The sequence below is a fragment of the Acomys minous genome (assembly GCF_964271855.1).
Source record: "Acomys minous genome assembly, chromosome: 2".
Classification (NCBI taxonomy): domain Eukaryota; kingdom Metazoa; phylum Chordata; class Mammalia; order Rodentia; family Muridae; genus Acomys; species Acomys minous.
In genome coordinates this window covers 29,391,569-29,463,657 of record NC_140484.1, presented here as the reverse complement: position 1 = coordinate 29,463,657, position 72,089 = coordinate 29,391,569, and the positions used below count along the sequence as shown (strand labels likewise).

The window sequence follows — 72,089 nt, the reverse complement described above, 5'->3', positions numbered from 1 at the left end:
TGATCCGAGGAAACCCACAATTGAATTAGCCAGGATGATTTCTTTTTCTGTTTTCCCCTCTTTCTTATGCTGTTCGTAGATCTGTAGCACACAGAACTTTAGCCCTGGGGACAGGCGAGGGAATCATTTTATTTGCAGTGTTGGCAGCTTCGCAGACTCACTCTGGCTCTGACTGTTAACTAGGGGAAGCGAGGAAGCTAGACAGTTCAGGAGAATGACGCTTGTCCTGGTCCTGTGGTGACATATCCTGTACGAAAGGCAGGTTGTTTTCCCCAATATTCATGCAATCTTTTCTTTTCTTTCTTTCTTTCTTTTTTTTTTTATGGGGGAGAAGAGAAATTCTCATTAGAATCACGTGATAGGTTACATGATGGTGAGGATTTCTTTGTGCCACACTCCCGTTTGGATTTCCTGTTTGTTTGTTTGTTTGTTTGTTTGAGATCTACCCCTAAATGAAGTGGCAGGGCAATGTCACGCGAAAGACATTCGTAACTAACCCTCAGAACTTGAACCTTCTAAGTTGTCAGGTGATTTCCACTCTGCTATGATCAAGATTCCGGCACCAAGGATCCAAGAACCCATTAGTTCATGTGCTTGAAAATCTTCAGTTATGAATAACAAGGTTTGTAAATACCTGGTAAGTTTAATACACAAACAAATTGTATCTCGGGTTCTTTTCGGAAGCCATGCCCCTCATCAAAAAGATTTTAATTTTATTTCTATCTTTTAACTCATTTCCAAAAGGATTTCGGATCCTTACAATACATTGACTGTGTTAGATTGATATTTTAGAAAGAAGAAAGGAGTGTCACTACAATAAATAAAGCTAAAATAATAATTATATCATATAATCTTATAAAGAAACATTTTGGGACTAGTTATGCTGCAGTGCAAGGAGGAAGGCCTATCTGACAGCTTAGCTAAGTCTCGTCAGTCAACGTTTCTTAAATTCTTAGCAATTATTCTGAGGAAACAGAAGTAAAACAATTTAAGGGACGCTTGTGGCACAGGCCAGTGCTTCTGGCCACATGGCCTCTTGGCCAGCAGGCTATTTGCTGGTCGCTGTTTTCTTCCATCGTTCTTTTGGATCACTCATGTCTTTAATCGCAAACAAAAGATTGGCTTGTGTAAAACATTTTCTCTGTTTACACATTTGCATTTATTGGGTCTGATGGAGAGATCGGTGCTGAGTTTAAAGACACTGAACTGTGAAGGTAGATTCCATGTCTTAGGAGTCTTTCTTTGCCATGCATTGAAATTAGCTCGTATGGAAATCTGGTGTGAGTTTTTTTGGTACAGGATGATGTAGGCTGGGTTAATCCTTAAATTCTGGAAGATTAATGTGGGAAAGCAAGAGCCATGGGGAACATTTCCTTTGACCCTCATCAATTATTGCATTGCTCATGAATTTAGACTAGATATGGCTTCCCAAGAAACCTCCACCATCAGATTAGAGAACTGATGTGAGAAAGTGACAATTACATTTCTACAGTCCTAGTACATGGATATAAATCTTCATCCTACTGAGAGCATGAAAATGAATTGATGTCAAATCATTTAACAGCTCAAATCGTCAGTTGAATGTGATGGCTCCTGAACAATAAAACTTTACAGAATAATGAACAGAGAAAGGGTCTTTGACCCTGACAGAAGGTAATTCTTTTGTTTTTGTTTTTCACAGAAGGTAATTTTTAACTCTGCTTCTTTTACCATAACATGGGCTACACTTGACTACATACCCACACCCAGAGAATAAAGCATGAAGAGAGATAAATAGTGGAAAAATACTTCCAAACTCGGCTTTAAATAACTCACTAATTTTACCATCATTTGGATGCCATGTACCACCCTCCATATGATGACAATAGCTCTTATACGTGACCCTGCCCTATAAAAATTTGTAGTTCCAGGGTACATAAAAAACACCAAGCTCAGATTGTGAGACAGTCTAAGGATACCAGAAAAGACTTCAATGATATAAAGTCATGAAACACAGAAAAACTGGTAAACGGTCATAGCCATGTGGGCACTGAGAAGATAGGGTAAGTAAGTGCAGTTCAAGAGAATCAGGTCTTGGCACAGAAAGAACACACTAATAGAAAACTGATTAAATGCAAATATGTTAATTTAGTTAATAATAATAATACAATAATAATAATAATAATAATAATAATAATAATAATAATAATAGTGGGCTAATGTCAAGATCCTAATTTCATAAATGTGCTGCAGTAACATCTAAGATTAATGATGGCAAAACGGAATGAGGTGTCTACAGAAACTCTATTATCTTTGAAACTTCATTTTAGACATAAATTATTTCTAAAGGACTTGAGATAGCTATTGGTAAATAACTCTATGATATATTCACATTGGATACAGAACAACACTTTTAAGTTCAAGAAGAAAGCTAGCAGCATAAGAAAGGGAGTCTTCTTCTTAGGATGTAAGAAATAAAAAATAAAGCACATGAGGCATATCAGAGAAAAACATTGGATCATCACACACAGGGAGAAGGTTTGCGGTAAGTCTGTATAAAGGTCAAGCGCTTCATATTCTATAATTTTCCAGAGATGAACATTCTCCCCCCCTGTAACATGACCCTAATATTAACCACATATACCTAGCCCCATTGTATACAATCCCCAAAGACTCCCTGAAGGAAGTTCAAAGGGGAGTTTTTTCACACCCAAATTATTCTGAGGCATTTTCCTTCTTTCTTCTTCTGCATATTTATCTTGTTTTAATCACCTTGCCTCTTCTATGATTTTCTGCTATGTCAAACTAGTAAGCAATGTGAGGGAGCTGTTAGCCAGCTGTTTCCCATCCCAGCTGCAGAAGCAGCAAAGACTAGAACCAACTGAAGGAATTGCAGACGAGAGTCTTTAAGAAATCCTCCTTGCATGGTCTGTACTGCAAGCACAGGCACCAAAGCAAAAGCCATTCTGTTTTTGGGGAAGAGACTGGCTCCATTGGTCCAAATTAGAATAGCAATCAAAATTAAGAAATTAAAAGAAGACAATATTCATGGTACTTTTTTTGTTACAAGAGTATAGATTCAGGACATTTATTTAATAAATAAACTTGAACCTCTCTGTAAAAAAAAAAGATGTCTGGAAATAGAGGGAGTTAAAGTTAAAGACTTTGTTGTTGTTGTTGCTACTGCAGTATACGTGTATCTCAAATATGTAGAGCTTTTAGATAGTTGGATAGTTTAGATAGTAAGATAAATGATATAAATTTTCTATAGTGAAAAATTAAAGAAATGTTAGTTCTATAATAACAAAAAGAATTGTTTCATGAGCCCACTGACCTGAAGGCACTATTGCGAAGATGTTTCTCTGCTGCCATTTCCAGACTGCTCTTACTACTTCATTATCTTAGATTCTATCTTAAATATTTTATATTTACTCCTTGAGAATTTCACATCTACACTGTATTATGATCACATCCATTTCCCTCTTTGAATTGTCCCTAACATGCCCCTTGCATGTACATAATTTATTTTTCCTCATTACATCCAACACGCATTGTCTCATATGCATGTGGGTGTGGAGACGACCCTTTGGAGCATGAGAAACTCACCATTGGCCTCAACCCTAAAGAAAAATTACTCTCTTTTCCCCAGGTGCCACCAATTTCCAGTGGTACCTCAGCTTGGAGTGGGACATCTGCTAGGCACCGAGGCCTCATGGGCCCCTCCCTGGTCCATGGTAGAACTCGGATTGGTTTTGATCTTTTGCAGGTAGCCACAGTTGCAGTGAGTCTTTGCCTGTAACAGCTTTGAATGTCCTGAAGACGGCATTTCACAGCCTTCCTCCCACTGTCCGGCTCGTACATTTTTATGTCTTTTATTTATTTATTTGCCTTTATTTTTTTTGTGTGTGTTTTGCCTGCATGCATGTCTATGTGAGAGTGTTAGATCTTAGAGTTATAGACAGTTGTGAGCTGCCATATGTGTGATGGGAGATGGGATTTGAACCCTGATCCTCTGGAAGAGCAGGCAGTGCCCTTAACCACTGAGCCCCCTTTTGTTTTGTTTTGCTTTGTTTTTAATTAGCTTTTTGTTTTTTCAAGACAGGGTTTCTCTGTGTAGTCCTGGCTGTCCTGAAACTCACTCTGTAGACCAGGCTGGCCTCAGACTCATAAAGTGCCTCAGTTTCCCTAGTGCTGGGACTAAAGTTGTGCATCAGCACTGCCTGGCTGTATCATCTATCCATTCCCAGCATAGAACAACACTTACCATGGAAGAAGTAAATGTGAAAGTACAAGAAAACAAGTAACAAAGTTAATCAACAGCAAGTTTATACTTCTTGGGCTCTTTCCAAGTTGAAGTTGAAAGATATTTTTTAAGAGTTACAAAGTGGACTGTGGAGATGCATCACTTACTGGTTAAGAGAGCATACTGCTCTTGCAAAGGGCTTGAGCTTGCTTCCCAGATCCCATGTCAGGCAGATTACTAACTAGTGCTTATAAATCAGCTCCCAGGGTATGTGTGGGGGTGGGGTGGGGTGGGTGGGGGAGTGGGGTGGGGGGGGGTGGGGAACCTAGTGTCTTTGGGCTCTGTAGGCACCTACATTCACATGTTAATACTCACACCTTCACATGATAAAAAATAAGGTACATTTTTAAAGAAGATTAGCAAAGCATTATTTATGAAATGCTTAGCATTTAGTAGACTTTTCTTCACTGCTCAAAGCAAAGCCCTTACAGCTATCCAAAGCGGAGGGGAGTTTGCTGCAATGCCCTGGAGCATGTAGTTCCTTCTCTTCTTGTAGGTGAGTAGAGTTGTTACAGCTCTACAGCCATCACCACGGGAGCCACACAACACTATGTATGCTTGCTTTCTCGAGCTAATGGCATTTCAGACTCTGTAAAGAGCCCTTCACCTCTCTAACTAGGCCTTCTATGAATTAAAAGGCATGCGGAAAGTTGTAGCTAGTGATGTGCTGGTGAATGTTTAAGGCTGCCCTCAGAAGGAAAACATGTGTCGCTGTGTGCACATGTGTATATATATATCAGATTGTAGTAATTTTTAAAAGTTAGATTATTTATGTGTATGCTTGTGCACATTCGTATGTGGATATGTGTGTGTAGGTGCCACCAGAGACCAGAGAAGAGGTCTTGGTGTTGCAAGTGATTAATGTCCCTTTGATATGGATGGTGGGAGCCAGACTTGTGCCTTTTGGAAGAACGGCAAACACCCTTAACTGTTGGGCCATCTCTACTGCACCAAGTTTGTAATAATTTTGCCGTTGTAAGAATGTATATGATTTTGTTGATTGTTCTGAGTTCATGTAGTTATAGATAACCTATCGTTCTAATTGAAAAATACTTGTAGCTCATAGGTGTCGTAGCTGGGTAGGACTGCTGGTTGCTTCCCCCCTTTGCAAGCATGCATGATGTGTTCCTGTACCATGAGAGCTAGTCTCCAGGGAGGCATTCCTGTCCATTCCAGCGTGTGGCCTTAACAGCAATGTGGATTGGAATTTTTTTTTATCAAGCAACTCATGACTCTCAGAAGCAGACTTGTGTAACTTATACTATCTGCCAAAAAATAGTCTTCTTTTATGTGATCAAGATGCATTTGAAGAAAAGTATAGAACCTAAGATTATTGAGAGGAGTTCCTGGGGTGTGTGTTTTATTACCCCGAGCATACTGGTTAATCAGTCTGTGTGTGTATGCATGTCTATCTATCTATCTATCTATCTATCTATCTATCTATCTATCTATGTATCTATCATCTGTCATCTTAGTACAAGCTAAGATAGGAAAAGGAACCTCATTTGAGAAGATCCCTCCACTAGATTCCTATAGGCACATCTACAGTTTATAGTGTATTTTTTGATTAATGATTGATGTGAGAGGGCTCAGCCCATTGAGGATAGTGCCAACCCTTAGCAGGTGGCCCTGGGTGGTCTTACAAAGCAGGTTGAATAGTCAGTCCATAGAACAAGCCAGTAAGCAGCATTCCTTTGTGGTCAATGCTTCGGTCCCTGCTTCTAGTTTCCCGTATGAGCTCCTGCCCTGACTCCCCTTTATAATGGACCATAAGCTGAAATAAACCGTCTCTTTTTTGTCTGTGCTCTTTCACAGCCTTAGTCCATGAACCCTGACTTGGGGCGACAAAGGGACAAAGAAAGGACAAGCAGGGACACAGAAAAGCTAGAATGAGCGACTTGGGCTCTCTGATGAAGAGTCTGGAGCATTCCTCGTTGCCCGCCGCTCCCCAACACCCCCTCCCCCCGCCCCGCGACCCCAAGCTCAGTGCGTTTATTATATATTGCTGATCATTGCATACAGCTGAACAAGGAGGCAGCCTTAGTTATCTCGGGAGAAGCAGCCTCTGAAGGGAGCAGTCTTAAGCCATGAACACCTGGGGTGGAGGAGGGGGAGGGGAGGGCTATGGTGGACATTTTTAGCGCACGCTGTCAACAACTGCACATGGACTTGAAGAAGACTTTGACATCCCTCTGAGCTTCACCTTGGAGTTCTTTGACATGGCTGTGTCCATGTCAACAACACACGTTCATTCATGACTTCCTTCATTTCCTACACAGTCTCCACGTTGCTTTGGGTCATGGTCTTTATTACAGCAATAGAAAGCAAACCAGAGAGCTGAGTAACGCTGTTTAATTTTCCTTCAACGGCTCTGTTTCCTGAGAACTGATGATTACAGTGCAGTGTCTAATTCTACGGTTTCAATGGCAATTACAGGTATCTTAACCTCCAGTAAAGCAGGTCCAGAGCACGCATGCACACATGCGGGCACCCTAAATAGACACGGGCAGGAGTGCTCAAATTCTAGTCTGTATTTCACAATATAATAGCTATTGGGCTTTCTGTATAGACTTAGCAAAAAATAGTTTTAATATCTGTCTCTATATAATTACAGATTATTGAATAACCACATGAAACCTTAAACCATCATAATTCCCCCCCATGATACTTTTGAGTGGTGCTGTGACTTGGATGCGAGTCCTAAGCATGATGAGGCGAGTCCTAAGCATGATAAACACATGCTTTGCCACTGAACTATACCCACAGCCTCACTGGCAGTATTTTGAAGCGACAAATACAAGTTTAAATAGTTTTTCTTAAAAAAAAATGTTTATTTCACATTTTTTTATCGTTTAAATTTCCAGAGAAAGTCCCTTTCTTAAAATGGTCTAAATAAATGAGCGCTGAATTTAACACAGGATGCCCACAATCTTTCACATATGTTACCAATTTAGTTCTTTCCTTTAGGCTAAAGAGGAAATGTATTTGCAATTAATAATTCAATGTATTTGTGTATGATTAGATGGATGTTTGAGATGCCATCTGTGTTGTAGGAAAGTGAAGCTAAATGTTAAAACTGCCTCATAAACATGTGAAAGCTCTGATAACAGCCTAAGTCTGTTTGAATATAAATGTCCCCTCTCTAAGGTATATCACTGGTGCTAGGGAAATACGAAAGACCACTGCTATTTTCTTACGAATGGAATGCCTCCAATACTGATTTACAGTGTATAGCCAGTGAGATGGCTCCGTAGGTAAAGGCACTTGCTGCCAATGCTCCGTGAACTGAGTGTGAGTCCCAGAGTCCACATGGCAGAAGGAAAGAACTGACTCGCAGGCCAATCATGGTGGCACACACCTTTAGTACCAGTATTTGGGATGCAAAGGCAGGCAGGTCTCTATGAGTTTGAGGCCAACTTTTTCTACATAGAGTTTTCTAGCCAAGCAGGGATGCATACTCTGTTTCATCCCATCCCCCCTCCAACGCCAAATGAACTCATACAGGTTGTCTACTGATCCCCATGTACAGCCTGTGGCATGTGATGGCATGCGTGTACACACACACACTCACCCACACATACATGCACGCAAACATGCACACAAAGTAAATAAGTTAATAAATAAATAAATAAATAAAAACATTTCTGTAATGAAGATGCACATCCACAGTTCCAGCACTCTAGGAGTGGAGGCCTGACGATGAAGAAGAGGAATTCAAGGACATTCTCTGGCCACACAGAGAGTTCAAGTCCAACCTGGGCCGTACGAAACTTAAAACAAAACAAGAAAATAAAGTGCCTCATTAATCCAGTTTAAAATATCCAGATACTCACCTAGACTGCTTACTTTTCAGTATATTTGTAGTGTATTCTCAGTTTAATTTTGAGCATTTAATATTATACTGTTGTTAGGATTCTGCTTCAGTCTGCCTACCTGTGATATCATTGTTTACCTGCCACGGGGGTGTGGCCCTGCCCTGGGCCATATAAAAGAACAGACCCTTCATGAGGTCTCTCTCTCTCTCTCTCTCTCTCTCTCTCTCTCTCTTCTCTCTCTTCCTGTCTCTGTTTCTGTCTCTCTCTCTCTCTTCTCTCTCTTCCTGTCTCTGTTTCTGTCTCTCTCTCTCTCTTCTCTCTCTTCCTGTCTCTGTTTCTGTCTCTCTCTCTCTTTCTCTCTGGGGTACCCCTCCCCTTTTTCCTTGTCCTACTCCCACCCCACCCCTGTACTCATTTAATAAACTCTTCTACAACATAATCTCTGGCATCTGATACCTTATTATTACCTTATTACTTTATATCTTACTGCCATAATTATTAACCATAAAAACTGTTATCTAATTTTTTGCAAGATATTATTTGTCTTTTTTCTGCTTCTCTCCTTTGTAGGTTCTTCTCCTAACCGGCTCCTAGCAATATCTTCTCTGGCTCAGGTCAGCTTCTCTGGATTCAACTGCTTTCTTTTTGCTAGTCCTACTCAATTCCTTTTCTACACCAACTGCCTTCTCATCTCACGCCTCAATCTCCTTTTGGCACCAAATGTCTTCTCTAAGTCTACTCAGTCTCTCTGTTCTAACTTCCGTCTCTACTCTAACCCTATTCTATCTCTGTCAGCCTCTGCTGGCTTTTGATAACCTCTCTGGTTCCCAGAAATCCAAGAGGCAACCGACACTGAAGGTCATAGGGTCAAACAGTTCTAACAGCTAAGACTTCCCAAAGGGTAGTTGACTAGCAACTGGGGATCCTTTAAAAGGCTAGGCACACATGATCAATCCCACTACAGCTGACAGTTTCATATACGTACAGAGTACATTCTAGTCATTTCCATTCCTGTTACCCTCTCACATCCTTTTCTTTCTTCCACCAAGGCTCTTTACCCTAAGAAACATCCCTACAACTTTTAAGTTTTCTTATTGTGCTTGGAACACGTTGAGTTTAATGAGCGCTGCTTACATAATGTGAGTTGGGCTTATTTACTGGAGCATTGGCTGTTTTTCAGGGTGTATACCACTGGCAAAAATGACATTCACTTCTCATTCACTGCCTACTTTGTCATGAAGGGACCAGGTTTTGCCTCATTTCACCATGAGGCATGGGATGGTGAGGGACTAAAGAAAGGACAGATATATGCAGACACAGGTAGAGAAGGGCTGGGTTCATGTGGGCTGTGCACACTCTGATGAAGTGGCACCAACTACTATACCAACGCAGACTTCTGTATGTTTATTTAAGTACAGCATGGGCATGCATGTTGCATGGGTGTTATTGTTGTTGTTAGTCTTGGTAGTAGGTGTCTGTAGGCATAGCAGAGCAGTCGTAGGCTGGGAAGAGGAAGCTGTTGTTGCTAGTTTTTCACATACAGATCAACCACTGGTAAACACATGCTTAGATCAGGGGAAGGCTTTACCATTTTGTGCCTGACCCATATGGGGAAGGCTTTACCAATTTCCCATAGGTCTGAGGCATTGGTCCTTAACATGACAGTGCCCATGTCAGTAAGAACGCGTTGAGTCAGGACTTAATCTGATCTTTACAGTCTTATTCAAGACTTCCTTGGGTTTCCCCGGGGTCTTGTGCAACACTTCCCCATGCATGATGAAATGTCACTGGGACACATCCTTTGCAAGTTTTGTGGAAATAATCATAGCTGCAGTGAATTTCTGAGTGCATGTCCATGTCATGTCCATGTCATGTCCGTGTCACATCCATGAGACATCATTTGGAGTCATGTCACCTCATCCTTCTGCCCCTATGTTCTTTGTACCACATGGGTGTCTTGGGCCTGCAGAAGCCAGAAGAGAATGTTGCATCCCTGAAACTGGAGTTACAAATGGTTGTGAATTGCCATGTGGGTGCTGGGAATTGAACCTAGGTCCTCTGTAAGAGCAGCCAGTGCTCTTAACCATAGACTATCTTTCCAGCCCCATTATTGACCTGTTAAATATTAATCCTTTAAGGGTTTATTTTGATAAGCTCTTAGTCTGTCCAATGTTCATGCTGGAGATTATGACTAGAGAAAGACACAAAGCGACCAAACAGTTTAACTACAGTGCTTATAAATACCAGATAGGCTTTAAATGATGCCAAGCAGCTTATTTCCCTGCTCTAGTTTGTTCTTAGATTCCTAGAACCACTTCAAGTCTTCTGCTCCTGTAGATTTGTAATTCCTTATTGCCTATTTTTACTTTCACATCACACACACACACACACACACACACACACACACACACACACACACACACAATCATCCTTCTTCTACAAATTCCATATCTAAATCCACTCATTGTCTTATATGTTGCCAGATAGTCTACTCTTTCTTCTGCTACTACTGGGTAGGACAATTACTGAGACCCTTTCTAAGCCCAACCCCTTGTCTGTATATTAGGCCTTGTTTTCCTTATCAGAGACATCTCTCTTGCCCTCTTTCCACATACTTCCTGAATCCCTGGATTTCTTCTCATCACTCTCTGGGCCACTTCACTAAAATAACCATCTTGTCTTCCCATCGTTCTCATTTTGACAGAGTGTTTTGACCATTCATCTCATTAGCTTTGTTTTTTGTTTTTGATAGTTTAGTATTTAGATTACCACGGATTTTGCAGAAATGTTCCTCCCTTTTATTCAGGTTTCAGTGAATGTGTGCGTTATATGAAGATGCCTTTACCAAGGGAGAAATTAATGAGGAGCTATGTTTTATGAAACCATTTCTTGGCCCTACCTTTATATCACTATACTGGGTCTGGGATGTAATATAAACATCTTACTACTTACTATAAAAATGAGGAAGAGGGAGAAAGTGGGCAATTTGTTGAAGTGTTTCCATGTGTGTTAAGGGCAATGCTAATAGACATCACTCTTTTCTTCAAGTTAATAAGGATAGATTCTTTTATCTAAAGAATGTCATCAAGGAGGAATGTGGATCCCAGGAGCAAGACAAGCAGATTCCTCTAGAAAACACCATAAGTTCATGCAGGCAAAGGGCATACAGTAACATCAGAACATGGTAAAGGACTTACTTCTAAGCATGACCTCTTTACTTATGTTGCAATGTTTCAAAGGCAATAAAGCAATAACATCATTTCCTGAAAAATGACTTTGTATGGCTTGGTTGCCTTTCAACCTATATAATTATAAAACTTTATAAACCCACTAATGCTGTTAGAATCAACCGTTTATAGGTGATTTCAGAAGAATTGACAAATATATTTAGGCTGAAGTTCCAGAACTGCACATGTTCTTTTTTCAGTATCCAAACTACTATACACTTTGCTATTTTTCTATATTTTCTTCTTAAAAAGTAAATTTATCAGAAGTTTGTGTTTAATACTGTAATAAAAAAAATCAGCTATATAAAGGGGTAGATGCAAACACTGCCACAAAACCTATTCTTGTTCTAGGATTAAACTAGATAGAATTATCCTTTATTTAGTATCACTGAAAAATTAATGAAAACAGTAGTAATAAAATGGTCTATGCTATTCCTTATCTAAAATTTAAAAACATTAACCTTTATCTCTTCCTCTAAGAAGTGCCCCCTTAAACATACAGCCCATTGCTGCTGCCTTTAGCTACTTCCCAAGGGAGAATGTTAGTCCCACTTGCTGAAGGCACCATGTATTTCAGAAACAAGCCTCAGAGGACCCTGAGCTAGAACTGCCACAGATGCTCCCTCCTTCATGACTAGTTTTCATGGTACTGTAGAAGCTTTCAAAGAAGGGAGGCAAACAACAGTCACACCCAGCTATGGTGCCTATAAACCACACCAATGACCAGCATGACATGAAAACCCAACTAACTGCTCAGGGTTAGTGATGTAGTGGTTTTTGGAGGAGGATCGATAGCCTCTAATTTATTAAACTAACATAATCCCTAACAGCCATCTATAAACCATTGTCTTTATGCCCATAGATGAATGTAGCCATCACCTCTCATCAAGAAAACTTCTCTTTGCAACAACTACAGAAAAACTACAACCAGTCATTATGCAGAGTTGTGGAACTCAAGCCTAGGGGATGCATCTACAAAGCATTCCCACATCTAAGGCTCAGGAAACATTGTGGAAGAAGGTCAGAGGGGGCAGAAAGATTGTAAGAGTCAGACAATTAAGGAGTTTGCTGTGAGATTGTGTCTTCTGGTACCATTAGAAGCCACACCCATAAAGTTTCATCAAGGTGACCACCCAAATGTGGGCTGAATAAGAAGGCCACCAACTAATATGACAAACTATATAGAAAAAAACTCACAAGGCCTCAACCCTACACAAAGAACTATGGGCAACTGGGACTGGATAATGTTACCATCCCCAGGGAAGAAAACACCAACAGGTAGTCAAGTACCAAATAGTCACCCCTGAAAATGTGATACAAGTATCATGTGGACTCAGCAGGTAATAAATAGTTAGGAATACACATCTATGTACAAATACATATATTTCCTGAAATAATAATTGATAGGAGGGAAAGTCTGTGAATTTGAAGGAGATGGGGGAGAGAGGAGTATATTGGAGGTCTTGGAGGGAGGAAAAAGAAGGGGAGAAATATAATTAAAATATAATATCAAAACAAACATTTAAAATTTTTTACTCTGACTTCTCATATCAGTTTATCTATCTTTCTATTATCTATCTATCATATCTTATTTGTCTATTTATCTGTCATCTATCAATTATCTATCTATCTATCTATCTATCTATCTATCTATCTATCTATTATCTACCTATCTGCCTATCTGTCTGTCATTTATCTATTTATTTATCATAATCAATCAATCATATATCTATCTAGCTTAACTCACCTGGATTCATTTTACCTAGTTAACTCTCAACTGTCACAGGAAGTGTCACCACATCTCAGAAATCTTCTCTGCTCCCTTATGACTGCATTAGGTCCTATCGTGCCTACATTTACTCTAACATACTGTAATTGTTTATCTCCAAAATCTGTGCAATCAGGGCTCTCTTATTCATTGCTGCAATCCTAGTACTTTATATGAAACCTCCAAAACCTCACCTTCCTCAGTCCATTGTTGTTCTTGGGTAGATCATTCTGAGTGTTGTGTTTATGAATCCAGTGTGTGAAGAGAGGGAACCAGGACATCCTGTTCCCTCATTAGACACTAGAACCACAATTGTCATCAGTTCTTAGTGAATGAGTATGCTGTACTCCCCAACTTTCCAAAAAAAATTTACTCCTTTTACCCAATCCACTCATATTGTCACCTGACCCTGTCTCACTGAGGAAGGGAAAAGTGAAAGAATGGGTAAACTGTAAAAGAAACTCACAGATATGTTTGCCTCAAAACTCTCAGAACTGGAGAAAACATATCAAAAAAAGAGCTGACCAGACTATTATCAATGGATCATTTCATGGGTTTCAAATAACGCAGTATTTGGTTAATAATAATGAACAGATGGTGGGGAATTTTATCTGTCCAGGGCATACTTACCTCAATTTAGAGGCTTCATCTTTGAGTACCAAAGCTTTAGAATCAATCAGGAAGATTTGTAAGAGCTTCTGGTATGACATGGGGTTGATGGAAAATCAGTGGTGTGCAGAGGGCACGGAGTGTAGTCGTCATCTACTCTCATTTCCTACTGGTCCCACGGCAAATAGTAGATGTTACAGATTGCTTAAAAGTCAGCCCCTGTAAAGCTCTTCAGGCACTCGAGCATGAGAGTTGGAATCTTGAAGTTAATTACTCATTAAGCGAAGTTTAATTTTGTAATTAATGTTGCATGACCTCGTTTGAGAAGCCTAGTTCTATTCACTGCATAAGGAGAAGGCAACGGCAGTCCAAAGAAACAATTCCTTCCAGGCTAAGCCGAGTGAACCTGGGAGTTTAGTTGGAATTACAAGGGTATGGGTGAGAAGTTACTTACAGGAGCCTGGTCATGCTAGGTGCAGCTGCCTCAGTGAAGTCTACTCCATGCCGCGGCGATCGTTAATCACATGCGTATTCTTAGCAAGGGGCCAGGAGGTGACTAGTGTGCTTCCCACACAGTGTGAGCCCTTTCCGCACACTGTTTCATGCACCACGTTATGAAGGTGGTGAGCTCTTTGTCTTTTCTGAGAGAGATCCTTTCTAGCAACCCCTATCCTGTGAGGATCTCACACTGAAAATCACAGGTACTCTAATTTCAAGATGGCAACAGCAAGGCTATGCCCAGAGACTCCAGAGGATGGAGTCTCACAAAAGCTGGCACTAACAATGCTTCACAACATTATTTTTCTGTATTTTATCAGATTAGGAACATCCTATTGAGGTGACACAAGTAGCCTAGTCAATGACCCTCTTTATAGAATCTAGCACCAAACACCAGAAAAGGAGATCAGCAGGTACAAAAACACCTTCCTGAGGCTCACTCAACCTTCTAACCCCAAGGGCATTGATAAAAAGAAGCTCTGGGGATGAATTAGCATTACTTTGCTTTCTTCCATTCATAAAGTTGTAAGAATGGCAGCAAAATCAGTGTGCCATGAAGCCGTCCAGCCTTTCATGGTCTCTAATGAACATAATATGAAAAAAATTTCCACCTAAACATGTTTTAGAGTTTTTACGTGCCATAGAATCCTCTGGAATTCTCAAATGCGGCACTTTAGAAGTTCCTTGACAAAAATCTTAATAAAGGAAGCCTCCTGCCATGCACAATGACATATTATGATTGCAGCACTTGGGAGGCTGAGACAGGAGGATCATTGGGCACTGGGGGGCCACCCTAGGCTACCCAGCAAGGACCACCAGGGCACCAGATGAGAACTTTTTCTGAAGTATGAAAAGTAATTAGGTAAGGAAGAAAGAAAAAAAAATAGACAGGGAGGCAGACAGACAGGAAAGAAGAAAGGAAGGAAGGAAGGAAGGAAGGAAGGAAGGAAGGAAGAAAGGAAGGAAGGACAGAAGGAAGGAAGGAAGGAAGGAAGGAAACTTTTCTATGTTTGCACAGTCTAGTCTCCTCCCTTTATTAATCAACTGATCTACTTCTTAGCATCCTTTGTAGTGGGCACCACAGTTTGTCTTCTGAGGGCAGTGTAGCTTTGAGTAGATGGAACAAAGATGCGTGCTTTTCTCAGACACAACTTCCAACGCTTATGTGAAGCCCGTTTGGTACATGTGATGGACGGGCTACACAGATGACTCTTTTTTTTTTTCCAGTTTAGTCATAGCCGGTAATCATGCTCAGCACTGTCTCGCTGGGAACAGAGCCTGCCCATTGCTGCAGCATGTGGCCATTTGTGTGTCCTTACTTCCTGGAGCTCTAATTGCTCCAAAGGTGAGGACATCACAAAACAGGACAAATCAGGGCCCTTCTGTAAGATTAGAAAGAACAATGTCCTCATTTTACAGAGGACGTGATACCCCTGACTCTATACCAGCTGTTTTCCTGGTACAGGAGGAGAGTCTGCGAAGCCATGATGAGGAAGCAGGCTGGTTAAGGTAGATTTCTGTCATCCCTAAGAAATCCAAGTTTTGTATTATATGTGGGGCCAGGGAGCCAAGGGTTGGCCTCCTCCGCCTCCCACCGTCTCTCTGTGTGTGGTGTGGTGGTGGTGGTGGTGGTGGTGGTGGTGGTGGTGGTGGTGGTGGTGGTAGTGGTGGTGTGTGTGTGTGTGTCTGTTCATTCATGCATGCATGTGCACGCCAGGAATAGAGTGGGATTGAAGCATGTCCAAACCCCAGAAACCTCATCCTGAGATTAGCAGGAGTAGGGCTGCCAGTCCCACCCTGCCTGGGCCTGCCTGTCATGTAGCTTGGCAGCCAGGTTAAACTTCCTCTTCCCTTATAAGGAAGGTCATGTCCAGCAGCACCTGGAGTTCTCCTCATGCAAATAAGGCACTCTCAGCATCCTGTCCCTGCCCAGTGATGTCCACTCACCCAGAAACCCCTACCCACCCCCAAAGGTTTAAGTAGCCTTTATTCCCCTCCCCTCTGCTCCAATTAAACTGGCTGTCTCACTGAAGCCTGTCTCCTGAGAACTCCGTTTCTTGCTGCTCTCACAGCTGCCTGAAGTCTCTTTCACCCCTGGCCCCTGCTTCCCCTCTTGGGATCCACTGGTCATGGTCCAGGCCAACTGTGCTGACATGGGTGGGAAATTGTAGCCTGAAGGGCAACTGTACAAAACAGAAGTCTGCTTCCCAGCTATATGACCCATAAGTGATTTCAAATAAAACAATTTAAAGACAACCTATGACTCGCTAACATCAGTTTATCCGTGTACAACTTTGGTTCATAGATTTTTGTATACACAATACAATGTAAGTGTCAGTTCCATTTTTTTTTTTTGGTAATTTCTATATTACTCATACTTTTACAGTTAAGGGGAGTTTACTTTTTCAGGCTTAAAATCAGGCAAAGGCTTCTCTTGATTTCAATCATTTTAAATTCTACTATATAGATTTGCTAGTCTTTGGCAATTGTTCAAACTTGTCATTGGAATTGACTCGGGAAAAAAAAAAAAGGAAGTAGGAAACCTATTTCCTGGTAGGAACTTCGGCACTTTGGACTTGGTATGGCTTGGCTTGCAGGGACTAAGGGGAGAAGTCTTAGTCCCTTAGACTTCTGGAGAGTGTTCTTCACTCAACACTGTGTGCACAACAGAGAAGAAGTGAGCCTCTTTGTTGTGCGTGTCTCTCCTGCTTGGTGAAAGTCATCCTCAAAGATCTCACCAACTGGACACACTGTTCTGTGCCTGGATTTGTAGGTCGCTAAGTCATTTTTCTGCAATGAAGATCAAAATGATGCTCCACCAGCTTGAACCCCTTGAGCTCTGCTCTGATATCATTTAGGAAGATAAGTGGCAGAATTCCACAGCACGTCTTGATGGATGTGCCTAGAGATGCGTTTAGTGCCTGGTCTCCTTCCCACATGGCACCTCCCGCTGCAATTTATTGACACCAGATGTCCTTTGTATCAGTAAGACTTGTAGCAATGTCTATTTAAAGTTAAATTGAATAATTGAAGCCAGAGCATCTTACTTTGAATGAAGTAAATCAAAGCACATCACAGTCATAAAAATGCAGACGAGAGAAAGCATGAATGAAAGAAATCCATTATAAAAAAGAAATCCAGACTATTAGAGACTGCAAGCGCTGATTACAATTTATCATCTCACACAACACTGATAGGAATCAATTGGTAACTGGTCAGGGTTCCGAGACCAGAATTAGCAAGCGTGTCTCCTCACTATATAAATTAGGCAGGCGTCTTTTGTCAGAATGACCTTCTCCATTCGAACTCATGCTCGACAATTCTTGAATGGCTTTGGGGATCAGACACAAAACCTCTGGCTAATGATAAGAGACACGGGCCTGAAATTTAACCATTTGACCAACGTAATGCTTTCAGGGATTTTTTTTTAACAAATCAAGGCTTACCTAATGATTGATGGTAGAGAATGGAGACATGTTTTAAAGTCTGATTTAAAAGAAAACGAAGACAGGAAGGGCTGTGTGATTAGAGAGGCTCACAGCAGACTATGAGCCGTAAGCATTAATAAATGTGGATTTTAATAGGGAAAGATCTGGCGGCCTGCAGACAGAAGGAACTTGGACTGATTGAACATAAATGAGAACTTTTAGTATACCTCCTAAATTGAATATCATAAATATGCCAAATAGTAATACTAATTTAAGAGCATGGAACAAAGCTACTAAGACTGAAACTAATGTGAGAGCATGGTAGGATACTGTTTTAAAGAAATTAGATGGTGTGTTTCATATATATATATATATATATATATATATATATATATATATATATATTCAAGTAAATAGATTTATCCTAAAGAAATTTTCTAGAGACTTCAGGGTTGCAGAAAAATCACTATATAAATTTTGATATGTTACTGGAAAGTTATTTGGTTTTGTCACAGTAAGATACAGCAAATAACAAAACCCATTATATAGGATAATTTAAATATTTACTTACTATTTTAATAACTTTTGATTAATCATAAAACATAACAATGATAATCATAAGCTGAGGGATCTGCTTCTCCCAAAAAAGAGGGTTTATTCCATTTAACTAGAAGGCAGACTCCTAGAAATAAACTTTTTGGATGGTGTACACATGGCTAATAAGTAATGCATTTGGCATTGTCTAGATGTTGATAGTATTCATAGGAGCCACATGAACTAAATAGAGGGAGCTAGCCTTGTAATCAAAGCAGGAAGAATTTTCTACAACCTATGGCTGCTGGAGGAAAGAATTTAAGGGCGCCTAGGAGAAAAGGAAACAATAGTAGTGGTATAAGCGAAACAGTAGCACCAAAGGCAAATAAAATTTAGCTTATATGGATACACAATCTTAGCTATAATTTGGAAGATAAATATTTCAAAACTTTAGAATTATGATGCTTAATATACTAAGATATAGTACAGAATTTCTTTTAGTTACTACAAACATCCAGAGGGGCAAAATCACACTTTTAATATTAATACTCTTTGACAAAAAGAGACCATTATTTTGGCAAATATAAGAGAAATATCCTTTCACATAAGCATAAAGAAATGTAAAATATGTGTGATTCAGCTATGTGTATAAGTATATTTGTATCTATATATACATACATATATATACTATATATACATATGAATGCTAATCCATAAGAAATGAAATCACACATTTGTGAATTACTCTAATACTGAACTTGCATACTAGCTAATGAATACAAAGGAGACACTTAATTTTTTTGTAATTTTCCAAATTAATGTACCAGTAATTCGAGAAAGTGCTTAGTATGTATCACTAAGTCTGTAGTAAAAGAATTAGCTATTAACAAAAATTGCTCATGTAACTTCCTTCCCATCCTTAAAATGTTTATAAAATTTAAAGAGCGATTTCCCATTATCTCTAAAGTTGGTTGTGTCTTTTTTTTTCTTTATCAGTTTGGGTATAGATGTTTTCTATTACTATTCAAATTAACTGCACTCAGTTCGCATTGGTTTCTTGGGTTGTGGGGTATCTAACCCGGTTAGGTCAGTGAATACTATTTTTCTGGGATGCTAGTGCACCAACACAGACTGAGGCTACCATTGCCATCTTTTTGCCATATGCTTAAAGTATGTATTGGCAAAAAAAATTATTACAGAGACGCAGACAGCCTTGGGGATCATGAAAATCTGCATCTTGCTGTATTTCTTGATTCTAAAAGCAAGATGAGTTTATTATCCTCCTTTGACTTTGCTACATAGACCAACAAATTCTATTTTTAAATGAAGACTTTTTGGTGTGTGTGTGTGTGTGTGTGTGTGTGTGTGTGTGTGTGTGTAAAGAATCCTAATGGATGCAGTAGCAGCATTATATATGCAACAACACCAATAATAACAAAAGCTATGACAAGATTAGTCAGTAAATACCATAACTTTTGGATGAGATGGAGTAAGATGACAAATTCTACATGAATATTTGATAAACTTATTCCAAGTCTCTGTGTATACTCAGAAATAAAAAACATGAAGGGAAATTTTAGTTTATGAGAAAAAGAAAATATAGCAATAGTATTAATCTAAGAAGTCGATGAGCACATGTTTTTATTTATTTTTTCATATGATTAGGCCTGAAGTTTAATGACCACTTAAGAAATAATGTTATAAGTATGTAACAGTTATATAGATGGAATTATCCCAAACCTACACATATTAGATTGTTTAATTTTCACAAACCTATCAAATCCATACTGTTATTGTTCTTCATTTTAAAAAAATGGAGTAGAAAAGGATAAATTAATTGGTCTAAGATTTGATATCTTGGCATGAAACTAAAGAAGGAAAAGTCTTCCCTGAAAATGATCTAAAAAGTCTTTGTCTTACTAGTTTAAAGGAGAAAGAAGGAACAGTTGGCTACATGACAAAATTTCATTCAGAAATGAATTTAATCTACACTTAAATCACCCAGACCCCAGGTTCTTAAAAGAAGGCCATTGTCCAGTAGGGGAAGGAGGAATAGGCTTATGGGTTAAGACAACTGGCCATGTCTGCTAGGAGCTGCTGGGAACAAAACTAAAAAAAGAAAATTAGATCTTCCTTTGTCTAAATAGTAAAGAGGCTAAGTATCAAATATGTCCGAATTCAAGAGGTTGTTTCTTAGAAGCCAGCTTGAGTTGGGAATAAAGTCTATTTTCACAGAAGATATAGATGCTATGGCAATTAGAACAATGAAAAGAAAGAGGGAAGAAGAGGGGGCAGCAGGGAAGCAAGGAGGAAGGGCGAGAGATAGAAAGTAAGTTCTCATAGAGAGAAACTTAGAGACAAAGGATGATTTGAATTGATGGAAGAAAGTGGGTCTATGTTGGCTAACATTTCTCATTGTAGTACCCAACTTTTAAAAAAAATTATATATATATATGTGTGTGTGTGTGTGTGTGTGTGTGTGTATAGATATGATATTTGAAACCTTAGGTGAAGCAGCTTAGTAGTAGGTAAATACATAAGAATTTGGAGTTCTTATTTATCACACTGAGATAATCAGTTTGAGACCCCCTCCCCTTTGGAAAGGTCCAGTTGTAAAATCTAAGAAACCTGACCATTGGTGGTAGACAGCGAAAACTCAGGAGTAATGGTTTGTCTCCTGTTCAAAGGGCATCATCTCCATGTGTTTGTGTTCTTCTGGAAGAAAAGAGATGAGTACCTTGTCATGCTCCGTAGCTTTGTCTATTCAACTCCAGGGGAGGTATATAAATGGTCTTATTGGACTATTCAGATAGAAATTGCTACTTGACCTTTCTTTATTGGATCAACTTTCAGACATCCCTACACTCCAGAAATGCTCCCCTAATCTGTCTCTTCTATCTGCCTATGGAGAAGTCTGGATAAATGAGCACACATACTCATGGGTGAAATCCATGCCCTCCACTCTCACAGTCACCTGATATAATAGTGACAACTTGATCTTTCCATTTTCTCAGTGTCTTACAATATTTCTAAAATTGATCAGGTTGCCAGCAGGAACAATGGATAACATTTTCCCTATTCTCCCTGTCAGTGCTGCTTAGTAAACTACTGTGCAACAGTATAAACGTTCTGACTGGTGTGTAGCCATTGGGCATAAGTGACTGCTCAGCGTGTGGAATGCGCCCATTGCCATGCAAGAACTGCATCTTAAGTGTGTTGGAAGCTCAACTCATCACATGTCGCCTATCCTATTAGTGATTTTTAAATCCAAAGCAGAGGTTACTCACCCACTCTTCCCCAACTCACCAGAGAAATAAACTTAAGAGCTACTGGTAAGGTTAATTGAAATTAAAATATTCTATTGTGATTTTAATTTAGTGACTGTATTATAAGGGAAGGCTCTTAATTAAGCACATGTGATTACAGAGGAGGACGACAAATTGTCTAGAGAAGTCCAGAAAGACATTCTGAAGATGTGTTACTGAAAAATACCCACATATTTAGATAGTAAATAATAGGCTCATTGTGTGTGTGAATCTGCAGGACAGAAATGAACGGCAGATTTCACCTGCCTTTATAGTTGTGTCTTGGGTTTTAAGCATTTTGGTTTCAAGATGCCAAATAAACACAAAATATCATCAATAGAAATGAGATGTCACTGAAATAAAACAGATGTCTCTGTTGGCTCTATAAAGAATACATATATATATATGTATATAACTTATTTATATAGTGCTTGCTGTGTGTTAGTGATGCAGAAGTAATTGTTTGAACACATGAAGGAGCATCACAGGAACAGGAAGCTCAGGCCATGTGCCCATCTAGAATGTCAATGAGACACTGACAATATCTTCATTCAGTCACAGGCCGTGTGGGTTTTTCCCACCTTAGTTTCTTTCTGTACAACCACTTTCCCCCTTCTTTTTCCCACCCCTCCTTCCACAGGATGTCTTCTATTTCTTGGCCATGTATAATGTAACCACACCATTCACAACCTAACCTCCAGGGCAAGGGCTCCAAAATAAACGTTTAGAATGTCTTCGCTCCAATTACACATTCATCATAAGCTCAACTTTAGCCAAATGTCTCAAAGGATGAAGCAGACGAATTACTGCTGTATTACTTCCCCTCATCAGTTTTGATAATGTGGTTAATCAGATGTGGATGAAAATATAGGGTCACTTATACTATTTCCTTTCTACATATCAGAAAACTGGAATTCAGAGAAGTTAAGGAATACACAACATAGTAATGTTTGCAGGGGAAAGTGCTTTTGTTCAAAACATTCTGTGTCTACTTTCAGGTTCACTGTCAATATTTAGTACCAAGAATTTATAGTAGCCAGGAAGTGAATGCATTCTGAGACTGTTGATGGAGTCTCCACTGAAAATTAAATTTATACAGAAACTTTCCAGGCAACAATTAGATCTATGAGCTTATGTGTGCATGCACATACAGAGAAACATATATATTTGTGACTGTATGTATATGTGTGTTACCTTCATGAGAATGGTCATGACTTAAGCATGGAAAGAATTAGACCTGTCTTTGTCTTCTTTATGTACATTTATACTTTAAGTGGCTATTCTTAAAAAACAAACAAACTGGAATCACATTGCTATTCAAGTACAGAAATACCTAAAGGTAGATTTCAGGTCAAGAACATTGGCATTAACTAAATCCTTCTGGAATTGTTTGTCCTTGAAACAGAGGAAATTGTTGGTCAAACACAATGTGATTTTTATTAAATACTTGTTGAAGGTATAAAAGAAACTGCCTGAAAATGCGATCTTTGAGTATGCAGAAAAACAACAGGATCTGAGTGTCTATGAATAATCCACTGAGGGTTACTTACCTTAGTAGCAAACACAGCTGGAGAGTACAGTCAGTAGAAAGAAAACAGAGAAGTGATCATGTGGGCCAAGCTTAGGTTTAGCTGCACAGTTTTTGAAAAGTACAATAACTGAAATTCAATTTGTATTTCGTATATTTCTGTAATACCGTATAATTATTTTCATTCTCTGTCCCTCCTCTCTCTAGCTGGAACCTCCCCAGCGAGCGAGTCCTCTCCTACTCCCAAGTGTTCCGTTAACAATGGGAAGATTGTCAGGTTTTAATTGGAAGTGCATCTTGCTCTAGAGTGGGACCAGTTGCAGAGAGTCAAGCAGAGGTACTGATAGTCCATGGAGGAGGTTTTTGTAAAGATCCATGTGAGGAATGACCCCTTGACCAGAGTGATGATGGCACCGCAGAAAATGGATGTAGTGTAGTGACAATTGCAAGGCCTAATGAGAAGACATGGGAAGAGAGTAAAAAGCAGATGGGACAGATTACTAGGATTTTAATTTTCAGAACATAGAGACGATTGAAGGACTAACACTGTTAAGGAAATCTCCCGAGTCATGAACTTAGATTTAATTACATTCAGTTTGAGGCAGTTTTCGGGCTTTCAGGATGAGCTACCTATCTATAAAGTTCAGAGAAAGAGGTACAGGCTTGTGGATGGTACTTAAAAGCTAATGTCTAGCGTGAAACAACAGAGAACAAAAGTACAGAAGAGGAGGCCTAAGCGAAGGATGATGGGAAGTGAATGAGCACAAAACTTGAGGAAAAATTAGAAACCGGAAGAGAATGGCACCATCAAGACAGCGAAGAATGTCATAGCCGGTAGCTGACAGACCACATGCCGCTGAGAAAATGGTGGAAGGAGACCAACGGACTCCTTTTGTCTTTGTTTTAGCATTGGAACACAGAGCTCATGATTGACCTAAAGAAGAGCAATCTGGGATGAAATTAGAGAAGCAAAAGTGATCTTTTAAAAGGTGTGAATGGGGAGGCCTGGGAAATGGCTTAGCAGCTCAAAGCACTTGCTAGTGGTGCAGATCTGGTCCCAGCACCCACATGGTGGGCACAGCTGTTAACTCCAGTTCCAGGGCATCCGATGCCTGATGCCTTCTTCTGCTGTCTGAAGGCACGGGGAACACATGTGGTACACACACATCTATTCCGAGAAATACTCATACACATAAAATAAAAATTGACAAGGAAAGAAGTGGCTATGCCATCAAAGAATGGGATAGGGCTAGAGAGAGAGAGGTTTCTTCCATTGTTAGGACTTTACTTTTCTGATTACAAAATCCAACAGTCAGATCCAAGTGAGAGGAAGGGCTGCACGGATAAATGAAAGAAGGGCCGCACATATAATGAAAAGAGTGCGTTTTCACAAAGAGAACTTTAAAAAATGGTCCCTTCCCTGAATAGGTACAAGAATATATGTCTAAAAGTCACTCTTTTGTCTGGTTTATCGTTAGACGTACTGAGTGAGAGAAAAGTCTGAATGTCTATGGTTCCTCCTCAAAAGCCATGTTAGGAAGAAAGAGGAGGACCTTCGTCCAATCAGCTGTAGAAGAAGAGGAAGCACTCTTAGGAGCCCTGCGGGGGGTGAGGGGTGGGGGTGGGATGGGGCTGGGGGCTGGGGGCTGGGGGGTGCAGTGGGGCGGGGCCGGGGGGTGGAGGATCTACAGTGTGAGAGGCTCTAGAATGATTTCCTTGCCTTAGGTTGTTTCCAACTCAGGGTTCCTGTTTTCTCCTGCAGTTCATCGTAAGGCTGCGGTACACACTGAGGAGAGGGGAAAGAATGAAAACAAGATCCCTGGAGAGGACAGACTCATTCTCAAATCATCAGAGAGGCCCTCACTGGTCCTGGCACGGGCTTCCTGGAGGTCAGTGGTCAGGAATCCGTGGTGATTTTCTTTTTATTTATTTATTATTTTTTATTAATTCATTCAGATTACAACTCAATTGTTATCCCATCACTTGTATCCTCCCATTCCTTCCTCCATCCCACCCCACCCTATTTCCCTCCCCTAGGTCCATGACGGAGGGGGACCTCTTCCCTCACTTTATAGTCACAGGCTATCAAGTCTCTTCTTGGTAGCCTGACTATTCTTTCTTTGAGTGCCACCAAGGCTCCCCACCAAGGGAAAGTGGTCAAATATGGGGCACCAGAGTTCATGTCTGAGTTAGTCCTTGCTCTCTACATAACTGTGGAGAATGTCCTGTCCATTGGCTAGATCAGAGTAGGGGTTTGGTATTTACTACCTATATTATTCTTGGTTAGTGCAATAATTTGAGCAGACACCCCTGGGCCCTGATCCATCTGTTACGATGTTCTTCTTGTAGGTTTCTAAGATCCTCTGGCTCCTTCTATTTCCCCATCTCCTATATTTCTCTTACCTAGAGTCCCAGTAGGATGTCCTCACATCTATCCCAATCTCCTGGTAAGTTAAGACTGTCATGGGACATGCCTCTTGGGCTAGTGCCCAATTATAAGTGAGTATATATGTGGTGGTTTTCACATCTCCTTCTGTAACGTTTTTCCAGCAGGCCTCAGTTGCCTGTAAGCAGTTATGGAAACAGGAGATGGCCTGATCATTTTAAGGCTCAAGACAACTCTCATATGGCACAATAAAGTAAATAAATAAATAAAGCAAACTTCTTTTAAAAAACACCCAGTAAACTGTTTTCTATAAAGAGTTTTGTTTGGTTTCCTCAAAGGCGAAGAGAAAACTGTCACTTGTCACTTTCCAAAAATGGCAACTTAATGATTGTGGCTTGATCTATAAACTGGGCAACTCTACAGCAGCTGCTGTGACTAAGAAGACTGCTAATCTCAAAGAAAGACAAAATAGGACAGTACAAACAGGGCTTTCCAATCACAGAGGAAACAGTAGCCTTTCAAACAATAGCCAAATAGCGGGCAAAGTCAGTGTATGGAGCCCAGAAGCCTGCATATTTCCTTCATATGTAAACGAAGCCCACAGCACCTTGGGGCATTTGATAATTGAGGTGCTTTCAGATCAAATATTAGCACTTTCCTATCATTTTATTTGTTCTTACTCTGTAGTTTCCTGGATATATGAGAAATTTCAAAAACAGAATTTGCCAAAACAAACAAACAAACAAACAAAAAAAAACCCCACACCAAAACAAAACCAACCAACCAACCAACCAACAACAACAAAAAAACCCTACCACCCCAAAACAAACAAACAAAAACAAAGAAATCAAACCATAAGGGCAATCATTCTTCCAGTAAAAATCTATACACTTTGTACTGATTACTTGTTGCTGTAACAAAATGCCAGACAAAGACAGAAATTCTTACCTTGAGGAAGTGTGTACTGTAGCTTACAGTTTGGGGGTACAGTGTACTGTAGCTCACAGTTTGGGGGTATGGTCCATCACATCCGGAAAGGCACAACAGCAAGGCATGAAGGTGGAAAGTACCAGTCAGGGAAAAATGTAAGCTTTCTGCACTTAAAATCGACTGACTTATTTTGTAATAAACAAAGAAACCAAAAGCTGTTTAACAGAAGAATAAAAAACGTCTGAATTAAAAATATCACAGAAACTGCCTCTCTGGTGCACCTGTATAGACACAATTAGGCATTCCACATAAGGTATTGTGATTACATTGGTTCTTGTTGTGAAAAAAGAACATTGAAAGCTTAAAAGTTTAAATGCTACAAAATATACCCTACATTAACATTGTATTTTGTTTTAAATAATAAAAATTTAGATATATATCCAATCTTTTTTTGTGAGTACTAATACATTCTTCAATTATCTCTGGGTTTTTAGATTTTTGTTTTATAAATTTTTCGATAATTTTGAATCTAGTCAACATAGGAGGATAAAATTTTTTTTAAATGTTCAGATTATTGTGGCATTAACCACTCATGGGTCTCAGTTTCCGAAGTTTTAAAATAGAACTTAATGGGGTTCACTTGCAGTCCTCCCTAAGGATAAGTAAGACTTTTGTTTGTTTGTGCATGAACACACACACACACACACACACACACACACACACACACACACACACACCATGCTGGATTGAAAGGCTGTGCACATGTATAATATACTTCTTAAAAGACATGAAAGATAGTCCCTATTAAATTTATCTGTGTGTATTAAAATTCTTGCCTCCTGTCAGTAATAAGATGGATGTTGCTTTTCCTTCCGCTGACTCTGGTCAAATGCTAAACTAAGCTAAAAAGAAAATAATTTATTCCATAGGAGGAACAACTTGCCTTCAAATGTGTATTTTAATTGCCTTTACATTTTGTTTAATTAGGGTGAGGAGTGCACACTGGAAAGCTCTGTATGGTACTGATTACCATTTGGAATGCAGCTTCCCGATTGAAGTCGTAATAACTACAAGTCAACAGAACTTGTATCAATAGCTGCAGCCAGGCAGGAGCCACCACTCCGATGTTATGTCTCTTGTCACTAGCATGTGCCATTGTGAGCCAGGCTGCAGCGCAAGGCCTGTCTGCTTCCTCACAATAGCCCTTGCTCCCAGGGGAATGCGAAGGCAGACAGCGGCTTTTCTCTTGCCTTCAGCAGACACTCATAGGGTCTGTTACTTATTATCTCTGGAAGAAAGGACACAGGTCTCCACAAGCAACTTGAGCTTGTATCAGCTCTGAGATCAGAAAAGATGAGTTAGGTCCTTAGGCCCCCTCTGCGAGGAGGCAAACTTTATTGTCAGTGTTGCTGATAAGAGTTAAGATGCAGTGACTTTAACTACATCTATTTTTATTAATGTCTTTGTAGGAGTTGATTACTTCTCCTGCAGGGAGGAATAGAGGCTTCAGTGTAGACAGGGAGACAGAGAGAGAGAGAGAGAGAGAGAGAGAGAGAGAGAGAGAGAGAGAGAGAGAGACAGAGACAGAGACAGAGACAGAGACAGAGACAGACAGAGACAGAGAGACAGAGACAGACAAAGAGAGGGGTGGGGTGGGGGAATGTTACGGACCCCACAATTACAATTTGAGAAAAACACCCTATTGTGTCCATCAATAGCCGACTGGATAGCCATTTCACTTACCATAGGAAACTTCCTTATTCGTCTCATCCTGGTGAAATCACAAAGTTAATCACATTTAAAAAGTCTTTCACTCACTTTCTTTTTTAAATTAAAAAACAAAAAACAAACAAACAAACAAAAACCCATCCATGTGACCTAAAAAGGAGTCTTGGACTAGAGTCCAGAGGAGCTGATGTCTGACGCTGACAGTAGTGGTGAGTGTACATGTGGCCTTAGGAAGATGGCTCAGTACCTCTGCACCCGAGGTTCCTGGACTATAATACAGGGCATTAGAGATGGTTTCATCAGAAGTTTTGGGGAGGGAGCAGACCCCGTTCTCAGATACAAGGAGCCATTTTCTTCACTTGGTTTGACATAGCTGTAAATTTCAAACACTTTAAATTAATACAGATTTACTCAGGCAAGCTGGAGGCCCCTCAGTTTACTTACACTTTCCAACCAAATATCTGTGCATCTAAAGAGCAAAACTGTATTTCGGCAGGGCCACCTAGGAGCAAGAATAAAAACCAGCTGCAGCGTAATACTCTCAAGGACAGGCCTTGGTAAGAGTTCTGAATGTGTCTGTTCGTGATGAAAACCAAAGGGGAAAATGCAATGTTATATTTCCCTTTCATTGGATGGAAACTAATAATACATAGAATAAAATAAAGGCACCAACCCCAAGGCTTTCTTCTTTTTTAACTAGAGCATCTGTGTGGACATCATGGAGCCACCAAGGCTGAAATTCTGCAAATCCATCAGGAGAATGCTCATTTCACCCTGCGTGATGGAACACAACGTAGAAAAGTGACTGAGAACAGAGACATGTGGACACCGATGGCCCTTGGGCAGAATCCCGTGGCCTATTTCCCTACTAACACACCACTGAAGAAGCGATTCTTCTTTACGCTCTGCTAATGGCGTGCTTGCTGACTGGAATCAAGCCCAGATTGTATTTTTTTCTCTTAATTGTTCAAAACCCAAGCCAACGTTTGCTTCATTTTCTTTCTTTATTTCTTTCTGTCTTTTTTTTTTTTAATTTGCAAGTAGGACTTATTACTCAAATAGTCTTGTTTTTCTCCATCCTTAAATGACAATGTATTTACCATTGGAAACGACAACATTTCATTTGCTTCATTTTTATAAAGCAAGGCTCAGATTTACAGTAGGGCTGAGTGGGCTGATAAGAAAGTTGCTGAAGCTGTACCAGGGGATATTGAGGTTCTAGCAATGTTATTTCCTCCTTGAATTATTGAACTTCGTGTAGACAGACGGAATCTTGACATCCCCAAGAGACTTACCATTGTGCTGCGCTTAGTCCTCACACATACACTTAAAGCCTGGACCTGACTCTTTCCTTCTTGGAACAAAAATGTCCCTCTTTTTCCTATGCATGTCTCAAACGTGGTTTCTTCAGGACAGCAAGAAAGATTCTCCGCACACCCACATTCCTTTCCTGTCATTAGAAAGCACATTGGCTCACACAGTCATGGACCAACCGTTCTTCAGCTCATCCCTTAACGGTTCTTTCCCTTAATGGTTCTTTCAGTGTCACTTTAGAATCAAGAGACTAAGTCGTTCCTTCTTCCAAGTGCTCAGCCGGCTGAGAAGCAGACCTAAGGGTTGGTAGGGAGGAAAGATCCTATGTTTACTTGAGGCCAGGTTGAGCTGAAAAAAAAAAAAAAGGTGCCTTGAACCCAACGAAGTTGAATGTCTTAATCTTTGTCCTCTAAAGTGAAATGACTAGAAACAGGTAGAAACGCAAAAACGTGTCAGTTTACGTGAGGAGAAACAAAATTGTGCCTAGAATGCTTCCCTGTGTGTATCATCAGGTATAGGGGTAAATCTTATAGAAATTTATCCCTCCCCTAATTACCTAAACAGAATTAACTAAATTAAAAAATTTAAATTAATTGTATTTGCTTCTTCCTTGGCTTAGTGGGTTTTTTTTTTTTCTTTTTGAACCACCGTAGCAGGTACTTAGAGAACCACTCTGCACAAGGAATATTTGGAAATTTCTGATGACATTCATATGAGTAAGTGAGAATCATATTCACTACCCACGGGGCTGTTCCCAGGTTCACAGCTCTGAGAGCCGCCGATCCTGGGGAAAGCAGAGAGCAGGACCAGGAGACTAAAGCTGTTTCAAGTTTGTGCTATGGCTTTCTGGATGCACGCCAAATGTTCAAGCATCTTTAAAAAACCACTAGATTTCCTCGTAGACAAAAAAAAAAAAATAGTAATAATTAAGAAAGCCTTTGAGGAATGGTAGAAGTTGGCGTCCACCCACCATTACAGCATGATCCCTAGGAAGCCACCAAAGTGATACATCAAACCCCAGAAAGAATGGTTATTTATTTATTTTTTTTAAAAACACCCTCTGTGTTATAAGCCCATGGCACATAGAGATTTTGACTTTTAGTCTGTTGCCATTTTCTTTTTTCTTTTTGTCTTTTGCAGCAACTACTTATTAGAATGGAGGGGGCAGGCAAACAATAAAAGCGGTCCTGATGACTGCTCTCTAGTATTGGGGCTACCATTTTAGCTGGACACGCAGCCGTCTAAATAATGACTGTATTTAGCCCCTTGATCCATGAAGAGCCCTATGTCTACATTCTTACCAGTGTAGCGTGACAACTTCAGGGAAGTGTCATTAAAGACACGATGGAGCTGCTTTCCTCCCTGCTTAACCTTTTGTCTGCTGGAAAGCAAATGGAATGGCTGGGGTTCCTACGTTACATCCGTCATACCCACGATGAGACCCATGGCCAAAACTCACGCAAGAAAATGGCATGTGAATGAATGTGGGCGTAGCTGCCATCAAAGATCTGAGAATTGCCTGTGCCTGAACTGTTGTATGAACGATAACGCATTTCCTAATTGAGTCGTGTGTGTGTGTGTGTGTGTGTGTGTGTGTGTGTGTGTGTGTGTGTGTGTGTTCTGCACACTGGACAAAGAGGTTAATTGTAAATAGGTGGAGATTAGGGGAGAGCTTTCACAATTCCTATCCAAGAGATTTTTTTTTTTAAGACCTGAACTAAAAATGTGAGGATTTATAGTAGGAGAACACAATGTATAAAATGCAAATTATTAAGATGCCACCAGGACACCAGTAACAATCCATAATCAAATTCATTATTTTTTCTTTTCTGAGATAGTCTCACTGTGTGGGCCTGGCTGTCCTGGAACTCTCTTTGTAGACCAGGCTGGCTGCAAATTCCTAGAGCTGTGTCTACCTCTACCTCCCAGAAACTGGGATTGAAGGTATGCACTATCATGTCCAGCCCAAATTTGCTGATTTTTTTTTTAAACTAAGATAAAAAGAAAGATAAATAAAAGTAAAAACAGATTCTCCAAGTAAGATCTTCACAATAAATCAGGACAGGGTGGTTAAGTTTCGGCATAAAATAAATACAAAAATCCTTATTTCAGAAATTTGGTGACTTTTGTGAAAAGGATCATGTCTATCCTCCATTACCTTTTTTTTTTTTTAATGGGTAAGGGAGCTAAGGCATGTATGAAGAGCTGACTAGCTTAAAGCTACGTAGCTAAAGTAACTTAGAAAGTTGAGACAATATTTCTTTACTCAGTTGTATGTCTCTTTCATTGTTTAATGCACTGCTACATTTTTCAAAATTTTCATTAATTAATTTTTCATTAAATAAGTAATTGAACATAAGCTACATGCAAATCTTTATACTTTGTGTGGTATAATCTTCTAAGCATTTTAAGGACAAGGAAATCCCCCCTGCCTACCCCCCACTTCAGAGTACACACGTTTTCTTCCCTTTGTTGTAATACGCAATGAAGTAGGCTGTCATCTAAATACCTCATAAGACATAAACTAATGTGATATTTGTGGCATTTTATACTAGGAAGAGCAAGAGTAGCAGTTACTAAAGATGCTGGTATGGCATTGGTACCCTAGAAAGTTGAAGATTCGTCATTTGAAAGCCTGGAGTCTGTGATTGCCATCATTTTTTAAACAGTGTGTAGGTGTTATCTTCAGCCACGGGGCCTTGATGTCAGTTTGTGGAGAGTGACCTACAGTTTCAGCAGCAGCCTGAGTTATTTGGGGGTTTCCTTGGGGCCCCTTTGAACAACAACTCTATTAGATGTAAACTAATCCCAGCACTGAAAGTTTCATTTGGTGACAAGTGATGGCCACTTGGGGCCCTGTCTCTTCCATTATTCGGTGATTTCATTTAGATTGTTAAGGCAACTTTTCTAAGCAAATGTATGTGTACTTGTGCCGCTACAAAGCCACAGTGTACATAAGAAATATCTATCTATATCAAGATTTGCCTATGAGTGTCCATAGCTTCATTTTAATATCTTAAACTTAAGCCCAAATACTTATCAGTGAGTGAATTAATACTATAAATGTGGTATATCCAGACAGTGGAACAATATTCAGTGATGAATAGAGATGAACGCTACCTGCTGTCTAGTGGATATCTCTAAATCACTGTGCTGAATGGAAAAAAAATGACAGGAAAAAGCAAATGCTCTCTATTACAACTACATAAAACTCCATGAAAGCAAATAATTTATGCTAGCATCAAGCAGATTAGTGGTGGTTGTGGGAAAGGGGTAAAGAGAGCATATGGAATGGATAATGAAATGGTGCAGGATTGTTTTTTTGTGAATGATGGATGTTCAACCTGCTGATTAGAAATATGTCTTCCTGAAAGCGCTTGTATCTTAAAGTTTATCAAGTGAGCTGAGAGCAACGGCACACACCTTTAATCGCAGGACTCAAGGAGGCAGAGGCAGGCAGATTGTTGTGAGTTCTAGGCTAGCCTGGTCTATAAAGCAAGTCCAGGACAACCAAGGCCACACATAGAAATCCTGTCCTGAAAACAAACAAAAATTATCTAGTGATATATTGTCTATATGTACAGTTAATTGTCAACTACATCTCAGTAACACTTACCTAGATCTTTTATATTAAGATAATAAAACATTGTAATACATCCACTAAAACAGAAGCATTTCAAGATAAAAGACAGGGCCCTCAAATTTGTATTTACAGTGGGTTAGTTCTCACAATCTAGGTTTTTTTCACTCTTGTCTGGCTAGGAAGGATGGTTAAGGATGCTTAATCCTGACTTTCTGCCAGGTGGTCATGTGACTGATACTATACTTCTAATACTTTTAACACAGTGCTGACTCCAGGTTTCTTGTGCTCTTATTTCAGTCATTGAGTGGTTTTCATCTTAACTTCTTCCTGTCTCTATTGCTAAGAATTTAAGGTACTTATAATCAAGGAAATAAACATAAGGTTGTATTTCCTGTGCACCTCTATTGTAGTGTTCTGGGATATAAGGAGTGTCCCAGATCAATATTCATATTTTTGTCTCTAACACTTCCCTGCTTCCATGACATCATCAGAAGGAAGAATATATATACATTATATCTTACTTACTCAAGCCTTATCCAAGATGCCAAAGTACCAGGATTTAATTACTTTTATGGTTTAATTTAATAATATTTAATAATGCATATATAACACATGTTCATTTTAATAGATTCTATATCTTGGTAATTTTGAATACTACCATTATAAACATGGACTTGTAGGTATCTCTTTGATATATTAAGTCATGTCTCTAAAATATATACCAATAGTGGAGTAGTTCGACATGTAAGTTCTAATTTTAGCCTTTGAGGGATGTCCACACTATTATTTATAGTGACTCTACAAATTTACAGTTTCACCAACAAGAATTCCCTTTTCTCTGCATAATCATCAACATTTCTTATTGTTATAAACCCTCAATAGGCGTGACAGTAAATTCATGTAGTTCCTCAAGCATTACATTTATTATTATTTTCTGTGTTCTAAGATGTGTGAAGATGCTATGCTTACATTCTTGCATGAAATTCTTGCCCTATTCTCTCTGCCTACATTTAATTTTGTATTAGTTTTATATCTTTTATTTTATGTGAGAAAGTTTTGCCTGCGTGTATGCATGTGTACCATGTGCATTCTTAGTGCACGTAGAGGCTTGAAAAGGACACTGGATCCCTTGGAAATGAAATTACAGATGGTTGTAAATTACCATGTGGGTGCTGGGAATCAAACCTGGGTGCCCAGCGAGGGCAATAAGCGCTCTGAACCGCAGAGCCATCTCCCCAGCTCCTCTGCCTAGACTTTTAAAATAGGAACAGGCAGAGCTTTAGTTATGTCCATGCTTTGTTCTGATTGAATGGACATACAGATTTGAAGATCACATATTTGAAGTAGATCCTATCAGCCAAAGACAATGTGATGATTATAATAATGAGAAATGGCAACTGCTAGGGTGTGGGAGATGTAATGAAATTTAAATATTAAACCAATTTAAATATTACATGGTTTTTCAAATCACCTGTCAGGGTATTCTAAATGTCAGGCTTCAGAAGGATAGAGTGTGGTGAGACATATTATGGGATGGTCATGGCCAGTACCTCTATATCATAAGCAAAGGGGACAGATACAGACTAGAAAACTGATTTTACCTTTAAACCTTTATATGGTACCTAAAAACAGGGGCAGTGAAGTATGAAAAGATGCTAAATTATCCTGTTAAAATAAAACTAACACTTCAATGAAGCTCAGATTTTACTTATTTTGGATATTTATGTAATTAATGTATACAGTGCACACCCTTTTCACAATGTTTATAAGCCACGTAATGATTTTAAGCAATGGCATTTTCTTAGCATATAACATGGTCCTTGATAAATAATATGACACAGTTCTAAGAGCAATAGTAAAAGAAACTACAGTGACTAACATTTACTGAAAAAAATTCCACATTTTAGCTACCACTGCAACCAACTACATATAATAACATGTTTAATACTAATAATTACATAATGAGCCGGCAGAATTGTTATTCCTATTTTACAGTTTAAAAGCAAAGTGGCCAGGATTTGAACAAAGAATCTGGCTTAATGGCCCATGATCTCAGGTGAGCAAGAGCGACTTGATTCAAGTGAGCAAAATATAACTGATTCAAAAGTGTGGATGAAAACATCGTTTTTAGAAGTTCAAGTTACTTAAGTCATTCTCCACTTGAAAAAGCTAGGTAGGAACTGGGCTGTGTAATTCATGCAGTATTCCTTCCACGGGGAAACAAAGATCCAGGAAGCTGAAATCCCTCAGTTAAAGCCACACATCTTGTCAGTTCAGTACCTAAGCTTGCTTTCTTAAAAAAAAAAAAAATTAAATTTATTCATTGTATATTCTGATCACAGCTCCCTCCTTCCTCTCCTCCTGGTTCCACCCTCTCACCCTCCATACTCCCTTTGTGCTCAGAAAAGGGGAGCGCCCCCCCCTTTACAAACACACCCCAGCACATCAAGTAGCACCAGAACTAAGCATAAAAGCAGGCAATATAGTCTATGTCAGATATGGACTCCACTTGCTAGGGGACCCACATGAGGACCATGCTGCCCCTATGTGTCGGGGGCTATGTCCAGTCCATGCCTGTTGTTTGGTTGGTGCTTCAGTCTCTGTAAGTTCTTATGAGGCTACAATAGTTAAGACTGCTGTCTTCTTGAGGAGTTCTTGTCTCGCTGGGACCTTCTATCCTTCCCCCCACTCCTCCACAAGATTCCCCCCCCCCCGCCCCTCCCCAGGTCTGCCTAATGTTTGCCCGTGAGTTCCAGCATCCGTTTCCATCCACTGCTGGGTGAAGCCCCTCAGAGGACAATTCTGATAGGATCCTGCCTGCAAACATAGCAGTGTATGATTGATAGTGTCAGGGATTGGCTCTCTCCTATGGGGTGGGTCTCAGGTTGGGCCAGTCATTGGTTGGCCAGTCCCTCAATTTCTGTTCGTGCCTACGCTTTCAAAGGGGACGAATTCGGCCTTTTCGATCCTACCTAATATTAGGCAAACGTCCACAGTCCTTCATGCCAAGAGGAAGTACTAAGGGAAGGGAGAAAACATTACCTCCAGACTTCTTCACTGGTAACATTCAGAGGAAAAGTAGAAAAACTTAGGGCACAAGAGCAAGACCCCCGCCCCCGCCCCAAGCTGACTGTCTTAGAAAGTTTTGTCAACTTCAGCCAGGGAAACTGGCATTGATCAGTTTTTCTCGCTGCAGCTAATATTGCTACTCTCTCGGGTTTTGAATATTTAAAATCACCTCTTCTAGTTGTATTTTTCGTACAGTGTAGCACTTTCTCACACTAGGTGGCGATAGAGAGTCACCTTGCCTTGCTTTGTTTTGTTTTGTTTTTGTTGTTGTTGTTGTTTTGGGGGGGGGAGTTGTGTTATACTAAGAAATAAAACAAACATCCCCTTCAAAACAAAACAAAAACCCACTGAATTAGTTTCGTTCCATGAAAAAGACACATTACTTAGAGACTCTGCTGGGGGGCCAGAAGACAGCAACATAAAAACTGCTTTCTCTTTTCTAACCAAGACTTTGCCCGCACCAGCAGTCCAGCCACCACAGATCTCTGTATGTTTTTATGCCTAGCTTCACATTAGAGTCACTCAGGGAACTCTGTCTGTGTTCAGCCCCTTCCAGTCAAAATAAACTGTTTTTTTTTCTCTTGAAATTGGGCCCAGATATTTGGATATAGTTCCAAATTTCAGATTTCATATTTAAACAGGGTGACCCTTGCTATACTTTAAAGTATTTTTAATGGGGCCGACGACTTTGAAAAGGATTTTCACCAGGTATAGGGTGTGGCCACTATTCAATAATTTATAATAATAGTTTAATGCAAGACCTGCTCTTGGTCAAAATTATAATTATAAACCAGTAGGTCAATATGTTCCGTTATTTCAGAGAAATACTTACACGTGGGCTACTCTGATTATATTAGAGAATGAAATTTCCTATAGAATAATTATTTATTGACTTCTTCATTCACTATTTAGAAGCAGCCAAAACCAAAAGCTGAAATCGAAGTGTACATTTAGATAGTTTGACACACGCAGGAATTTAATATGTGAGTAGGCAGGATGGCAGCAATCTTCAGAGACCGTAGCGTCAACAGAAGCTTCATTTGAAGGTGCCTTTGTTGTTCAGGGTTTTTACAAACTAAAGTTTCCCCATCAGTCAGCCAAGCCCCTCTTCTTTGGTTAAAGTTAAAAAAAAAAACCAAACAAACCACACCTGCTTATTGAAACTTTTAATTTACTGTCTTTCTTTACTATGAACATAGGATTCACCTGTGATGAGCTTAAGAGCAATAAAGCTTATTTTCCGGGGCTTGTGGGGAGGGGAGAGGGAGGGGGAGAAAACTTCACCACTGAAGGTGACGTGAGATTGGACGCCACCATCCGATAAAGAACAGTTGGAGGTCTCAAGACATCATCAGCAGAGAAGTGACTCTCAGGCCAGGGGGAAAGAGTGAGTGACAAAAGAAAGTAAGAGAAGTAAGTGACCTGCCCTGCCCAGGCTGTTCTGCCAATGGGAGATAAGCTCTCAATACAGGCTGCTGGATTCAAGTGCAATTAAATATGCATCTCTGAAGATTTTAAGATGCATTTAAAGAAAGAGAAAGGTTAGTTGGAGCAAGGCAAGATCCAAGAATGCATGCTGCTTGTTGTGTCTGGGGACTGCCCCTTCTGGAGGGGCACCTGGTGCCTACGCAAGGCAGCTGGGTGAGCTCTGGAGTCAGATTGCCCAGGGACTGACTTTGGCTCTGACACCTCTAAGCTGTGCACTTCGAAATCAATAAGCTTCAACAAGGGAGCATCTCTTTCCTCATCTCTAAAATAGGAGAAAGAACCCTTCCCGAGTCCCAGGGCTCCTTCCAGGAGCTAAACACTGAGGACTGGGGAGGTGGCTTTGAAATAAAGCACGTTTGCTGCTCTCCCGGAGGATTCGCATTCTATTCCTTTTACTCCCATCAGGTGACTCACAACCACTTGGAACCCTAGATGCAGGGCCTGTCCATGGGCATCTTCACTAATGTATACACACACACACACACACACACACACACACACACACACACACACACACAGAGAGAGAGAGAGAGAGAGAGAGAGAGAGAGAGAGAGAGAGAGAGAGAGAGGTGGAGGAGGAGAATAAAAACAAAAAATATTTTTAAAAAATGAGTAGAGGCCAATCACTATAGTTCTCTGAGTATGGTTTTATGGAGTCTCGGGCCCCATCTCAGCTGGGAGCTGCTGCTGTTCTGACCCAATGGACTGGGAACTCTGGAGGTGGGGGTCCAGGATTCAGCCTTTTAATGAAGAATTCCAGGTTCTTCGGATGTGTACTAGAATGTGAAGACTGACTAAATGAAAGCCCAGTCGCCTAGACTGGACGTGTTATGGGAAGAGAGCTCTTCAGGGAACCACGCTCAACAAGGCACAGCCGGCCCTTTTGGGGCACTCACCTCAGAATAAGTGGGAGAGCAAATAGGACGTCAGCACTTGGAAACCAGTTACCAGCCAGTTAAACCTCCTCGGGCACTCTTGTCAGAAGAAAGCTGTGGGTCCGGAGCCGGATGAGCTAGGCTTGGAGTAAATTGTGTGTTGGGAACACTCTCAGCTAACTCTGTTTATCCTTCAAAAAAAACAAAACAAAACAAAACAAAACAAAACAAAACTCAAACAGACTAAAGATTGTCTTAACGATTTTCTCAAGTAATGGTGCTCCAGAGAGAAGGCGCTTTGCTTGTTTGTGTCAGTCATGTTAAATCCTCTGTTTGTTTGAGTGAAGTAGAAACAGGCTTTCTGTGTTTGTCTCCTTCACTATCTGGCTACAATACCCAAAACAGAGATATCTTTATTTTCCTGGCTGATGCCCCTGGTTCAAAATGACACACTAATCTCAAACACTTCTTGGGGTGCATCCACCCGATCTCCATCACATCACTCCTTATCTGCTAGTTAGTACTGCCAATCACTCCTGCTCTCTGCCTGGCTTACTTCCCAGTTGTATTACAAGCCACCTAAGGCCCCAGATCTGCGTCTGCCTACCTCGGGCATCTCCTGTCTATTATAGGACACTGCAATTGTTTTCACAGTCCCAAACACATCCCAGGAAGCTTTCTACATGGCGATCCTACATGTTTTAACCATATAAGAATGTACATTTTTCACTCATTAGAGTGCTATAATTACCTCACTATTTTAGCCGGACCACCTACCATTTTGTATGTATCTTGTTGCTTAGCTGGCTCTAAAATACAAAGGAGGTCACAGGCACATTTCACCATACATTTAAATAGTATCCAGATGCATCTTGCTTAGCTTTAATATATGGATCTGCATCATCTCATTTTAAAACCAGTGTTTTAATGATAAAAAAGGCCTAAAGTAGCTCTGCATGCAGTTCACAACGTTAGTCTTAGAAAACACAATAGATTAAACATTTTAAAGACTACACAGCATGTCTTTTGAACCTAGGCATAAAGCATAACATTTGAAAGTGAGTATTTTTTTTTATAAAGAAGGGTCTCTAGAAAAATGAAAGTATTTGCCAGCTTAATTATTAACACATTCCTGTCCCCTTCACTTTGCACCAACAGATTTGCTGAGGGCCGGAGGACTGTATTGTGTTGAGTAGAGTCACATGTTAAAATGAAAACAGTTGGGGTGAGAGAAGAGGGAAAAACCTCCACAGTGAAGCTGAAATTAGGGATCCCTCCTCTGAGCCTTAAACCAAGTAACTGTTGGGTCACGCCTGAAAATGAGAAAGCACTGTGAGTTTGTTAGTTTGTGAGTCACCGAAACTGAATTGAAAGTGTACGATTAAGTGAAAGGGGCTCTAGGCTAACTGAGATATGCAACCTTTTCTGATGTTGTGGAAAGAGACATGTGTACAGAGACAGTGACAGACTGTTGACAATGAGGATTTCAAACTATACAGCCTTTGTGGGGGGTATTTTTTTTTTTAAAGACCTTTTGTAATGTTCTAGCTGGCAAAGCTTCTATTACTTATTTTATTCTTAACCTCATAATATTTATTCTTCCCTGACAGTAAACAAAAACAAATAACATTTTTTAATGAGGCTTTTTTCTTATAACTAATCTGCATCACTTTTGCTAAATAATAAAATCTTTTTCTTCATTTCTTCACATTATTAAGAAATATAATAGCCCCGACTAAGAGCTTCCCAAACACTGAGGCTTATGGGTGGGTATAGTGTGGGGGGAGGGCTTTATCTTACAAACTTTCTGTAATATTCTCATTAATTCTGAAAATATTTATAAATAGATAAAATTGTGCTCAATCTGTTTTTTTCCCCTTAATTGGTTCTTTCGCAATTTTCCCCCTTTTTGCAGCCTTAAAATTCCCCAACACTTTCTCTGAACACCTCCTCCTCCCCGCCTTCCCCCTGCCCACCCCCCCCCACTCTCACCCCACCCCACCCCCACCCCCATGCGTCTGTAACACCGGCTTATCACCACTGGCTATAGAATTTTGAAATAGAACCCATAACTAGTTGATATTTCTATGGCTCTTTTGCTGACTAAAATCAAAGAAGCCAAATAGCCAGTGATGTTATCAGTTTTAGTATAGTTAACATAAAAGAGATGGCACCTAATTTGCCAGTGTGTTGCCTTTCTGTAGACATGACAGCTTAAGGAAGCTTCGCAGCCTTTTTTTGTCATCTTATCACTTTCTTCTAATAAAAAATCCTCAGTGGTTTAAAATTGGACAGTTAAAGTAAAAATGCTGCTTTACAAGAACTACAAAGATGGAGGGGATGAGAAACGTTCAAGCCTGGTAGACAGATCCGATGTCTGAATTCTACCTCAGCAGGACACCAGGGATCTAGAAGAATCCTGACCTTGTGAGTTAATCATCCCGTTAAAGTTAATCTGCAGCTTTGTGAAGATGCATACTAATCTGAAACTAGATTGATAAAGAAAAACACACATATGAATATAGGTATCTCTCATTAGGATAAGCACGAAACTGAGGAAAGAACATCGTATTACCCCATCTAAATGGTCAACTAGGACTTTTTACACACTTGGTAATTAGGATCTGCAGAAACACCCTCCTCCTCCTCCTCCTCTTCTTCCCCCTCCTCTCCCCCTCCTCCTTCTTTGTTGTTATCATCCTTTTCTCCTATCATCATCATCATCATCATCATCATCATCAACAACAACAACAACATCATTAATGAAAGGCATGTATGTTTCTTAATTTTTCAGTCCTGAAACCCACTTCAAGGGAGAAGAAGTGATTGCTCCCTGTTGGACCACCTGTGATTCATTGATAGCAAGTATGCAGTAAAGATGGAAGCTTTTGCCATCAGGATTTTGCCAACTTCTTGCTTAAAATTTCCAGGGCTTCCAGTTGTCTGGGAAAACCTGCCTATGTGAACACTCCCTGAGTTTCAGGTACTATGGCATAGTATATGCCAGGTAATATAGCTACGATGGCAAATTATAAGGTGTGTGGACCCTTTGGAGGCTCCCTTTAAACTCTGCCATGCTCAGTATTAAGCTTCCATTGTAACCTGTTCCCTTTGGCATGGTTTTTTCCCCCCCAGCTTTGGACCTCTTTTGGCCCTAAGTACGTGTCTCTGTTTGCTGCTATCCAGTTCGTTTTTGGGACTTTAGCCACAGTCACACACATTTTAGATTTTCCTCCCTCCCTTAATTTACCTGAAAGCAAGTGTTATCCTACCATTCTACAATGGTATTTGTTTTCATTTCCTCTGACTTTGATATTCAGAGTGCTCTGTGCCCCAACAGAATGCGGGGAGATGGTGAGTTGCTGCTTCCAGATCTGTGAAAATCCGGATCTGCTTTTTAGACAAACAAAACCATTATATATACATGCGCATTCGATCTTGAGAAGCACTGCTGCTTTTGGATATGTTGGAATACAGACCTGGACGCTCTGGGAGGAGACCGTCCATCTTCCAAGGAGACACTTTTCCTTATTTAGAGCTAGCTTCACATCGCCACAAATTCCACCTGTAAGTATGTAGTACAGTCTTTGGCCAGCTTCAACTGTTAGGATTCTCTCACGTGATTATCTTAAACACAGGTGGAAGTAAGTACCGTGCCGTTTCAGTATTGTTCCATATCAAAGGAGGACTGCTGTTTAAGTACTTAAACAGCTATTTGCATCCCATGATTTCAAATTCCATTGCATCTGAAGACATCTCATCTTGGCTCTGCTTGATAACAAAACACTCCAGCACTTAGGGATCTCCGCATCTAGGATTCAGGGCCTCGATGGCTGGCACAGTCCCAGGTTGGTGTGACCGAGAGATGGGATTTTCACTCCAGTCTTCTTTCTGCCACACTATTTTTTTTGTCACACCCCTAATGACCAATCCACTAGAAATATGCCATGCCATATGCTGGAACTCTCATCTCTGTCTGATATTCATGTATGTATTTGCTTCCTTTAAGAATATTTTAAATGTGTTAAATCCTGAAAATATCTAATACACTGACCAAACACTTTTAAACATTTAAAAATAGCTTAGAGAGGCTGGAGACATGGCTCAGTGGGTATGTAGAGCTTTCCTGCAGAGGGCCCAAGTTTAGTTCCCAGCACCCAGCACATGGGTGGCTCATGACTGCCTGTAACTCCAGCTTAGGGGTTCCTATGCTCCTGGACTCTGGGGACATCTGTACTCACATGCCCATCCCCCAACACACACACACACACACACACACACACACACACACACACACACCACATGTACCACACACACACCACACACACACACACACCACACCACACATACCACACACACACATATACACACACCACACACACACCACACACACCACACACACACACATACACACACCACACACACACCACACACACCACACACACACACATACACACACCACACACACACCACACACACCACACACACACACATACACACACCACACACACACCACACACACCACACACACCATACTCACACCACACACACACCATATACACATCACACACATATCATACACACACCACACACACCATACACACACCACACACACCATACACACACCACACACACCATATTCACACCACATACACCACACACACCACACACAAACACACACCACACACAAACACATACCACACACATACACACCACAAACCACACAAACACACACACCACACACACACACACACAACACCACACACTTAAAAATAGTGAAATAAATCTTTTTAAAACTGAAGGGATAAAGTTCTTTCTTTGTTTAAAGGCACCTCTGATAACTGGAATAACATTTTAATTCTCTGAACTTGAATCCAATAAAAGAGACCCATTATGTGGACGTAACAAGCAATATTGGCATGGAATTGTAAGAGTCAAACTCAAAAATAGAAGGCTATGTTCTCACAGGGGAAAGTGCAGTCACAGACTCTGTGATGACATTTAGCCCTGTGGAAATACGAGGGTTCTGTGGCGTTCCAGCACTTAGACATCAACTCATGGTGGTCTCAAGCTATGTTTTTGTTCTGGCACATTAAACAGAATGAAGACATATGTCTAAATTTAAGACATCCTTTTAATGCTCTGTGCACGAGAGCCAGCTGAGAAATTTGAACTATTTCAAAGCACTAGAAAAGGAATTGTAGACACATCCTTTGTTTGGGCATATATTTTTAATTATCCTGCCTTTTAATATTCTTCTCCATTTGAGGATAATCAGACAAAATGGATCCTGCTGGGTATTGTCATGCTTAATAAACGTAAGACTGAACATCTGCAAATATGGCGACAGTGTGGCGCGTAGGACGCACCAGTGACCAGGCTGCATTCTGATGTAATTATAACAGCACATGGAGCTGCAAGAATGTAATTCCCTGTTTACATTAGTTCTAGCACTTGGAGTAAACTCTCTTTCAGTTAGGTGCTAAGCAATTTCTAGCGGGTAAGCATGCAGGCTAATGAAGGAATGCAGTAAGTGTGCAGTGTAGATAGTGCTGAGGGCAGGCAGATGAAAGGCTGTAAGCTCTCAGGGCTGAAGGCTGCAGCCTGAGGTTAATTCAATCAAATGCTGGCTGTGTGATCCTGAGCGTGCCCCCAGCTTCAGCAAAACTCCACTACAGTGCTTATAAAGCTCATAATAAAGAGGCGGCATATATGTGGCATTTGCCACATTCTCTTTTTAATTTTTTTTTAAAAAAATTTTCATTTTTCCATATTCTCTGAACCTGTTTAAATATTTACTGTTCGTTTGACCATTAACAAAAAAGCAATTAGGAAACACTAATTGAAATTCATGGCCCAAAGCTGCTAAATCTCACCTATTGGGGCCCATGTACAAAGGGGGCAATGGATGGGGGGGGTCTCTGGAAATTGATGATACTTAGGAGTCTAAGGTAACGAAAGCCAGGTTCTTTGCTGTCAGACATGTAGGGTATGAAAGTGGAGAAGGGTGGCATTGTATTAGAATTCAAGGTATAATCAGAAGTTCAGCATTTTATAGACAAGACATACACCCACATAACCCCCCAAAGACATTGTGCGTCTATTCATATATATGTATATATGTGTGTTATATGCATATGCTTATATAATATATAACCACACAACTATATATAATTTATGTTTGTTTCTCATCTGTTTAAGATCCATATATCATCTATCTGTCTGTCTGTCTATCTATCTATCTATCTATCTATCTATCTATCTATCTATCTACCTATCACCTTTGTATCTATTATTTATCTATCATCATTTATCTATTATCCTTCTATCATCTATTTTTTATTTATTATCTATCTATTTATCTATCTTCTATCATCTATCTCTCTACTATCATTTATTATCCTCTATTTCTCTATAATTTATTTATTTATCTATTTATCTATCTACAATCATCTATCATTTATCATCTCTCTCTCTATCTATCATCATCTATCTATTATCTATCTATCTATCTATCTATCTATCTATCTATTTATCTATCATCTATGTATTAGCTCTTATCTTGAGGCTGTTGAAAAAGTCTGAGAATAGCAAAATTATGACCATGTACATTTAGTATCCAGGTCTTAATTTTCCAACATCATTTTCTAATAAAAGGAAACTAGAGTGCACTAGAAAAACAGGCATCCTAAGCCCAAATTAGGAAGAGAACAGGATGGTGCTATAATTTTCTTCTCCCTCCCTCCCTCCCTCCCTTCCTTACTTTCCTTTTCTTTTTGAGAAAGTGCCTCACTGTGCACCCAAACTGACCTTGAACTAGTGATCCTTTGTTCTGAGCCTCCCAGGTACTAGGATTGTGGATTATGCAGCAATCCTGATCCTAGAACTAAATGTTTTACCAGAGGGCAAGGAGAGGCTCAGAGAAAATGATCTACTCAACGAAGGGAGAGGCTAAACTTGATGCCTTCGAGCATCAAAATAAGACGCAATAGTAGAAGATTAGAATACACTGGAACCTGTGGGTCCACAGGGACATAAACAAATATATGTATAAGAGGGTGGATGTATAAATGGATTTCAATACTTGGAAGGCCTATGCAGGAAGATTACCACAGTTCAAGCCCGCAGAATGAATTCCAGGTCATCTTGGGTTTCAGAGTGAGACTTAGATTAAAAACAAAAACAAAACAAAACAACAACAACAACAACAACAACAACAAAACAGGTGCTGGAGAGATTGCTCAGTGGGTAAAAGTTCTTGGTCCGTAAGCTCCCGAGTTTAAATCCCCCGCATCCATGTGACTAGGTAAGCGTGGAGCACTCATTCATAAATCCATTGCTGTGGGGAGGAAGGATGGAAACAGGAAGATTGGGATGGCTGGCTGCCAGCCTAGCTTGAGGTTCCATGAGAGACCCTGTCTCAAGAAATAATGTGAAGAGTGTTAAAGCAGCACAGCTGGCATTCTTCTTAGGGCTCCATGTACATAAGGGTGTGTGCATGTACACACACACACACACACACACACACACACACACACACACAGCAAATGGATGATAATAGCAAAAGAGTCTGTAAATGAATTAGAATGTTCTTCCCTGCCATAGAAAGTTGACGTAAAAACTACTGTAGTAGTAGAAAAACCACCAATAATCCTGAAAGAATCACCAGAGGTGCCATGACTAACAGGTGAGCAGGAAGCAAGAAATGGGATTTTATGTTGTCTATACTATCTGCCATCAAACTACTTATCACTTAAAAATGGAGAGACATTTAATTTTGTTAAATCCATTCCCTGAGTCTATTAGGATGGTCATGGTTTCTGTCTCTTGTTTGGTTAATAGTGCGCATGACTGTATATGATGAAACCACTCAAGGTCCTGAAACTTTCCTCATGTAGCACCTTCCTCTATACAGCAACCTGGCGTCATTGGCTATGTTTTATTTTTGGATAAATAACCTGCCTCAGTTTATTCTTCCAGCTCCTTAATGATCTGTGAGCCAAGTACCACCTGCAGGGCTTCTTTTTATTTATGAATAACAGTGCGTATTTGTAAGAATCTCCAGTATTTACAACAACCTCCAAGTCAAAAGCAATTGGCGTGATCTCTCCAAGGGCACGGGGTCTATGCCTCATTATTTTCTCAGCAACTACTATAGGACTATTCACAGACTGATCTCAGTTTTCATTGTGGCATTTACTAGTCCAGTGTGGTCTGTGTAAAGCACAATACGCCATGTTAAGAAGATCTTTAATAACAGACACCCTCCTACTGTTGCATCTGTCCTGGAATACCAGAATTTTTAATCTTTCAGTGATTTTATTTTATTATTTTTTTAACCTTTTTACTACACAGTAAATGTTCTGTAGTCTAGAAATTAACATGTTCAAGGAGCCTCCTCTCTGCTGGGTAGCTTTTTATAGTACTGAAAGGTGCTGTGTATGCTGCTGGGGCAAAACCACTCAGCAACAGTCTTACCCAGTTCAGAACCCCATGAACTGCAATGATGACCACGTGGTATAATGCTCATAGGCGTAGTAGTGGCATAGATGTTACGGGAGTTACCACCACTTGCTAATTGGATTTAAAGCCTAATCCACAAGAAGAAACACGTGCCTGCGACTATAAATCTGACCAAGGGTGAGAAGTTCATAGGCAGAGAATCAAACTGCCCTCTAAATTTACATCTCTATACCCATAAATTAGTGTAGCTATCAGAGCTCATCAGAGAAGTATTTTTCTTTTCCTGTGTGTGTGTGTGTGTGTGTGTGTGTGTGTGTGTGTGTGTGTGTGTGTACCAGATGGGTAGCTAACACAGAACTCATAACTGATCAAAGTGCAGAGAATAAATATCAGTGGGATTCTCAGCCACAAATGGGCTATGTAAATCACTATCTCCATTAGGCTCGAGGGCCATGGTGGGAAGGTGAGCTTGAGGGCCATGGTGGGAAGGTGAGCCAGAAGGGTTGCAGGGACCAGATGTTGGGAGGACTGGGGTGGACTGGTGCATTTTGAATACGACAGAACTGCAGAAGCAATGAACTCATAGGAGCTGAGGTTGATTGGACAAGACCAAGTCAGTCAACATTCCAGGATGGAGCTGGTGGGGCCACATGAGCGCCCTTCCCTCAGTGAGAAGCCATTGACAGTGATGACTTTTGGGGGATATAGTTAGATTTCTTTAAGGGTGTGGCTCTAGAGAGGCTGGCTACCACTCTCCAGTGGATGGCTTTATATCTATGAATATATAGGCAGTAGAAATAGAGTTGATATATCTGTCTATTAACACAAAGTTGGGAGGGAGAAGGAGGTGGCAGTAAATATGGAAAGAATTAGGGGGCAGAGTGGAGGAGTGAATATGATCAAAATACATGTATGGAGTGCTCAAAGAATAAAAACATGTTAATAAAACCTAATTCTCAAAGATAGCTAAATCACGAACATATAAGGCTAAAATGCATTGTTTACTAAAATGCTCACTTTATAAAATAATGAAATAAGTTCTACTAAGTAAAGACATTATGGAATATTTGTCAAAACAGGACATTTGGTGACTTTTTTCTTCAACCTAACTATTATATTCAGCAATATAACAAAAATACTTAGAATTCATTCTTCAGTATAGCCTTGGGGATTTTATTAGGTTTATTAATGTGAAAAATTTAGTTAGAAACCATTGCTGCAGCTAGGTGCAATGGCACATGCCTGTAATCCCTGGGTTTAGGGAGGCAGAGACAGGTAGATATCTGTAAGTTCAAGGCCCGCCTGTTCTGTCCAGGACAGCCAAGTCTATACAGAAAAAAACCCTGTCTGGAAAAAACAAAACAAAACAAAACACAACAATAAAGAAAGAAATCAATCATTTCTGCATTGCCTTCTAGAGACAATAAAGAATAAAATAATAAAATTAGAACTATATTAACACATTTTTGATTCTGTTTCATGAAAACCATGAAGAGCCTTTGACACTTTATAATTGAACACTGAGTCATTCTGATACCATGCCATAGGGTGAGTTTTGTGACACAGCCATTTGATTTCACCGGGCCATGATTTTTCAAAAGCACAGCCTACAAAGCAGTCACAAGACTTCGGCAGGTGTCTTGCACTTAGTCCCTGGGATAGAGGCTTTGTCATTTGGTTTAGTCATTCTTACTTCACAGGAATTCCACAGCCTAGCAAAATGAAAGAAAAACTACAATGATAGGAAGAATACAGTTTTCATGTGGTAAAATTATATGATTCTTTAAGTAATGGACTTCAAGGAAAGCCAAAATGCACACACACATTTTCTCTATTCATGAAGGCTCTGCTGCAGAGTCCACTCACACACCACTGTTCTGCTGCTCACATCATTGGCCACTGAACAAATTAACTTCTTTATACATCAAAATAAATTCCATATGAGGTTCTGATATAGGCTTGTCCTATGACTGTACAAAACCCACTCAAATGTGACAAATGCAAGGTATCTACTCATAAAGTTTTCCCTTGGCTGGAAATGTAGCTGAATGATCTCTCTCTCTCTCTCTCTCTCTCTCTCTCTCACACACACACACACACACACACCAAAACAAAACAAGATGAAAAAAAGTAAGAATAAAATAGCAAAGAAAGAAAAGAACTAGCATTGGCTGGGAAGACACTTCAGCTGGAAAGGTACTTATTGCCCAAACGCGAAGTGAAAATTCCTACCCGCAGAGCCCACAGCAGGAGCCAGCTCTGATGGTGGACACTTGTCTTTCCAGTGCTGGGAATCATAAGCAACAGGATCCTGGGACTGCTGTCCAGCCAGCCTAGTCACAGAGTTCCAGGCCACCGAGAGTCCCTGTGTGATGAAAACAAGGCTCCACAGAAAGATCGCCTGCTGGCTTCCACATGTTTGTGGCCACACGCGCACATGACCTCATGTTCATACACACAAACAGCAGCAGAAGCAGCAAGAGGGCAACAATGACAGCAAGGACCAGCTCTCCCTTTCTGCTCCCTGTCCTTACGGAGCTTTGGCTTGCCCTCTGAGTTGGTTTCTTCTGACCCTTTTGCGCTGGTGTTGTGCAAATCACCTGCAATAACTCTAAGTTTTCCTAAATACCAAAGCTTTGGCCAAAGGGAGTTCCTAGTGGTAACTGTTTGATGCTCCAAGAATTTCTTTCATTTGATCTTCTGGGTCTTGTAGTCTTGCTGTCTAATATAAGGGATTTTGTGTTGCCAAATTAGCTTTCCTTCATTGGTACTCTTTAACTGAGATATGGCTTAAAGATTTTGCAATGTAAGGGAAACTATGGGTATTGTGATATTTTCCATAAACATTAACCAACCCTCAGGAGGACTGCATGAAAAGAATTGGCATTATATCCTTCAACTAAAAAACATAATAATCAATTATTATCCACAGTGATCTCTATTCATCCTGGAACTGCTGTCTGTCCATACCGACTCCACCAATTGATGCGTTCTCATTAACTTCGTGTTATTGGGAGGCATAGTCAGTTTGGAAGAAGAAGAGTTATCAACGTCCTGTTTTGCACTTTTATGTACTCCTCCTAAGGTACCAATGTTTACTAGTTTCCAGAGATCGGAGTCTTCATACCAACTACAAAATTGGCGAAACAGATGGTCACAAATATTTTGCAGATTCACAAAGACTCCTTTAGAATGAGCTACAATGAGTAGAAATATTGTGTTGCTATGGAGGTGTATATGTGTATATATATGTGTGTGTGTGTATATATATATATATATATATATTAAAGTTGTTCACAAAGAGTGTTAATATGGGTGAGACACTTCTGTTCAGAGAATGCTTCATTCTTTGTATGTCACCTTTTCTAGGTATGTCACCAATAGCACCAAGAACAGTACCAAGATGACTCAACAAAAGCCACCAATTTGCAAGTTACAATGTCTTAAAGGCAACAAGTACAGTAATTCCTTTCTTTTTTGATAACATAGAACTTGCTCATAAAACTTGAAAATTATTAATTTTATGATCTTTGCTTTAAAATTTGTTATAAATTTTAAATGAAAGCCCACCAGGCTCTTCCATTTCTAACTTCTTATTCTCTCCCCGCGTCCTTTCTACCCTACTCCATCTTCGTACATCTTTTATGGTTGATTAAACCAGACATTTCCATTTGTTCCTAACCTGCATAGACCGTGGTTAGCACTGTTAAGCCACGTGTGGACAACCCACTTATCCCAGTACTGTATTTAAGTGGCTCATAAAGGAATTGTATTTATTTTTAGAAATCATAGCTGGTGAATGAATCATGAGGATTAATTTGGCTCACCAAAAGTAGAGCTTTATTATTATTGTTGTTGTTGCTGTTGTTAGTAGTAGTAGTTAATTAAATACATGGGTTCCTTTCTGCTTTTTAACTTTCCAAGATGAAAATAAAGTAAGTTTTATATTGCAAATATTGAGCCAGACAACAGCCTATTTGGTCTAAAATTGTACTTAGCAATGAGGTGGAAATAATGTTCCTATTCCCAATGACATGTCTCCCACACATTTAAAAAATTGAACCTTGGAAATCTGTGGAAAGCAAACTCACACTACTCATCCATACTGTAAATTATCAACTTCAAAGCTGGTTAGATGAAAGGTACAGGCAGAGAGGATATTGTGCTTTTTCCAACCATACACTGTTAAACCAGAGACGACATTCTGCTGGCTTCTTATGGGACTTATTAACTAAATACTGTTTGTCTTCCCTTCCTGGCTAACTAACTTACTCACAGTAAGTAATGAGCTCAGAGGAAATAAAACAAATACCGAGCCCTTTCCAATCCTCCCAACGACTCTGCCACCCACTAGTCCTTTGAAAGCTGTGCTCTTAATTTTGTTTGACCGAAGGGTTCCAAATGAGCTAAGCAAAAGAGTTCAGGAGACGGTGCAGAGAAAGCAAAGAAGGGTTCTTTGTTTTCTACGTGTAGCCAGAAAAGTTCTCAGAGACTATCAGTCATCCCGTTGCGTGAGGTTAAGATTCAAGTTAAAAAGAACTTTCATTTCCCGGTTCTCAGTCCGTTGCTTGTCTGAAAGGTGTGTCTTTGGCTGAAAAGCATTTGTTCTTAGCCACATCTAAGGCCTTACATGGGTTTCCCAAGGCGTCCAATCTCTACCCCCTCTTCTGTCCCAACCCAGTGATCTTTCCCAATCTTCTTCCTAAGACAGAGACACCAAGAGGACGCTTTGATTTACTTCTTCCCCACAAAGCCATCTTGCAGGAAGGATCAAATTCAGTGCCATTGACTAGTGATCAAATAACACTTTTCAATTATCAGGAATATTTTTAATTTAAAAAGTGCCAATAAATAATGACTCATACAACCGTGCCACACTTCTATTTACCATAGAGAATTGTGGTGAATATAAAACACCTGTGACATTCAAAGAACCTGGAGTGATATGGCTGGAGAAATAGCTCAGCAATTAAGAGTACTTGCTGCTTTTGCAGGGGACCTGAGTTTGGTTCCCAACATCCACATCTGGCAGTTCACAACCATCATAACTTCAGTTCCAATGACCCGATGTCCTCTTTTTGACCCCACAGGCACCCGTGTACACTTAGACATCCACACAGACAATAGACAATAGAATAGGCAATAGAAATTAGGGTAGGAATGATGAAAATGGGATAGTTAAACACAACAAATGACATACAGTGTGAGCTGTCAAAATTTCCAAGAAAAGGCAGTATATGTGCATGGAAAAGGCGAGATGTCCCTGAGTATCTTACAAACCTCCCATCTCCCAAGGCTTTTCAATCAATGGCCATTTAAATGGGCGACAGAGAAACCAACTGTGCTCTTGCTACTATGAAACTGTGGTGAAGTCATTCTTACTATAAATGGATTAGTTTTTCAGGAATAGACATTGATTTGGGTCATTGACATCCATATACGGAAATCCTTTCACTTTGAAAAGTTCCCATGTTGTAAGCAGTGTCAGAGTCACTCATGTAAGTACTGCAGGACTTAGCAACACATCATTTTATTTTTCTGTAGATGCACATAATAGTAATGGGACAGAAAGTATTAAATCTAAGCCCCCTTTATTTTATGGCATAATAGAATACCATGCATGCATCTTTGAAAGTTCTTAGATAGCATTTTAAGACAGACAGTTTATTACAATATTCTTCCTGTAGCAATAAAGTGTAAACAGGAAAACATGTTTAGAGTTTAAAATAAAATTAAACATTAAAAGATCAAGTTTATTTAATTTTTCTTTCTATTCATAGGCCTTTCTAACTGGGATCTTGGCTCAGAGAAGAAAACATATTTTAAAACTCTCAAGCATTAAGATATCTTATAGTAAATAAGAAAGACTGATAGTGGCTTTTACTAAGGCATAAGATGATGGATTTTTCCAATTTTAAGTTGTTTTCAATTTTTTTTACAACAAGCATACATTACATATATTACTTAAAATAATCTCTCTCTCTCTCTCTCTCTCTCTCTCTCTCTCTCTCTCTCTCTCTCTCTCTGTCTCTGTATATAAAGTGTATGTATACACATTCATGTGTTGATTTGGGTATGTATACACATGTGTGCACATATACGTGGAAGCCAGACACACTATGTATCAATCATTTTCCACTTTATTTTCTGAGACAAGATCTCTAACTGAACCCAGAGTGCATTGATCCAACTAGACCGGCTACGCAGGCAGTGCCTGGGTCTGCATGCCTCCTGCAGAACTGGGATGGCTGATGCTCAGTGCAGCGCTGGGATGGCTGATGCCATCCTGGTTTTTACACAGGTGCTAAAGGTCCTTCTTAGGCCCTCATGCTTGTGTGGCAAGTGCTTTATTGATTGAGCCACTTCCCAGCCCCAAATGACAAATTTAAAATAAACAGTGTTCTCTTTGCTTTCATTCAGACATGGATATAAAGGGAACAAAGACGGAAGCTACATACATTAGTTTTATGTATTTTGTGTGTGTGTGTATGTATGTTTATATTATTTTGTGTATTTCTCCCTTCCCCCTTTCCAGAGTTCTTCTGTCTCTTCTCCCTCCTTCTCTCCCTCTCTGTCTCTGCATTTATGTGTGTGAGTGTGGGTGTGTGTATGCCGTGGTGTGTATGTGGTCAGAGGTCAACTTTATGCCTTATTTGAGACAGGATACCTTTGTTGTTTGCTGCTGTATATGCCAAGCTGGCCAGCCCATGGGCTTCTGGGTATTGTCCCGGCTGCCTCTCATCTTGCCTTAAACTCACTGGGATTATAGATGATGCAGGCTACTAAGTCAGCTTTATATGGGTTCTGTGGATTCTAACGCAGGTCTTCACCCACGTTCAGCAAGCACTTTATCTACTCAACGATAATGTATAATAATTCTAACAGAGACATTATAGTTTAACTATCTACATGCACATAATTACACATTACATGGCTGAAAAGGGCAGTTTCCTATATTGCTGAGCCTACTTGTAAGGCATTGAAATGAATTATTCAAAGTCACATGGTACATAAATGGCCGAACCTGAACCAATATTTAACTACTCACTCTGGTAAGTTCCCTTTCCATCATGCCAGCACCATATACTTACAACAAGCCTTGGGAGTCTGCTTGTTTTATGCTGTAGTTAATACTGACTACATGCCAACCGCCGTGCTAAGCTAAATTACAAATATTAAGTTAGGTACGCCAACCTTATGAAGTAGATCGCATTGTCTTTATTACCTTCTACACAACAGGAAGCTGGGAGCACAGAAGTCAGCCTGAGGTCATTCTTCAGCCAGTGGTAATTGAGAGAGAGCACAAGCAAACTGACTTCTGCGTCTGTTTGACCACCTCATTGAGTGATACACTTACTCATCTCCTAGCAGCGAGGTAAGCAGCAAAGAGTTCTGGGTAATCTACAAGATAGATGACAAAACCCCTTCATGAAGAATGAAGGGAACTGCATTATCCCTCCCCCTCCAGCAGGGATTGCTTTGCTCATGTACTTCTCTTGATCATTGAGATGCCATCTGACAAACTCACCCTGCCCTAAGCTTTAGTCAATGTTTGGCCCTTTAACAGTGAAGGAACTGGAAGCTCATGCAAAGTGCTGAAGGCAGAGCTGAGAGTGTACTGTTGAGCAGACCGTTTGCCCAAGGGTAATTTCTTTGGCCTCTACCATTGTTTGCTGGTTAAACTGTGGCTTACAACATTTCAGGGAGCAAATACAAAATGTGCTACTCATGCTATGGTAGAACTTTCCATTTCAAGGAAGCAGATTCCAGTGGGAGCGAGGCTGCCTACAAGCAAAGCCCTTCTTATGAGGTTAATAGAAAACACAAAAACAAAAAGCACACTGCGGAGCATGACCCTTTCATGGTGCACATGCATTGCATCTGGGCGGCTGTGCAATGTGGACCCCAGGCAGGGGCTCTATCCACACATGAAAATCAGGAGAGAGAGAGGAGAGAGAGAGAGAGAGAGAGAGAGAGAGAGAGAGAGAGAGAGAGAGAGAGAGAGAGAGAGAGAGACTCTGAGAATAAGAAGGCAGGCAAAACTAATATGCTCTGTCTTCCCATTTGAACTTATAGGAAAATGCACATAACACGAATTTGTCATTTTTAACCATTTTCAGCATGGAATTCAGGGGCAATATAAACAGGTTCATGTTGTGCAGCACTGCCTGCCTTTGCCTGTGGAAGCCTCATCATCCCACGCCCACTGAAGACTGATGCCTGTTATTGTCTCCGCTCACTCTTGGCAGCCAGTGCTCTATTTTCCATCACTTACTTACTAAGTTTTGCTGTTCAAGGTACCTCATCTATACAACTTCCTTAACACAGCTTAACACCATCAAGTTCATTTGTAATGTAGCATGTGACACATTTCCCTTCCTTTTAAGGGTAATATTCCATAGTGTATATCATATATACCCATAATATATACTAAATGATTCATCTGTTTATCAATTGATCAACTCTTGGATTTCTTCTACTTTATTTTTATATCTCTGCAGGTCCCCATATTTGCTTCTTGGAGGGAGATGTCCCCCCCCAAACAGACTTGCTAGGCCATATGATAAAATACATATGCATACGTATATATTTATAAATAGCCATACCGTTTCCTACAGACCTTACAAAAATTGACAGCGATCAGATTTTAAAGCAAATTCATGTCTTCAGTTTCTCTACGCTTTCTTCATGTTCTCATAGAGGTTAAGTGTCTAGTAAGTGCTGTTGGTTCCAAATCATGTGATTGGCACGTATATGCTCACTACCACCTTAACGCAACTCAGTCTTCCGTCTTCCTAATTGCTCTAATCTCAGCAAGGCACAGTTCCACAGATTCTGCAGAGCGTGCACAACCACAAAACTCGAATCAGAACTGAAATGGTAGTCTCAAGGCTTCTGGCCAAGGCTCACCCAGGAATTTCTCACAGTCCAGCTGCGTGACATGAATCAGGAAGGGAGAGTAGATGACACTGATTGTTGTTGTAATAGGTACCACCTATTATCAATTGTTAACGTATACATAACTGGACATTGTTTTCCATAGAAATCACAGTATCCTAGTAAATTTCATAAAAACACATTCTAGGTGGGTCCATGCCTTATTCTATGCTAGCAGTGCCTACGTGAGGTCCTCCTTAATTTTACATATTTAGTAATAAGTGTTTTTCCCAACTATAGAAGAAAAGCTACATCCTTTTCTATAAGAAATGCAAATGTAGTCATGAGAAAACAATGTAGGTGGTCTCTGTACCACCTAGAGAATTAAAAATAAGGTCTATTCGGCTATAGCTTAGTGCTAGAGGGCTGTTGTGGTGGTGATGGTTTTGTTTTATATTGTTTTTGACAAGGCTTCTCTCTGTAGCCCTGGCTTGCTGGGAACTCACTAGGTAGACCAGGCTGGCCTTGAACCCGTCGAGATCCTCCTGTCGCTACCTCCCAAGTGAGTATTAGAATTCTTTACCATGTTGGCATGTTCTGAGTATGAATCCCAGCACTGAAAAAAAAAAAAGCCAAAAAAAATGGACAGAAAAAGAAAAAGCTCAACTAAAATAAAGAAATCAAAACTGACATTAAAATGCTACATGTGATTACTCCTCCCACGCTTCTCTGCTTTACTGAGGTCCGGTCTTGCTAACATCGTTTTAGCCGCTGAGGCTGACTTTGAACTTTCCAAGTAGCCCTGTCTGACCTTGAACTAACAATTTTCTTGCCTTAGCCTTCCACGTACTGGAATTACAGTGTTTCTAGCAGCAATCAGTTTTTATATAATTATGAGCAATTTGATTTTTATGATCCTAAAATGGAAACTAATTATTCACATCAATATTATATGTTCATAAATGTGCATATTAATGCATAACATTCAGTTGGTAAAGACAACAAGTGAAGTTAAAAAGAGAGGTGGGAAATCCTAATATTTTAATCCATCCAACGAATGCTAAGAGACTGGGGTCATCCTCCTGGCTCCTGAGAGAGCAGCAGGGTTATTGGATGGAAGGAGAGCAGACACTGGGGGCTATGGGAAGAAGAAGAAACATGAAAAAAGCCAGGGCAGGCACCCAACATCTCTGGCAGGCTCCCCATCCAGTTAACTGATGAAATGTACTAATGGAAAAAGCACTAGGTACTGGGTAATGGATAAGGTAAAAACACGCAACTAAAGGATTATCAATTACCATGTTTATTCCCACGGTCTTTAAAATTCTAGAAGGGAAGACCCAGAAACCAATAATTGTTTTACAAAACAACATAATGCAGAAGTTGAGTGCTCACACAGATCTCTGGAACGTTCTGTGGACATGAAGAAGAAAAAGAAGTAGAGTTAAGAGTATGGAAGAAACGGAGGAAAATTCTTGGAGTGAAATGAATGTCCACTGATGGAGTGCTATATGGAAATATTCCTGTTTGGAGAAGACACTTTCTTTTCCCAGACCAAGGAGTCCAAGAGTCCAGTCTAGAACCTGGAGCCCTCTTTTATTCTAATTAAAACAGGCTGGTGTTGGGATAGTGGACAGCTGCTTGGGCTACCGCGGAAGGGCTGTGAGCTCAGGAGCAGTCCCAGAGCAGAGAAGGCAAGTCAGAGAGGACACGACGCCAGCAGCTGATGCTTTGCTGGGGTCTGGCCTCTTCAGAGCTGGCTGACAGCCTTCTCCAGCTGGCTATTTCCTGGGCTGCGGCACACTCCTCCCTTTCCATCCCCTCCGTAGCTGTGGTTTGGCACTCTGCAAGAACCCCACTGCCCAAATTTCCCTCTGGGCCTGTTTCCAGAGAGCAGCGGCCTGACTATTTCCACTACTGAATTTACCCACAGAGACAGGCGGAGGCAGCTTTTTTTAGATGGCCGAGGCAAATTGGCATGAATGGCTTGGAGTTGTGCGGTCATAATCAGATCTGGTGTCCCGGACACCGAAGAATACAAGTGCAGCCGGAGAGCTGCGGAGAAGGTTTTCTGCTGCATCCGACACACCGCTGGCTTAAGATATGGAAGTGTTTGAAGGCTGAACGAAAACTCCTCCTCATACACGCTGTCTGGCTGTGGCCAGAGGGAGTTGTCAAATTGAAGTTGTTCGACAGTTCCCCACCCCGCCAGAGCCAAGAAAGTGACTCTGTTTCTTTTATACTCTGGTGGTGTCAAAGCAGGGAGGGAGCTGCAAGCTACGGCCTGCAAGCCAAACACATCTTGCCTGCCGTATCCATTCACCCTCTAAGCTCAGCATGGCTTCTTCATTTTTAGAGAGTTGAAAAGAATCAAAAGAATATTGTGTGACACATGGAAATGATACGAAATTCAAAATTCAGTATCCATGAATAAAGTTTTATTGGAACGCTGCCACACCCATTCACTTACGCACTGTCTCTGGCTGCTTACAAGCTTCAAATACGGAGCTAAGTAGTTGCAGCTGAGACCTTATGGCCTGCAAAGTCTGAACTATTTACTATCTTGCCCTTTACAAGCAGCTGGTTTTCCAACTCCTGTGCTAAATCGGTGGCCAATGGGAGCAAGGGAAGGAAAGATAAGTGGGAGGGGCCTTTAAAAATGGATTTTCTTTCCTGTTCTTGTATGCTTAAGTGGAATGGTGGTCTCTATCCTACAGAGAGACAATAAGATTTCCTTTATTCTTACTGTTTTTGATACCTCTGTCTTGTCAAACACACACACATACACACACACACACACACACACACCCCCCATATGCACACTCAGATCACTCATGTATCTCAGAAGAACTCAGCGATGTGCTTGCGTTCCATAAAGGCTTGACAATTGCAGAAAGAAGCGAGAGTAATAAATTGCAGACTCCCCCCCCCCATGATGGACGCTAAAGGATTAATCAAAAACAATTTTAGGGGCTGTATTCACTGTGTACAGATGATAATATGCCAGCAGGCATGTCAGTGCATATTCTAGCTACTTACAGATACTATTATCAAAATTCAACTAACTTTGTTCGATCAAGCTTTATGGTTTGACCCCTTTAAAACGGTATGGTTTACACCAACTAGAGAGCATGCATGGGGTGAACCTAGGCCCCCTGCACATATGTAACAGACGTGCAGCTTGGTCCTCACATGAGACCTCTATCAGCAGGAGTCGGGGCTGTCTCTGACTCTGCTGCCTGCCTTTGCATCCCTTTCCCCAACTGGACAGCCCTGCCTAGCCTCAATAGAAGATGATGTGCCCAGTCATACTTGATATGCCAAGGAGGGTTGATATCCATGGGAGGTCTCCCCCTTCTCTGAAGAGAGAGGGGGGGATGTTGGGGAAGGGGGGGAGATGAGAGGAATGGACTAGGAGAAGAGGAGCGAAGGAAATAAATAAATTAATGAAAAAAGAAAAAAAAACCCAACAAATAAAAAACCCAAACAGAAAACCAAAATAACATTAAAAAATGGTGTGGTTTAAACTGAGCACTTAAAATGCAGGCAGGAGCTTTGGGTTAAATAGGATGTAAGACTGGCTTCAGAAACCACCGGCCCCTTACCTAGAGTCTACTGGGAGCATGCGCCATCTTGGACTAGACAGACCTTTAGTAGAAAGTAGACAATCTGACAGCTAGCAGCAGCCAAACAAGACCCAAGAGGATTTAAGAATTGGAGAGGGTGTTGAGAAGCATTCCTGAAAAGACCCAGGTCTTACACACTTCCTTTAGTTCCTTGTGGAACCTGATCTCAGTCAGCTTTGCTCCCCAGTCACCCAGTTGCACGCAGAGAGAGACGGCCATATTGCCAAAGCACTTGGAGGGAAGTTGGGCATGCCCTCTTCTATTTCTGATGGAGGCCTATTTCAGTCCACCAATACTGTGACATGTTTGGTGCCCCATGATGGATGCCAAGATTTCTCTGCTCTTCTTCTTCAACGCTGAGACTTCAGGCTCTCAGCTGATGCTATCTCTAATCTCTTTCAGCAGTTCCTGGCTGCTCCTGGATGTCACTGAACCACAAGCCTGTTGGCAGGGGCCTGTGGGGGGTAGCTCAAGATTTCTTCCTGGATGCTGTACAGTCAACTCTCTGCTCTTTTCAAATAGAGTTCCCAGGTTCCTTAGACCATAGGACTTCCAAGAACTTCTGTTCTTTCTTCACTAGTCTTAAACTAGGAGGCAGAGGTCAAGTGCTGGCACCCTTAAGAGGGACCTTGGCTTTTCTCTGATGCCTATTCTCACCAGATATCTCTTTGGGACGTGTCTGCATGCCTGTTCTTCTGTCCTGCTAAGAGTGAGTGAGCAGAATGGGTAGTGTGGACCCTTTATGGACAATCAGTGCCTTGATCTTTTTTTGGGGGGAGGGATTGTTTTCTTTTCTTGTTATTGTTGGTTTTTTGTTTGTTTTGGGTTTTTGTTTGTTTGTTTGTTTTGAGACAGGGTTTCTTTATGTAGCTTTCGCTGTCCTGGACTCACTTTGTAGACCAGTCTGGCCTTGAACTCACAGAGATCGCTTGCCTCTGTCCCCCAAGTGCTGGGATTAAAGGTGTGCATCCCCACGCCCAGCTCAAGATGCATTGATGTTACTTGGAATCTATTTAATTTCCATGTCAATTGTGAGAGCTTCCAAACGCCCACTCCGTGCTTATATTTTAAAGGTAATTCAACTCAGAACACAAGGGAACACACTAGTATATTGTTATTGTAATTGTTGTTCTTTGTCTTGATATGAAAATCAGTCAAGCTGCCAAATTTGACAACATGTATATATATATATATATATATATATATATATATATATATATATATATATATATATATATATATATTCTAGCAATTTAACTGAAGAGGTAACATGGAGAAAATGAATTCTTCCCCTCCCCGATTTCAGCCTGCATTGTTTTGGGTGCTGCTTTTAGCCCTGAGGCTGCTTCTTGCATTGTGGGTGAAAGCACAGAGCTCTTTAAAGAGAAAAGCACAAAAGAAAGGTTTGCCCTTGCTACTAAATTCTTGAACATTCTCAGACTCAAAGGAGCAATACAACTCAAAGCAGCACACCTTCCCCAAGTTCACAAGTGAGAGTTGACTCTTAGGCTCTCATGCAAAGAAAATAAGATGCCCTGAAACTTTCCAGGCAGGAAGAACACAAGAAATATTGTGATTAAATACCCTTTTTTATAGGTATAACTGATGCCCAAAGGTTAATCCTCTACTTGCTGAAGTGTTATTTCTATTTTTTTTTCTGACTTAAGCCTTCTATTTGCATCAGAAGATTATCAGTCTAGCATTTGGGCTCATGAGAAAAAAAATGTCTACCAATTCACCAACAGATGTATTCTCAGAAGTGTTATTATAAATTAATATAATTAATAAGGGTGGTAAATGATGTCTTTCTCTTGTAGATTGTTTTTCTTTATAGCTGTTGCTTTCTCTGCCTTTGCAATATCTGTGCAGAATATAAGAGGATCAATATTGCTGTCTTCATTTTAAGGTAACTTTATTATCCTGTGTATAATGCCCTATAGTCTTTTAGGTATGTCACCTTGTGCTAGATGGAAGCCAATCTGGTGTGACTTTCTTCATTTTGCCTACAGATGAACTAAAATTCAGACAGATGGAGCGTCTGAGCTCTCTGCTCGGGAAATGAGCACCAGGCTCTGTCAAGCCAGGCAGTAACTGCTATGGAAAGACCAGACAAAAAATTCTGTGTAATCAAATGAAGTCACACTAACAGTCTCGGTAGATTATTTTTCCACAATTACATGTTTCATGTCATGAGTTTCTCAGATACGGTGAAGGACCTCTTAGAATTTATGTATTAGGATCAGCGGTGTGTGTGCCACTCCAAAGAGCACTAGCTCTGTTGTGGAATGTAGGGAGTTTCTCTCTCTCTCTCTCTCTCTCTCTCTCTCTCTCTCTCTCTCTCTCTCTCTGGTTTTGCATTTTTAAAGTCTTGCTCACACAATGCTATTAAATACAGAATATATATTAAATCATCTCTCTGTCCTGACGATCTTCATGGCTGTAAATAAATATTTCTGTGATGGTATTAGCTCCCTGAAGACCCACAAGCGGTTGTTGGAAAGTGTCCACAAATTAGAGGTAATGAATGCTCACCAACCACAAGTAAGAGGCATTATAAAAATGTGAGGCACATAAAACAGCTTTAATATGCACGTGTGTTCTGGATTTTCTCCAGGTGGCTACTGTATGGCTGTTTTCTTGCTTTTTATATAGACAAAGACAGTTTATGTACACAAAGATGTTTTTAACAAACTATGTAGGATAAATATTATAAAGAATTACTTGATTTCATTCAATTTTTAACATTGGTAATATGAGCAAAGATAACTTGAGTATCTCAAATGCTTTAAAATTTCTGAACAGTGGTCAGTGGTACTTTTGAAAGACTTCTGATTTTCACACACACACACACACACACACACACACACACACACACACACACACAAAAAAAAACTGGAACAAAACATCACCGAATAAGCATTGTGGAAAGTATTTTATTATGTGAGGCATGAATGTGTAATTTCCAAAAAAAATAAATATTTTTAATTTGAAAAAATATTAGGATATGATAGGTACCCAAGGAATATCCCATTATCTCTGGGGGAAGTTTGAATCTGACCTGGCAGAAAGGCTAGTCAGTGCTGGTGCAGAATTTTGTAGGCTGAGCATCCTAGGGACAGCTGGAGAAAGAAGACAGAAACCAAATATTTGCTTATTTTCCCCACTAAGAAGGTTTGTCTTCCTCTTTCTACCTAATAAAAATCAGGGGCATCTTTGAAGGCTTACTTCAGAATCTTTCAAGAAACGCTGTTGTCGTCCATCTTCTATAATCTGTTCTTTGTTCTGCCCTATTGTGTCTGTACCTAAAGTTGGTACCCTTCACCTCTCTTCTCTGCCTCCGTTCACAATCCTCTATCTTAAGCTTTTTATCACATTTCGATGAGATTTTATCAACACTATCTTAGCTTTTTCTTGTCTTGTCTGTCTGTTTCTCTACCAATCCCATTCGCAAACAGCTACATTTAATCTTCTTAAAGAGCCACCTCCAAATCGGTCCTTTTGGCTGAAATTTTCCATTGGCTGCTTCTATGAACCAAGCAAAAATAATAACTGAAGCTTACATTTTTTTCTGTCTTCTGTGATGGAATTTGTCCCTACTTCATCAACAGTCTTTTCTCCAACAGAGCCGGGCAATGCTGGTATCTGGGTAATTCCTTATCTTTCACCAGCCTTTATCTGTTCCCCCACCTCTCCCCCCAGCCAGGTCTTGTCCAATTTGGAAAGCCCTTTATGAACGTCAGCCATCTGGACACCTCTCCAGGACTCCAGTTTAAATGTATCTCTTCTGCTATGATACTCACTGTTCTTAGCTACGAGACTTACTATGTGCATGTAGTAAAATCGAGGTGCTCTTGATTAAACTGCCTGAGGTTTATTTCTTGGCTGTTTGTGTTATGCTGCACGAGGGCTACTTCTTGGTATCTCAAAACTTTAAGCAGACAAAGACACAGAATACCAATCCAACACAGTTGCTGTGACTAGTATGCACGAACACATGTGAAGGTAAGTGCCAATAAACATTAGGCATGGCTATGTCCCTCCTTTCTCCCCTAAAATACTCAAACTCTGTGTGGGACTTTAGGCTGCTTATTATTGCAACTCAACACACTATCAGAGCACAAGCTAGTGTTTAACCTATGCATGGCAGTGAATTGGAAATTCCATTCTCTCCATCTCCATTTTTGGATAACTTTAGGTGGTTCCCAGGGACCATAGTTTACTCTTGACTCAGTAACCTTCCATTTTGATTCTTATGATTTATACGGGATCAATATGGGACTTTGGTTATATGCACCAATGTTCCTTATGAGAACAGTTTCCATTATCAGAAAGGTGGGAAGAGTGAGTCTTGCTTTTCTGCTTAATTACATGGTGGAAGGCACTGATGATGAGAAGACAAAGGAGATGAGCACAGAGTAGGTGTAGGAAAATCTCAGCTCAGAAGTGTGTGTGCCCATCTCTTAGAAGAGTCAGAATCAGAGCGTGTGTGCACGTGTGTGTGTGTGTGTATGTGTGTAGCTCAGTGGTGGAGCACTTGTCTGGAGTGCACATGGCTCTTGGTTAGGTCTCTTTTTCACCACCACCCCAAGCCAACTAAATAATGGGCATTTCTAAACCAAGTGATCATATGTGTATTTTACTGGGACCGATTTTTGCAGAGCCCCTTTGTCTACAACTGAACTAAACCACTAAGGAAATAGGGTGCTTACTCTGGATTGAGCATTGAAATTTATTGAAAGGGGATGCTGTGCAATGGCATAGACAGCACCTATGCACACATGCATGTTAACTACAAAGACTTTATTTTGAACTAAAGTACAGTATTTTTCCTTCATATTAATATTAATAACTTGCATGTTCCCACGTGAAAGAGAAAATGTTCCTTAGCTTACCCTTCAGCTTCTGTGTTCAATAATCACAGATACCATGGTAGAAAAACAACTACAATTTGCTAAGTGTATAACAACATAATCACCATTCTAATTCAAAATACGCTTTCCTATTAGGTATCATTATGATTCCTGCTATAGAGGAATGGGATGGAGACTCAGGGTAGCTCACTGTTTGAATCACAAGTCATGTTTTTAATAAACAGAGAAGTCAAGACTTAACCCCCCCTTTCTTAGTCTCAAGAACGCTTCATATGGAATTAGTTCATAAATTTTACGTATAAAGTTTTATAAGTTTTGCCTATAAAACATATTATAGCTACAAAAGTTTGAAATCTGCTCTTCTCTAAGCCCAGTTTTTTAGTCTCCTGCCATGTGCTAAGAACGTATTTGTCAGAAGGGTCCTCGTGGGGACTTACCAGGAAGATAATTCTTCCACTCGGCTTAAGCACATATTTCTTAAAATTAGACTTCTTTCTCTTCCTTCAAAATGAATACTCAAAACGCTTAGGCTAGGTAAAGACTTCCGGACCTTAGTAAAAAGGCAAGAAATTTGCATTTTCTGCACAGCCTCCCTAGACAGGCTCTCTACTCCTTAGAGAAAGGTGACTTCATTCTCTAATGAGTCACAGATGTCCTGAAAACATTCTCAGTAGCCAGAACGTGGACTAACTTGTGTGTACCAGTGGAACGATGGGTAAACAACTCACAGAGCCTACACACAATGGAAGGTTACTTAGTCTTCCCAAAGGACGAGCCAGTGTTTTAAGAGGGATAAGCCAGCCTGGAAGGCACCTTTATGAAATAAGCCTGGCATAAGAAAGATAAACACTGCCTGATTCCACTTACAGCAAGTATCTGGATGACTTAGAAACTTCCGGACAGAAAATAAAATGGAGGTCGCCAAAAAGTGGGGTTGGAGAAGGACAATTGTTTAACAGATTTCAATGTCGCCGAAATAATAATGATTTGTTGTAAAACAATGTGAACACATTGAATACTATTGAGCTGTAGTCTTTAAAATGATAAAAGCAGTATGAATGTTATGTATAGCTTATCACACACGCTAAGGCCAGTGGGAAACTTGGTTATGGTAAAACACCAGTGCTTCAGTGGATAAGGGATAAGAGCATTTGAAGAGTAAGCCAATTCCTAACCATAAATGACCCCTCACCTTACTTTGGCACCAGAAAATACTGTGAAAGCTGCCAAAAGGGGTAGCAGTTAAACAGCTGCAGCACTCATGAACTATGATAATTATTAACATAGCAAGCTATGTATAAAGGTTCAATAAGTGGTGGCATTCATACACTGGTGGTAGCCAACAGTTACTCAATTGGGTAGATAGCTAATGTAAGACCCACTCAACAGGAGGAAAACCATACCTAGTACTGGAGACCTAGCCAGCTTCCTGGAGCTAGGAAGGTCATGGATCTTAAGAAAAAAAAATATCCCATCACCACTTCTCGACAGTAGATTCCTGACTACATCACTGACTACATTCTACGTCTTGTCCCTTGTCACCCACAGGTGAGTGTAGTGACCAGCCCTCATCAACAAAGCCTCTAACAAGTGGAGGCCATCACAGAAACCCACAGCTAGATAGGATACAGAGACCAGATAGTGAGGAACTCAACCCCAGTGCATACATCTTCATCCCGGCTTCTGCATCTATGGTCCAGAGAACATCTTGCAAGAGGGGTTGGAAAGATTGTGAGAGTTGGAAGCCAGCTATGAAATAGTCTCTCCTAGAAACGGCTGCATAAGCGAGACCAGAGCAATAGCACTGCCAAGGACACGTTAACGTGGAAGGGAGAAATTAACAGGGTTGTACTCCTAGACGAAGAACTACAGGAAACTGCTGACTCCTGCAAGGAGGAGAATTAGCCTCTCTCAGGGATGAGCCCTCTATTAACCAGTGCCGCATAGACAGCCTTGAAGCCATATACACATTGGTTGTGTGTTAAGCCATATTAGCCAATTAGTTGTCCAATTCAGCATAGACAGCCTTGAAGCCATATTGACATCACCTTCAAAATCAGACTCAGCTGACTGAATTTGTATATATATTTGTGCACACACACACACACACACACACACACACACACACACACACACACACATCAATGATAAAGAAAAGGAGACTATCAACTTAGGAGTGATGGGTAGATAAGGGGCTGCCCTGGAACTCACTCTGTAGACCTGGCTGGCCTCGAACTCACAGACATCTACCTGCCTCTGCCTCTTGAGTGTTTGGGATTAAAGGCATGTGCCACCATCTCCCAGCCATACATTTAAGAAAAAAAAAAATCTAACATCTACCCCAGCTCATTCCCTTGACCTTCTCCCAGACCACTCAATCCATCAGCATACCCTGGAAGAATGACTATTCTTGATTGACTTTTGTACTTAGGGAAAAGCATCAAGAGTTGAAAAGATGAGCAGCAAAGTGATACAAACAGCCCAATTATAAAGTAATCGTAGCTATTATGAAGTCAGCTGCTAAACAACACCTTGGAATAACCTACTGCTGTCTACCTCTGCTGACATCCTCAGCCCCACCCACTGCTTTTCACTTTATCTTTTATTTTCAATTCCATATACATCCCTCAGATGTATTTCTATAAGGCAAAATGATCATCTCCAGGCGCAGTCAGACTTCGCCATTCCCTGCTTTTAGGTGTACACACCTTACTTCTTCCCTTTTTAATATGACATATATTATTACCCATTTATTATGTTCCCCACACTATCCTCATTGTTGGAGAGACAGCAGCAAACAATATCGACAAAAGTTCCCATCAGACGTAACTTATGTTTTAATAAGGGGGAAATAGAAAGGAGATCAAGAAAAAGTGAAAAAGAAAGGAAACTACGTAGCATATTAGGGAGTGACAAATGCAAGTGTGGAACAGAAAGTGAGTGAGGCAGGAAGACTGGCAAGAGTTGGGATTGTGACGTCAGGTGGACTGGTCAAGAAAGACCTCACCGAGGAGGTGTCTTTTAAGTAAAGACCTAAAGGTGGCTAGAAAGCATGCAGGAGGAGTTAGAGGGTGACTCTATGCCAGGATGCAGAGAGAGCAGGCGCAGAGGAAAAACAAGAGGCAGGGTGAATGGAGGAGGAGAAGTTCAAAGGAGTTAGGGATGACAGAAGATACGCTATACAGGACCTCATAGAGGGGATGTGGTCCTGGGTGGAGAAGTGATGGCCTCTGGCTTGAGCTTAAGGGATCATGGGTCACAAGAGTGAAACGAGAGGGCCATGCAGAGGAAGCCAACTCTCCTGTGACCATTTGGGCGAGATGGCAGAACTAAGTAAGCCAAAAGCATGCTGTGCTTCCGCTCGCTGGGACAGAGTGAAAGGAAGGCTGTTCCCAGCCCTTTGAGTTTGATTAACTAGCAGCCTAGCATTAACCATTCTAATATGCGGGAAGATGAGGGGCTAGGGAACACTCCAGAAAGCTGGCTTTGAGTGGATTTATCTTGGGGATCACATTAGCTATCGAAGAAAAGACATCAAGTAGGTAGCCAGATGTTTAAATGTAGAGTTCAAATGAAAGACAACAGCTACGGATAGGATTCTAGGCTTCTCTCAGACACAGAGTACTGGGAGGCCATGAGAGCTCCTTGAATCCATCTGTCATTGGTCACTCATATCCCATGTGTCCTAGGTCCTGTTTTCCTGTCAAGTCTTTATGCCCAGGTTGGATCAGCTTTGTTTATTTCTAGTGGGTTAGTATTTTGCTCTATCAGTTCTATGTCTAGAATGTTCTTTTTGCCTCATGACTGCTTTCTGTCACTACTGTTCCGGTCCGATGACCTTTAAGTGAAGCCATTTCCATCTCCTTTCATCCACTACTTGAAGGCCGCTTTGTTCCACTGTTTATGCTTTTTGAGATTCAAATGGCCAATTTTTCTATTCCCCTTCTTATGTAAGCATGGCCTGTTTTTGCTCTGTGAGAGAACAATTTATCTGTCCTTCAAAAACTAACAAAATTATCATAAAACATCCCCGAAACCAAACACAGGTAAATCCATAGTGCGGTATAGAGTGACAAAAATTCTGTGGCATTTCATTCGATGACATTAGAAAGTATTTGTTCTAAGCCATGGTTTTTGGTCATATGAGGCCATATTTACAGTCCACTCAAGATATAATTCATGGACAGCCTCTCCCTCTGTCCTCAGGTACTGTCCTATGCTCGCCTGAGAATTTTGCTGGGTTTGCCGAAGGGTACTCTTTAGAGTCTCAAGTATTTGTAAAAGTGATCACCTCATTTACATAGATCTAAGAAGTGTCAAGCATATCTTGACTGTTCATTGAAATGATGCTAAAACAGATAATTTGAGATCAATGTGTGAGAATGGTTGATAAGCCTGGGTGTGGTCATGCATGACTATATATCCCAGCCCTTGGCTCCTGAGTGGTAGAGGTTAGCTACGATCACTCCAAGGTTGAGGTTAGACCGCGCAATGAGTTCCAGACCAGCCAGGGTTTCATAGAGAGATAGCATCAGAAACAAACAAACAAACATTCACACAGACAAACAAAACAACAACACAGTGGCTACTGACTCATCATCTTTTCTTTTTCTGTCTCCTTTTTCTTCTACATTTCTCAAGACTTTCTTTAAGGAGGTCGACATAGCATTACTTATCATGGCAATCTCTTTTATTTCTTAAGTCTCTCTGATGAAATTCAGGGGATCTTTAGACATAGACATGGGGTCTGGGCAGGCTTCGCCTTGGTAATTTGGTGTGTCCTTTCATCTTCCCCCAGCAGTCTTATGCTCATTGTTTGTTGCCGCTAAAGCAGTAAATGCTGTTTGTCTTCACTGCAAAACCAAGGCTAGGGAACTTTGAAGTGTTTTCTGTTGCTTAATGTCACCTACTGTTCCTGTCAGCAAACCGAGATAAACCTGATGGACCGAGGTGTCTGGTCTAATTCCTTTATTGACACACAGTCCTGCCTTCAAACACCAGTGTAAATGAATAAGTACTGAGATAGTAATGTGTCAGTAATAGGCTGCCAGATAAATGCCATTGTTTATGTACTGATCCCTGGTCCCTAAGGCCCAAGCTGCTCAAAAAAATCTTACAAATTAGCACCTCACTGAGATCAAAGAATGGTCTCTTCTTTCTGCACTTACCTACTTGGAGGGTCAAGCAAGCAAATGAAGTTAAGCTGCCGCTCTCCAACACAAATCTTTCTTTGGAGGAAGAACAAATGGGGGCCTCTGCGCTGACACACAAAGAAATGCCAGTGACTAAAAGGGTTTACTTGATCTTGTGTAGCAAGAGGACGCTCAGGTTAGTTTCTTCAGTTACCTCATTATTCTATCCTCATTTGGAAGAGGATTAATGAAAGAAATCAATAGTAGAGTCATGTTCATTTTTTGGCAGTCTGCTTTTTGAGATCAAATTAAACAGAGATCAAATGATTTTTTGGAATCAGTAGATGTATCACAGGACCCACAAACTTAAGCAAGAAGTATGAAAAAGATCAATTTTTGAATGAGTTAAAAATTAAGACATCGAAATTGGCCCTTATTGGTGTATCTTAAGGAAAGCCATTTAGTCTCCACGTAGTTAATATGTTGGGGGCATCACTTTTACATTTTATTTGTTCACCATACAGAGGGGCTTGTTGCCAAGCACATACCAGTTCTATTAGGTTATAAAATTCATTCATTGTTTAATTTGAAGACATTAGCACATGCAGATAGCAGCAAATTTATTTACTTGATATATTCACTTCATACTATTTAGTATTCCTGTGTTTCATATTAATCATACAACTTTGGGATAAAGAATCAAGCATCTAAACCTTGATTATCACCCCCTACAACATCAGCTTATTTATTAGTGACTCTTTCTTGGTGTCAGGCTTTATCTTTTATGTAAATAAAGGAAAGCTTTAAAATTCTAGTGATAATGGTTGACACTGTCTTAGTCGAAGCTTTGATTACTGTAAGAAATGAATATCGGCAAGAAAAATAATGAGGTAGAAGAACCTTTTCTTGTCATTTACTTATGTTATCGCTCTTATTTTTATTTATTTATTTTTGAGACAGCCTTGTCTGTCCTGGACTCACTTTGTAAATCAGGTTGGCCTCGAACTCATAGGGATTTGCCTGCCTCTGCTTCCGGGAGTGCTGAGATTACAGGCATGAGCCATCATGCCCAGCTTATTGTTTTTATGCTTAATGTTTTACATTTGCATATTTTATATTTGTATTTGGTCATTCATTCAGAGTGTGTGTGTGTGTGTGTGTGTGTGTGTGTGTGTGTGTGTGTGTGTGTATGTGTGTGTGAAGGCCAGAGGACAATTTTGGGGAGTTGGTTCTCTTCTCCCACTCCGTGTGTTTTGGTTTTCAGGCTTAGAGGCAAACACCTTTATCCACTGAACTATCATACCAGCCCACATCATGGTTTTTAAAGAAGATTCTAAATATACGCTTTATACCAAAGTTCACACAAAACTTTTGACCGACGAAGCAAGTTTCAATAAATTTCTTCTAGAAAAAAAATATCCTAGCGTCTTAGGGACCATCCAAGGCTACTACAGTAAGATCATCTCATGGGACCCTATAACCTCCAAGTTTTTGAAAAGCCAACTGCAACTGGTAAAATCTACCAACACCAAGAGAACTCCCTCATGACATGGAAACTAATCATAGAACAAATGTCTTTAAGCATGTTCGAATCTTTTAAGCTGTTGTCAAAGTTACATATAAGGGAAATGTAGAAAATTATACTGAATGCCTGGGACATAAACTTAGAGTGATAAACACATTTGTTTAATTGATCGAGAAGGTCGTGCAACAGCTAAGACAGGAACATCTGAATAATCCCGATGGTTTCGTGTAGTAATAAAGAGAAACTGGCATACAGTGCAAGAAAGAACATCCTGTGGGGGGTCTGCTGTTGGTCTACATGGCTGTATCAAGTCATTTTATCAATAAAGCCTCAGTCTTCTCCTACCTAATACATGTAGCAATGGACATGCTTTTATACTACAGAGTTACTATAAAGATTCATGGCAGTGCCTCTGTTGGTAGAACTTGCCTGTAAAGGGTGGTGACTAAGTCAGTAGAGTTTAAACACCAGCTAGATGGATGGTGGTTCACACGAAAACGCACAACTGGCTCAAGTCTAGAGAAGCAGACCTCAGCCTGTGCGTTGCAGCCCTTTTGGCAAACCTCCATCTCCAAAAATTGAACATTACAGTTCATAACGGTAGCAAAATTACAGTTATGAAGCAGCAACAAGAACAATTTTACGGTTGGGGATCACCACAACAGGAGCGACTGTGTGAAAGGGTCTGAGCTTTAGGAAAGATCTAGAGAGCCAGTGTCTGTGGAGTGCTCAGCCAGGAGTGGGACATCTATATTACGTGTGCTCCCCAATGCTCAGGTAACATTGCAGAAGATGGGGTAGAAAGATTGTAAGAGCCAGAGGTCAGGAAAAATGGGGGTGAAGCTGTGTCCTCTGGATACCACTGGGCCAGTGCACTCAAGAACTCACAGCGCCCACAGTTGCCTGTTCAAGACCTGCACAAGGTCAAGCCTTGACATCCCAACATAGGGAGGAAAGGGGTTCATGAGCCTTTGCCTTTAGCTCAGGTGATGCTGATAGTTGACGGACAGAGAGTGAGACATTTTTAGAGGTGTAGTCCCTGGTGGGCTGACTAGGCTCTTCACTCAGGAGCATATAGATAGCACAAAATGGAGAGGAGATGTGGAGTCGGGCAGGAATGAAGAGTGAAGAGAGATCCACGAGGAGGTAGGGGAAGGAGTTGGGAGGAGGTAAATGCAAGTAAAATACGTAGTTAGGGCTGGAGAGGTGGCCCGACAGCTGAGAGACC

The 72,089-nt window shown here is 40.4% G+C and overlaps 1 long non-coding RNA gene across 1 annotated transcript; it reads right to left on the bottom strand.

The window, feature by feature from the left end:
* Window positions 1-29,344: 29,344 nt before the first annotated feature.
* LOC311583600 lies at window positions 29,345-54,163 on the bottom strand. Its single transcript, XR_014774595.1, has 4 exons — window positions 54,056-54,163; window positions 41,847-41,994; window positions 38,389-38,558; window positions 29,345-29,648 (listed from the first exon to the last, which is right to left on the bottom strand). It is a non-coding gene; the product is annotated as an uncharacterized lncRNA (long non-coding RNA).
* Window positions 54,164-72,089: the final 17,926 nt, after the last annotated feature.